The sequence below is a fragment of the Enhydra lutris genome, unplaced genomic scaffold, assembly GCF_002288905.1.
Source record: "Enhydra lutris kenyoni isolate GAN:26980312 unplaced genomic scaffold, ASM228890v2 scaffoldscaffold28, whole genome shotgun sequence".
Classification (NCBI taxonomy): Eukaryota; Metazoa; Chordata; class Mammalia; order Carnivora; family Mustelidae; genus Enhydra; species Enhydra lutris.
This window is the reverse complement of record NW_019154112.1, coordinates 1212745-1280604: the sequence shown is the minus strand read 5'-3', so window position 1 is coordinate 1280604 and position 67860 is coordinate 1212745. Positions and strand designations below refer to the sequence as shown.

The 67860-nt window shown below is 47.4% G+C and overlaps 1 protein-coding gene, 1 long non-coding RNA gene and 2 pseudogenes across 4 annotated transcripts; 1 reads left to right on the top strand and 3 right to left on the bottom strand.

Annotated features, from left to right (window-relative positions):
* Positions 1-8490: 8490 nt before the first annotated feature.
* LOC111152207 lies at positions 8491-17677 on the top strand (annotated as a pseudogene).
* A 6549-nt stretch (positions 17678-24226) lies between these two features.
* LOC111152419 lies at positions 24227-25757 on the bottom strand (annotated as a pseudogene).
* Positions 25758-37437: 11680 nt separating this feature from the next.
* LOC111152201 (DLA class I histocompatibility antigen, A9/A9 alpha chain-like) lies at positions 37438-40869 on the bottom strand. The gene is given in 9 exon segments (XM_022510596.1): positions 37438-37871; positions 38000-38047; positions 38182-38214; positions 38662-38766; positions 38879-39154; positions 39758-39958; positions 39961-40032; positions 40247-40516; positions 40769-40869. Coding segments are annotated over 9 exon segments (1083 nt in total). The 5' UTR covers positions 40842-40869; the 3' UTR covers positions 37438-37866.
* Positions 40870-54474: 13605 nt separating this feature from the next.
* Positions 54475-62435, bottom strand: LOC111152211. Of its 3 annotated transcripts, none has more exons than XR_002640908.1 (3): positions 62336-62435; positions 59159-59240; positions 54475-58344 (listed from the first exon to the last, which is right to left on the bottom strand). It is a non-coding gene; the product is annotated as an uncharacterized LOC111152211 (long non-coding RNA). The 3 variants fall into 3 exon arrangements; XR_002640909.1 differs by lacking the exon at positions 62336-62435 and adding an exon at positions 58854-58974 and having other exon boundaries at positions 59159-61413; XR_002640907.1 differs by lacking the exon at positions 62336-62435 and having other exon boundaries at positions 59159-61407.
* Positions 62436-67860: the final 5425 nt, after the last annotated feature.

Sequence of the window (67860 nt, the reverse complement as noted above, 5' to 3'; positions counted from 1 at the left end):
AAAATGTCAAAATAAGATAAAATTCTCTTAATTATCCACCAAAGTCTTCTATTTGAAGGAGAGGGGAGCTCAGGGACGTGCGGGCCTACGCTGAGGTTTCTGTTGCCTCCCTGCAGCCCCTCTCTCTAGGCGCTTGATGGTAACAGGAGGAAAACTGGAAAGTAGAAGCATTTTCTTCTATTCCCTACTTCTCAGTTTTTTGAAATTCAGTTTTTTGAAAAACAAAATCATTTCTTTTCGGGAACAGATCCTCACGGTCTACATCCTATTCCACAGTGTGGACGTAGGCACTGGAGTTATAGGACTAAGATCCCAGCTCCCCTAGGCCTCATGCTCCCTGGGAAGGCACAAGAGGGGTCCCTGTGCTGGGGTCACAGAAGTCTCTCTCTCAATGCAGGTGACAGGCAGAGCTGACATCCTGTGTGAGTGCACTCCCGCCCCACATGGGTCAAGAGTGAACCCACAGACTTTGTTTAACACCTCTCTTACCCCACGGATTGTCTCCTATAATTGGGGGTTGAGAAAAGGTCCATACATAGAACTAAGACCCAGTCACCCCAAAACTCCTTGTCCCAATGACAGAGCCTAAGTGAGAGCCCCAAACCCTGCTCCTCCCCATCATCTCTCACACACTCACCACCACCATCTGCCTTCAGTCCACCAGGACTAATGTCATTATGTCCCTTTCTTTATCTCTGTTGGTCACCCCTGGTCCCCCAGATATCCTGTGCTCTCACTCCATGAGGCTCTGCACAACCCTATCCTGCCTCCTCTCATGTCCCCTCCCCACTCCTGAACCTTCCACTGTGCCCCCTGGAATGCTCAGCCCATGATCGGCAAATGTCCACAGTCCTCTCAGGATGGTCCCCTCACCTCGCAGCTCCGACAGAAACCAGGTACCCCCTAGGACCCAGCTCCCTGTGCTGTCCTGTCCCACGGGGGTGTCTCCTCTCCTACAGACCTGGCACCCCTAGGCTGGGAGGTGGGCAGGCCCTCAGTTCATCCAACCTCCTTCCTTATTCTTCTTTCTGCTAATCATCTTGATTCTATGTCACCAAGCACACTGAACACATTAGAGGACAAATGTACAGATTTCTCCCACCATCTATTCATGTCCTAGCATCTGTCTCCGTGTGATATGCCTTCCAGGCCTTTAGCACAGGTGACCCATGCTTGCTGGTACCAGCCAGAGCCAGTCCCCCTGCTATTGCCAGCATCCCTTCCTGTCTACTTACAGGTACTGGTCTGGCAATTCTTCCCTGTTCTCTTTTTCATCATCAGTGTTTGTTCTCAACTAGATTATGGCACTGGCTGTGAGAAGACACATCCCTGACCTTCAGCTTGAGGGTATTTAACTGATTCTTGGCCCCAGCTGTGTGCTCTCAAATCTGATGCCATGTGCGCTCTGAGATGACACTTCCTATGGAATTCCTCCAGCCAGTGCTTGAGAACAGCAAGGAAACTGAAGCAAGACTCTTCCTCTTCTGCAGGCTGACTGAGGCTCCAGGGCTCCCTGACACTGTGATGAACTTGCCTGACTCTGCACTGGGTCTAGGACACTTCCAGCCAACCTTCCTTCTCTCTCCTTCCCTCGGATTCAGACTCGCATCAAGATTTGCTGTTCTTTCTGGCTCCTTCGCCATGTCTTCTCACAAGGGTTTCTCCTAACACATTCCTGGCATTATCGTGCTGTACTGGGGTCTGCTCCCCACAAACACTGAAAAACAAGTGGCATCGGGAATGGCCCAAGAATTCAGGAAGAAAGATGGGGATTGGCTCACCCACTGCCTGGCAGACCAGGAGTCCACCGACCAGGCTGGAAGGTGGGACACAAAGGGCGGCTGAACTGCTGCAGGTGTTACTGGAGGTGAGCTGAGAAACTGTCCTGGTCTGGGGGAAAGCTATGGCAGGTGGGATGACAGAAGCTGGTGGAAAATAATGGGGGAGGATTACCCACAGAATCAGTGGAGGTGGCAGCTTACTGCTGAGTGTGCTGATGCCTCATAGAAAGATATTGCGAATCTGAGGGCTGTTAACAAAGCTTTACTGCTAGTTTGACCACCTCTGCAGTGGCTTATAGAGGTGTTTCTTTTTTGTTGTTGTTGTTGTTGTTTTTGTTTTTGTTTATAGCCGTGCAAGTAAGAAAGTTTATTAAAGTGCAAGAACGCTCCGGAGATGTGAGAGCAGGCTGGCTCAAGGGACAGCTGCCAGAGAGGCCTTTTCTCCTGTGGAAGAAGGTCAGATAGAGCTGGATGTGAGGACCAGAACTCTAGAGATATTTAGACTCCCAGCTAAGGCAAACCTACTGTGTGAAAGTCAGGGCCCTGGTAGGGAACACCCAAGATTCTGCAAACTGGAACAAAGTTATCCTGGCCCCTCTGGGCATCCATGAGGGCTCCCCCTTCTCTAGTAATGGCCAGCTTTTTCACTATGCTGGAAGGTGGTGCAGAAGTGTTGCCTCTGTGAGGCAATGTGTGTCTTTCCAAGAACTAGCCAGCTGGTACTTGTGAGAGCCTAAGGAGTACTTCTTGGACTGGATTTTGAGGTGTTGAACCAAGGTGAGAATGTCAGGCTGGATAAACAAAAATTCATTGGCTTGGAGGTGCTTTCTCAAGACATGGGTTTATCAAGGACCCCAGGGCATGGGGCAAACTTACAGTTGGGGATGCTCTTCATAGCCCAGAAAGAATCATGTCCAATTCTCAGTGAGGTTGACATGATTTGGTTGCCCTGGCAGATGGTGGAATGGAGGATAAAGAGGCTGAAGGAGTGGACGACTCTTGTGAAGCCAGAAGACCCAGCACAGGCTTACGTCCCACAAGAGGACCCAGAAGGCACACCTGTCACAGAAGCCATCAGGAAGCTGATTGTACGTGGGCTTGCAGCACTAAGGAGTTTGGGGGTGCTGTGTCTCCTGCAGGCTGGGACGACAGTAGGTTGACTCACTAGTGTCCATGGGGAGGGTGTGGCCCTGAAGAGTCAGATGCCAAGTGGTGACAGTTAACCTGGGAAAGCTAGAGGCCACAATGACTATAGTAACTCCAAAGGAGCAGAGACCTTTATCTATGACTACAGTAACTCCAAAGGAGCAGAGACCTTTATCTGGTTCTGTGTTCCTAATAGGAAGAGTAAGTGGGTCCAGAACCAAGGGGTGTGGCTCCTAAATTTCCATCACTGGGGGATCATCCACTGGAGGGCTTTGTGCCTTCTTTCGCTACCATTCTGGAGTCTGTAAAGTGGGAGGTCCTGGTTCCCATAAGGGAGACGTTCTTATGAGGGTCGCGACAAGAGTCCCACGGTCCCATACAGTACAGCTGTCTCCAGGGTACTTTGAACTCCATACACCCAGACCAGCAGATGAGAGGAGTCCCCTCTTCTTTTTCATTTATTTATTTATTTATTTAAAATTTAATTTTATTTTTTTGGTGTTCCAAGATTCGTTGTTTATGCACCACACCCAGTGCCCCATCCAATATATGCCCTCCTTAATACCCACCACCAGTCTCACCCACCCCCCATCCCCCTCCCCTCCAGAACCCTCAGTTTGTTTCTCAGAGTCCACAGTTTCTCATGTTCGTCACCGCCTCCAATTTCCCCCAATTCACTTTTCCCTTCCTTCTTCTAATGTCCTCCATGTTATTCCTTATGTTCCACAAATAAGTGAAACCATATGATAATTGAGGAGACCCCTCTTCTTGAGGTAGGAGTAATTGACCCTCATCTGCATGATGTGGGAGCCCCCACAATGGGGGCAGGAGGAATATTTTAAAAAAGATTTTATTTATTTTTTTGAGAGAGAGAGAATAAGAGGGAGAGAGCATGAGAGGAGAGAGGTCAGCGGGGAGGCAGACTCCCCGCCAAGCAGGGAGACTGATGTGGAACTTGATCCTGGGATTCCAGGATCATGACCTGAGCTGAAGGCAGTCGCCCAAACAACTGAGCCACCCAGGTGCCCAGGAATATAATTTTTTAAGATTTTATTTATTTATTTGACAGAGAGAGAGAGAGAGAGAGAGCGCGCATTAGCTGGGGGAGCAGGAGAGGGAGAAGGGCTCCATCGATCCCCAGGGCTCTGAGCCGAAGGCAGACACTTAACCAACTGAGTCACCCACGCAACCATGGGAGCAGGAGGAATATGTGGGGAATTCTGAAAGATTTGGGTGTCTTCTGGTTTCCCCTTTCTCCGCTGCAGCTGTGAATAGACATGCAGATCAACCAGAGAAGAGTTTGATTTCTAGTGGCCCAGATACCGTAGGTGTAATGTTTAGGTCATATTCCCCAAGTCAGCCACAAGGACACCCACTCCTGTGCTCTGAAATCTCTAAAACATTTGTGCAGAAGCCCTGCATCCCATGGGTTATTCCCAGCCAATGACTGGTCCCAGAGGGACACTAAGTCAGGCTTACTTCTGGAACACAAGGGGCTGCTCTGATGACAAGCTGTGCTTGAGGATTCCCTACTATGTACCAGGAACAGGTTTATTTCTTAGGAATACAACTGAAAAAAAAAAACAAAAAAACAGCCCAAAGCCCCTGTGCCCAAGTGCCTTACATTCTAGAGGCTTCCCAGGAGTGAGACAGCCACTGGAGCATTGTGAGGAAATGACACTTTGTGACTCACATGAGTAGGATCGCTGACCCCTGTGGGGCAAGGGCTCTGGGTGGAAGGCAATGGGGGGCACCAGGGCCCCAGTTTAGGAGTGAGAGGTGGTGGAGACTAAGGGGAGGAGAAGGACTGAGGGATGGGAGAGACAGAGAGAAGGGCTGCAGATGCAGGCTGAGGAGGAGAAGCAGAGGGAACAAATTTGAAAGAAGTATAGTTCTCAGATTTAAATATGTTGTTATATAGAGGCACCTGGGTGGCTCAGTGGGTTAAGCCTCTGCCTTCAGCTCAGGTCGTGATCTCAGGGTCCTGGGATGGAGCCCGAATCGGGCTCTCTGCTCAGCAGGGAGCCTGCTTCCTCCTCTCTCTCTCTCTCTGCTTGCCTCTCTGCATATTTGTGATCTCTCTCTGTCAAATAAATAAAATCTTAAAAAAAATATGTTGTTATATAGATTTTTAAAAGTTAAATCTATATCTACAGGTCTTAGCAAGATATTCACTGCATCTAGTATTGACCATACTCTGTGGGGCTGCCTGAAAACCAATTACTTCCTTATGTTAGTGAGTTTAACGTGTGTCTAGATAAAATACAAAATGTGTCTAGATAAAATATGTGTTTAGATAAAATATGCATACTACTTAGGTGTGAACAGTGCATACAAACGGGCGATGCCAGAGCGCTGGTGAAGGGCATTTTGACTTCATGGAACTTGGCAACTTTGAGGTGCTTCAAGTTTGTTCATGCTCCTGGTGAATTACATAGTATCAAACTGCTTCCTCCTGCTTCCCTGTATTGAGGATATGAGGGGAACTCACACAGACAAACATAGGGCTATGGAATGAAGATTGTTTCAAGAAACAAAACAGAGGATCACAGGGAAGAGAGGGGAAAAAAAATAAGATGAAATCAGAAAGAGAGACAAACCATAAAAGACTCTTAACTCTAGGAAACAAACTGAGGGTTACTGGAGGGGAGGTGGATGGTGGGATGGGGTAACTGGGTGATGGGCTTTAAGGAGGGCATGTGATGTAATGAGCAGTGGGTGTTATATGCATCTGAAGAATCACTGAACTCTACTTTCTGAAACTAATAATATATTATATGTTAATTAATTGAATGTAAATAAAACAATAATTAAAAAAAGAAGAAAAGAAAATACAATAGCTCGACCTGCTGGTGCTTACTAGCACCTGTGAGGAATCAGAATTAAAGGATCTCAGCTCTGTGAGACAAAAGCTCAGAGCTCTGTGGAAAATAGAAAACACGCACCTACAGAGCTTTAACACAAGGTGAGAAGGTGCCTGGGAACTCGGAGGGATTCCTTCCAGCTGGCCGTACCATCTAGAGGTAAACCTTGAAGAAGAGTAGAACTGGGGTGTGTGGATGAGGGGACTGGGCTGGGGGATGAGCTGATTGGAGAGGCAGACATATGGAACTCCCAAGAATATCCAGTTATTAAGCCAGTGTGTGCAGACAGCTTGTGGAAGGTAAGATTTGAAAGGGAATTTGGGGTCTGTTTGTAGGGAGCTAGGAGTATGAAACTAATAAGTTTGGGCTTTAATTAGAGCCACAAGAGTTTTGTTGTTTCTGTTTTTTTTGGGGGGGGGCAAGTGTTTTTAAAAATTAATGTTTTTTACTTTGAGCTAACTGAAGACTCACATGCAATTATAAGAAATAATAGAGATCCTGTGAAACTTTTACTCAGTGGTAACACTTTGCAAAACTGTAGTCAGTATTACAACCAGGATATTAACACTGATATAATCCGCTGCTCTTAGGCAGGGTTTGCCAGTGTTACTTGTGCTTATCTAGGTATGTGTTTAATTCTATGGAACCTAATCATACATGGAGGTTTGTATATCTATAACCACAGTCAAGATATATCCCAAAGATTTTCTTTTTTTTCTAATAATTTTTAAAAGATTTTATTTATTTATTTGACAGAGAGAGAGAGACCACAAGTAGACAGAGAGGCAGGCAGTGGGGTGGGGAGCAGGTTCCCCGCTGAGCAGAGAGTCCAATGTGGGGCTCGATCCCAGGACCCTGAGATCATGACCTGAGCTGAAGGCAGAGGCTTTAACCCACTGAGCCACCCAGGCACCCGTTTAACAATTTTTAAAAATATTTTATTTATTTACTTGAGAGAGAGAGAGCTGTGTGGAGGGGCAGATGGAGAGAGAGAGAGAGAGAGAGAGAAGCAGACTCCCTGCTGAGCAGGAAGCCTGATGTGAGATCCTGACCTGAGCAGAAGGCAGACGCTTAACTGACTGAGCCATCCAGGCACCCCTTTTCTAACAATTTTATACTTTTAAATGTTATATATGTATAAGTTCCACTATACATTTTAAATTAATTTTATAAAGTGAGAGAGTTAGCTTTGGGTTTTGTTTGCTTATGTGTTTTTGTCTGTGGATGCCCAATTGCTCTAGCACCATTTACTGGAAACACTATCCTTTTGCGTTGAATTGCCTTTGTGCCTTTGTCAAAACTCAGCTGAGCATGTGTGTGGGCCTATTCCTGGGTTCTTTATTCTTTTCCATTGATTTATATGTCTATTTCTCTGCCAGCATTACACTGTCTTAATTACTGTAGCCAAATCATAAGCCTTAATATCAAATAGAGTGATTCTCCTCACTTTATCTTTCTTTTTGTAGTGTGTTAGCTATTCTAGGTACTATGGCTTTCCATATAAATTTTAGATAACCTTGTCTATGTCTACAAAAAAACCTTACTGCGATTTTGGCAAGAAGTGCATTAAACCTATAGATCAATTTGGAGGGAACGGACCTTTTTACTAAATTGAATCTTTTTATTCATGAACATATTATGGCTCTACTTGAGTTCTTTTATTAGCATTTTGTAATTTTCAGCATGCAGATCCTTTATGTGTTTTGTTAAGTGCATACATGGTATTTCATTTTCTTTGTAACAACTTTAAATAGCATTGTGTTTTAAATTTTGGTTTCCATGTAACCTGTGTTAGTATATAAAAACATCCATTTATTTTCAACCTAAATGTGAGGTGAGTTTCTTCTCATTTCAAACACCAAACCAAACCGGACAACAGTTTGGCGTCACAGTTACACTGTCTGACAAAGTACAACATAGGAGTTTTGTGAGCCTTTACTGCGGTGTTGTTTAGACATTTCTGTAGGAAGGGGCAAAAATCACTTACGGATTAGGTTCTGATGTTCAGGGGTTATCAAGGTTGTGTTACCACTGTAGTTAATTGACAAAAAGGAAACTAATATCTATGGGAATCTCCAGCTGGGGCTTTCCATGGTGACTTCAGACTTAAAGAGAAAACCCCTGTCCCTTCATTTTCATTGCTCACTGTCTGGCATCCAGTATCTTGGGGGTGAGTTTTCCTTTAGAAGAGTCCATAGGAGAGGTAAGGAGTAGGAGTTCAGCTCAAGCTGAGAAATTCCAGAAACAAAAAGGGACAAAAGGGGCTGATCCCTGCCTGGTGTCTCTTCAAGAAGGACCCTGGGCCAGGTGGAGAGAAAGCAGGGCATGTACGGGGTTTCCCGGAAGGCCTGGCTCTGAAAGTCCCAGGCCTGAGATCGGTGTCTGGGGTAGAGGAAGCCAAGGCCCTTATTTCTTTTCTTTTCTTTTCTTTTCTTTTCCTTTTCTTTCTTTCTTTCTTTGACAGACAGAGATCACAAGTAGGCAGAGAGACAGGGAGAGAGAGGAGGGGAAGCACGCTCCCTGCCAAGCAGAGAACACGATGTGGGGCTCAATCCCAGAACCCTGGGATCATGACCGGAGCCAAAGGCAGAAGGCTTTAACCCACCGAGCCACCCAGGTGCCCCAGCTGAGGTACTTATTCACCGGGTTTCTCTTCTCCCTGTCACAACCTGTGCCGTGTCCTCCTGCCTGGATACTCATGACGTAGTCCCAGCTCTCACTCCCATTGCGTGCCCGGTTTCTAGAGAAGCCAATCAGCGTCACCGCGGTTCCCGGCTAGTAGGTGCCACGGATCCGCCGGGGCTTAGATTCTCCAGACCCCAGGAATGCGAGTGGTAATACCCCGAATATTCCTCCTGCTGCTGTCGGTCCTGTGACCGTGACCGAGACCTGGGCCGGTGAGTGCGGGATGGGAGGAAAGAGCCTCTGCGGCGGGAGCTAGGGGACCACCCGGCGGGCACGCGGGACCCCGGGGGAAGACGCCTCTCAGTTGTCCCCGCCCTCGGCCCCACCCCGGCCAGTGCTCCCGCGTCCCTCCGGGTCTCCGCCCTGCTCTCCCCCACTCGGTGCCCCCTCCCCTTGTCCTCCCGGCCGCCTCCACCTGGGCCCCGGGCTCCGGGACCCGCGCGGGGAGAAGGGTCAGGCGGGGTCTCAGCCCCTCCGCGCCCGCAGGCTCCCACTCCCTGAGGTATTTCGGCCCCGCCGTGTCCCGGCCCGGCCTCGGGGAGCCCTGGTATTGGGAAGTCGACTACGTGGACGACACGCGGTTCGCGCGGTTCGACAGCGTTGCGGATAATCCGAGGATGGAGCCGCGAGCGCCGTGGGTAAAGCAGGAGGAGCTGGAGTTTTGGGACCAGGAGACGCGGGGCGCCAAGGACACCACACGGACTTTCCGAGTGAGCCTGCACACCCTGCGGGGCTACTACAACCAGAGCGAGGCGGGTGAACGACGCGGGTCCCGGTCCAGGTCCGATCCTCACGGACGGGGCTGCGGGACCCGTCCGTCTCCCCACCCGGGAAGAGCCCGAAGGCACTTTACCCGCCTTTCAGTTTTGGCTTAAGCCCTGGGGTTCGCAGGCGGGACTGGGCTTCAGGGCGGAGCTGACCGTGGGGGCGGGGCCTCTGGGGCGGAGCTGACCGCGGGGGCGGGGCAGGGTCTCACACAGTCCGGTGGACTTCTGCCTGCGACGTGGGGTCCGAAGGGCCACTCCTCCGTGGATACAGGCAGTTCACCTACGACGGCGCAGAGTACCTCACCCTGAACAAGGACCTGCGCTCCTGGACCGTGGCGGACGCAGCGGCGCAGATCACCCGGCGTAAGTGGGAGGCGGCCGGTGTGGCGGAGCCGCAGAGGAACGACCTGGAGGTCACGTGTGTGGAATGGCTCCGGAGTACCTGGAGATGGGGAATAAGACGCTGCAGCACACAGGTACCGGGGGCCGCGGGACTTACACGATTTCCCTTCAGGCTGAGGCCTCCTAAGAGGGTAGGAAGACATGGGATCCACACCAGTATATGGCCCTCCCGTGGGTCGGGTCTGGAGACTAACTCTGCCTGGGTTTTCAGACCTGGTACCAGAGTGGCTCTGAAGGTCTGACTTTCTTCTAGGGACTATTGAGGGTTACAGTCTCTCCAGGTATGGAGGAGGAGACCATTTCTGAAACAACTGACAAGCCTTTCCCTTTGACTCATAGTGCCTTTGGGAACCTTGGGGGATTGTCTTAGGCTTTGTTCTCTGCCCCATACGCCACTGTTTGGGGTCTGACTTTACCTATTCTGAGTCACTTGGCCTCCAGCCATTCTAGGACCAGAAATTCCCTTTTTCTCACAGAAACCTGCCTTATACACTGGGCCATCTCACCCTAATTATAGAACTTTCCAAACAAGAAGAGAATATGTGTTCAGGCTGCTGTCTGGGTTATTGCTGTCTTTCCCCACCCCAGATGTCCTGTTCATTCTCAAGATGGCCACATGAGAGCTGCTTCAGTGGCTCAAGACAGATGTAAAGTTCCTGAATTTTCTTTCTTTTAACAATTTTTAAAAAATTTAAATCAGTTTACTTAACGTATGCTGTATTACTGGTTTCAGAGATAGAACTTAGTGATTTCATCAATTGCATGTAACACTCAGTGCTCATTACCTCACCTGCCCTCCTTAATGCCCATCACCCAATTATCCCTCCCTCCCAACTCCCCTTCAGCAACCCTGTCTGTTTCCTAGACTTAAGAGTCTCTTATGGTTTGTCTCCCTCTCTGATTTAATCTTATTTTATTTTTCCTTTCCTTTCCCTGTGTTTATCTGTTTTGTTTCTTAAATCCCACATGTGAGTGAAATCATATGCTATTTATCTTTCACTGACTGACTTATTTCACTTAGCATAATACCCTCTAGTTACATACACATTGTTGCAAATGGCAAGATTTCATTCTCTTTGATGGCTGAGTAATATTTCATTGTATATATGTACCACATCTTTATCCATTCATCTGTCGATGGACATCTGGGCTCTTTCCATAGTTTGGCTATTGTGGACATTGCTGCTGTAAACGTTGAGATGCACGTGCCCCTTCAGATCACTATGCTGGTATCCTTTGGGTAGAATTGCACCTAGTAGTGCAATTGCTGGGTTGTAGGATAGCTCTATTTCTACCTTTCTGAGGACCCTCAATACTGTTTTCCAGAGTGGCTGTACCAGTCTCCATTTCCACCAACAGTAGAAGAGGATTTCCTTTTCTTTGCATTCTCACCAACATCTTGTTTCCTGATTAGTTAATTTTGGCCATTCTGACAGATGTGAGGTGGTATCTCATTGTGGTTTTGATTTGTATTTCCCTGATGCCAAGCGACATTGAGCATTTTTTTCATGTGTCTTTTAGCCATCTGGATATCTTTGGAAAAATGTCTGTTTATGTCTTCTGCCCATTTCTTGACTGGAGTTTTTGGTTTTTTGGTGTTGGGGTTGTTCTTTACAGGTTTTGGATACTAGTCCTTTATCTTATAAGACATTTGCAAATATCTTCTCCCATTCTGTAGGTTGCCTTTTAATTTGTCGATTATTTCCTTTGCTCTGCAAAACTTTTTATCTTGATGAAGTCCCGGTAGTTCATTTTTGCTTTTGTTTCCCTTGCCTTTGGATACTAGCAAGAAATTGCTGTGGCTGAGGTTGAAGAGGTTGCTACCTGTGTTCTCCTTTAGTATTGTGATGGATTCCTGTCTCACATGTAGGTCTTTCATCCATTTTGAGATTATCTTTGTGTATGGTGTAAGAAAGTAGTTCAGTTTCATTTTTCTGCATGTGACTGTCCAGTTTTCCCAACACCATTTTTTGAAGAAACTGTCCTTTTTCCGTGATGGCTATTTTTTACTGCTTTGTTGAATATTAGTTGACCATATTGTTGAGGGTCCATTTCTGGGTTCTTTATTCTGTTCCATTGATCTGTGTGTTTGTTTTTATGCCAATACCATACTGTCTTGGTGATTACAGCTTTGACATAGAGCTTGAAGTCTGGAACTGTGATGCCTCCAGCTTTGGTTTTCTTTTTCAACATTCTTTTGGCTATTTGGAGTCTTTTCTGGTTCCATACAAATTTTAGAATTATTTGTTATATTTCTGTGAAAAAAGTAGATGGTATTTTGATAGGGATTGCATTGTGTGTGTAGATTGCTCTAGGTAGCATAGACATTTTCACAATATTTGTTCTTCCAATCCATGAGCATGGAATGTTTTTCCATTTCTTTGTGTCTTCCTCAGTTTCTTTCATGAGTGTTCTATAGTTTTCTGAGTACAGATCCTTTACCTCTTTAGTTAGGTTTATTTCTAGGTATTGCAGGGTTTTGGTGCAATTGTAAATGGGATCAATTCCTTGATTTCTCTTTCTTCTGCCTCATTGTTGGTGTATAGAAAAGCAACTGACTTCTGTGCATTGATTTTATATCCTGCCACTTTGCTGAATTCCTATATCAGATCTAGCAATTTTTTTGGTGAAGTCTTTGGGTTTTCTACATAGAGTATCATGCCATCTGCGAGGAGTGAGAGTTTGACTTTTTTGCTAATTTGGATGCCTTTTATTTCTTTTTGTTGTCTGATTGCTGAGCCTAGAATTTCCAGTACTATGCTGAACAACAGTGGTGAGAGTGGACATCCCTGCCGTGTTCCTGACCTTAGGGGAAACACTCTCAGTTTTTCCCCATTGAGGATGATATTCACTGTGGGTCTTTCATATATGACTTTTATGATATTGGCATATGATATTCCCTTGATCCTTACATGGTGGAGAGTTTTTAATCAAGAAAGGACACTGTATTTTGTTAAATGCTTTTTCTGCATCTATTGAGAGGATCATATGGTTCTTTTCTTTTATTGATGTGGCATCTCACACTGATTGATTTGCAGATGTTGAACCACCCCTGTAGTCCAGGAATAAATCCTTTTAACATACAGTTGAATCCTATTAGCTAGTATCTTGGTGAGACTTTTCGTTAGGGATATTGGTCTGTAATTCTCCTTCAAAATGGGGTCTTCAGGGTGCCTGGGTGGCTCAGTCACTGGGCATCTGCCTTCAGCTCAGTCAGGATTCCAGGGTGGATAGAGCCCTGCATTGGGCTCCCTGTGCAGCAGGAAGCCTACGTCTTCCTTCCCCACTTCCCCTGCTTGTGTTCCCTCTCTTGCTGTGTCTCTCTCTGTGAAATAAATAAATAAAATCTTAAAAAAAAATGGGGTCTTTGTCTGGTTATATATATGTGTGAATATGTATAGAATATATCTGTGAAGTCCATCTGGTCCAGTGTGTCATTCAAAGCCCCCTACCTTTCCTTGTTGTTTCTACCTAGATGATCTGTCCATTGCTGTGAGTGGGGTGTTAAAGTCCCTTAGTATTATCATATTATTATCAATGAGTTTCCTTCATTTTATTATTAATTGGTTTATACATTTGGCTGCTCCCAATTTAGGGGCATAAATATTTACAATTGTTAGATCTTCCTGTTAGATAGATACTTTTATTATGATATAGTGTCCTTCATCTCTCATTAATTTTTGGTTTAAAACCTGGTTTGTTTGATGTAAGGATGGCTACTCTAGTTTTCTTTTGATGTTCATTGTCATGATAAATCGTTCTCCACCCCTTCACTTTCAGTCTGGAGGTGTATATAGGTCTAAAATAAGTCTCTTGTAAGCAGTATATTGATGGGTCTTGTTATTTTATCCATTCTGATACCCTATGTCTTTTGATTAGAGCATTTAGTCCATTTACATTCAGAGTAATTAGTGAAAGATATGAATTTAGTGCCACTGTATTAACTGTAAAGTTGTTGTTCCTGTAGATTGTCTGTGTTCCTCTCTGGTCTATGTTACTTTTTGACTCTCTCTCTGCTCAAAGGATTCCCCTTTAATATCTCTTGCAATGGGTGACTTAGTATTCACAAATTCATGTAGTTTTTGTTTTTCCTGGACAATCTTTATTTTTCCTTCTATTCTGAGTGACAGCATTGCTGGATAAAGTATTCTTGGTTGCATATTTTTCCCATTTAGCATCTTGAATATATCATACAGTCCTTTCTGGCCTGCCAGGTCTCTGTGCACACATCCGCTGCCAGCCTTATGTTCTACCCTTGTAAGTTAAGGACCTCTACTCCTGAGGTGCTTTCAGCATTTTCTCTTTATCTTTGAAATTTGCAAGCTTCCCTATTATATGTCAAGGTGTTGACCCATTTTTATTGATTTTGAGGGGAGTTCTCTGTGCCTTCTGGACTTTGGACCTGAATGCTGTTTCCTTCCCCAGATTAGGAATTTCTCAGTTATAATTTGTTCAAATAAAACTTCTGCCCTTTTCTTCCACTCCTCATCTTCTGGGGCTCTTATAATATGGATATTATTTCACTTTATGGGATCACTGTGTCCTCTATGTCTCCCTTCGTGATTTAATTGTTTCTTTTCTCTCTTCAGTTTCCTTTTTTTCAAAATTTTATCTTCTGTGTCACTGACTCGCTCTTCTGCCTTGTTCACCTTCATTTTTATTGCTTCCATTTGGGACTGCATCTCAGTAATAGCATTTTTATTTTATTTTATTTTTAAAGATTTTATTTATTTGAGAGAGTGAGATAGAGAGACAAAGAGCACAAGCAGGGGGAGAGGCAGGCAGAGGGAGAAGCAGGCTTCCCACTGAGCAGAGAGCCTGATGTGGGGCTTGATCCCAGGACCCTGGGATCAGACCTGAGCTGAAGACAGATGCTTAACTGACTGAGCCACCCCGGCACCTGGTAATAGCATTTTAAATGCCTAACTAGATTTTAGTTCTTTTATTTCTACAGTAAGAGATTCTGTAGTGTCTTCTATGCTTTTTTCAAGCCCACCTAGAATCTTTATAGTTGTTTTAAATTCTAGTTCAAACATCTTATATCCATATTGATTAAATCCCTGGCAGTAAGTACTGCCTCCTGTTCCTTCCTTTGGGGTGAATTTCTCCATTTCATCATTTTGTCCAGAAAATAATAGAAGAATGAGAGGAAAAAAAACAACAATAACATTAAAAAAACACAAAACAAGCTAGAAAAAAAAATCAAAACAAGAAATAAACAAAAAACTAAACAAAAACTAGATCTTGGTGTATTTTGGTCTGCTTATTAAGAGAAACTAGATCCCAAAATAAGAAAGAAAAACATATCTATACAAAAACAAAATAAAATAAAATTCAACAGAAGGAAACAAAAAAATAAAAAATAATGTATATGTAAAAATTAAAAAAAAGGAATTGAGAAAAATAGCTGAAAAAATAATACTGAAAGACTAAAGAAAAAAACAAACAAACCATGAATGCTATATATGGTTTTCCCCAAGAGTGGAAGCTTTGGAGCGCCTATGATCAGTCAACTTGGTGCCGGCCAATTGTCCTTGCTGGTTTTCTGGGGGAGGGGCCTCTTGAGCTGATTCTCAGGTGGACTTTGCCCTGGTGGAATTGCACCTCCCTTGCGCAGAGGCTGGGCTCAGTGTAAGCAGCTCTGGGTTCCACTAGGTGGCGCTGTTTTGCGCGGAGGCTTTCAGCTTGATCAGCCCGGTGAATATGGCTACACCTTGCTCTTTAGCCCTGGAGCTGAAAATTCACACTGCCCACTCTTTAGTGAGCTGCAGAGAAAAGCAATCAGTCACTCTGGTCTCCCTGATTTCCCTACAAACTCTGTGTTCACCCAGACTGTGACCAAGTGTTTTTTTATGTCAGGCACGTGACCGAGTTTCAAAACTCCAACCTCACGGACTCCTGCAGGGGGACCCGGGCAGTTCCACCCAGAGGAGGAGGGGGGTGTCTCCCTGTGCTTCTCCACTTGCTGGGCCCCTACTGGGAGAATAGTTCCCCCAACTGTGCAGTGGTTCCCTGTTTATGGCAACCCGAGCATAAAGTGGGCGCCTACCCTCACTGATTGCAGCCGGCTTTCCCGCTCTGATGCCTGGGTACTTTGCCCACTCAGGCACCCCTGTTCTTTCTGTGACCCTGGGGATCCTGAGCCATGCTGTCCCACCTCGGATTCCGGATTCTGCCCTACTCTGATACTTGAGTATCTTTAAGCCAGGGACCTCCCGCACTGGAGCAGATTTCTAAGAGTCCCGATTTCATGCTCTGCTGTTTATAATACTTGGCAGCTGATTCCTGAAGCAACTGTCTCCGCTCTGCCGTATCCTCCGATATTTCACCCTGGATTCATGTCTCTGCACCTCCTACCTCCCAAACAGTGGTCGCTTTCCTACTTGTAGAATTGCAGCATTTCTTTCTTCACACCTACCATTGATTTCTTAGGTGTTCAGAATGATTTGATAACTATCTAGCTGATTCCAGGGACCAGATGAAATTCGGGTCTCCTACTCCTCCACCATCTTAACTCCTTCCTAAATTTTCTGACCCTTCTCTTCAGATGCCCTGAAAACACGTGTCACCTACCGTCTTGTGTCTGACCATGAGGTCACATTGAGGTGCTGGGCCCTGGGCTTCTACCCTGCGGAGATCATCCTGACCTGGCAGCGTGATGAGGAGGACCTGACCCAGCAGGACACAGAGCTTGTGGAGACCAGGCCTGCAAGAGATGGAACCTTTCCAGAAGTGGGCAGCTATGGTGGTGCCTTCTGGAGAGGAGCAGAGATGCACATGCCATGTGCAGCATGAGGGGCTGCCCGAGCACATTACCTTTTGATGTGGTAAGGAGGGAAACCTGGTCATAGAGTCTGCTGTCAGGGACATCAGGAGCTGTTGTGGAGATCTTCAGTAGTGTCTAAGCTGAAACCTGTGGGTCAAGGCCCTCACCTTACCCTCTTTTCCCAGAGTCCCTTCCTTGGCCCCCCCCATTACCTTCGAGGGCATCGTGGCTGGTTTGGTTGTTGTTGTGGTCACTGGTACTGTGGTGGTTGGAGCTGTCATGTGGAGGAAGGAGAGCTCAGGTAGGGAAGGGGGGTGCTCTGAGTTTTCTTTTCCCAGGTGAAAGTCTGTCCTGCCTTGTTTATGGGCACTGCTGTCCGCACACATGTGCCCCTCCACTGTGGGGCTCACTGCCAGATCACCATGTAGTAAAGCACAGGTGAGAGTGAAAGATAGATTAATCATCCTGATGAATGTGGTGATGGACCTGATTTCCCAGCAGTCACAGGTCAGAGAGCAAGGTCCTTGCTGAGGACAGACTGCAGGAGGATGGTTGGTCTCACCCTGCCATCTCTTTTCTTCATGTCCCTGATTCTGCCCTAGGTCTATAGTGACAGTTCTGGAAACTTCCTTGTGGTCCAGGCTATCCTTTCATCTAGGATCTTGGGCCTGGCCTCCCTCATGGCATCTCATGGGATGTTTTCTTTCCCCAGGTGGAAGAGGAAGGAGTTATGCTTAGGCTACGAGTATGGAGGGGTGATCCCTGAGACCCTGAGACAGTGTAGATGGGACCCCATGGGGAGCTCACCCACCCCACAGCTCATCCTTTAGTTTCATCTCCTGTGGGCTCTGACCACATTCTGTCTGTTCTTCCCCAGGCAGTGACCGCCCCCAGGGCTCCCTCTGCTTCTGAAGGTAAGACCCTAGAGGGTCTGACATGGGGGCGGGTGGGAGAAAGAACGGGGCCATGACTGGATTGTGGGGATTCTTTGAGTGGATATTTTGAGCATGTGGTGGGCTGTTGAGAAAGTCCACACATATATGACTGACCTGAATCTGTTCATGATTGTTTCCTTTCACAGAGTGAGCCCGCTGCCTTGTGGGGGACCAAGTAATGCAAGATGTGTTCACTTTCCCATCTTGTGACATCAATACCCCTGATTTCCCTTTCTGCAAAGGACATTTGAATGTGTTTGTGTTCCTATTCACATAATGTGAGGAGGTGGGGAGACAGGTCCCCCTCCCGTGTGACCATCCCCCTGCCCCTACCCCCTGCCCCCCCCACCAAGATCAACCCGTGTTCTCTTTCCTCATCTGCTTTCCTATTCCAGCCAAGGAAGAGTAGCCCATCTCCATCCCGGTCTTTACTTAGTGTGACACTGAGCTACAACTTCTTATTTCTTTGTTGAAAATAGGACCCTATATGTGAATTGTTTTTTTCCAGTTCTTGTCATGAGGAGTGGATCAGTTAGTTAAAGGAGAGGATTCCTGAAGTCTGAGAGAGGAAATACATGGAAGCATTGAGAACCTTCCAGAATCTGCAGCTTTGGTGTGCTGGGTCTCCTCTAGGTGGGGTCAGGAGAAGGCTGTGAAGAGCCGTTCAGTGTGGGTGTGACACGGTCACCGCTCAGCTGGGGAGTCTCTCTGCTCTTTCGTCCTCATCCTTCCAGTGGGACCTGTCCTTGTAGGACAGTCTCTGTGATCACAGAGACTTGGACATCACCCAGACCTTGTCCTGTGTCCGGGACTGACTGTGGGCAGCAACGTTGTATGGCCAGGACAGCCTTGGCTCAGGCCTGGGTTGGGGCCTCAGCCCATCTTTGGGTATTTATTTGTTGTTTCTTTGTTTCTGGAGAGGATTAGGCCTGTTTTCACGTCCAAGTAGGAGTTTGGTCTCCTTCAGCTTCGGGTGTCTCCTGCCTGACAGCTGCAGGAGGCAGTTGGCCCGTCGGAGTCTCCACAGGCCCAGGGCGCCCCCCATGCCCAGGCATCTGTGGTATCGAGGGGTTACTCTCAGACTCATTTAGCTCTTGCCCTTCTTCTGGGGCTCAGTTGTTCTTTCCATCTTTTTCCCATTCTTCTTTGAGGAACAGATTCTGGATTAGCTGGATTAGCAGACAAGAGGCCTGCCGGAATTTCTCGTTTTGAATTAGTTCCTGTTAGGTTTCCATCCTCTCCTTGCCCACCTCTGCCCTAGCGATCCTGTGCTGGCTCTAGTCCAAGGTCAATGAGTTAGGAAGCAGAGTCTTCTGCAATTCTGCTCAGTTGGGAAATAGCATCTGTGAGTCAAGGATGGTGGTTGTTGAAAATGGGAATGTACTTGGTGTGCAGGGGAGGTGCTGTGAGAGCAGGGAGGAAGGGAGGCAGGGGTGCAGCGTGGTGAGGAAGTTCAGGGCATGGGGGCAGCGGGAGGGGTGTCTGTGCTGGGTGGGCTGCAGAGCAGCTGGGGTATGAGGCTGCATTAGTGAAGGTACTGCCTCTGGACCAGGGAGGTGCTCCATACTGGCCAGTCCTTGACTGGCGTAGGTCGTGCACCAGATACGGGACACACTGTGGTTTGCATCTGGGAAATGCGTTTGAAGTTTCTGTATTTTTGACAAGGTGTGGTGGCTGCTGGTCTTCCCATCGCACTTTTAGCAGCAGGAATGTAGATTAGGATTCCCCGTGGCTGTGCTGCAGCCTTGCTCGTAGGGCTTGTTAAACAGGTGATTACTTGACCTTGCGCCAAATACTCGGAGTCTGTGGGTCTGGGGAGAGGCCCGTGTGTTCTGAGAAGCCCCACAAGCAAGTCTGGTGCTCAGACGAATCTGGAGTCTGTGAGGTCAGAGAGGAGAGCAGGCCAGGGTGGGAGGGGCATTAAAATCCCATTTACTTACCATTTGTCCCTTGAAGGGCATCTTGGTTCTTTCCACAGTTTGGCGACCGTGGCCATTGCTGCTATAAACATTGGGGTACAGATGGCCCTTCTTTTCACTACATCTGTATCTTTGGGGTAAATACCCAGTAGTGCAATTGCAGGGTCATAGGGAAGCTCTATTTTTAATTTCTTGAGGACTCTCCATACTGTTCTCCAAAGTGGCTGCACCAACTTGCATTCCCACCAACAGTGTAAGAGGGTTCCCCTTTCTCCACATCCCCTCCAACACATGTTGTTTCCTGTCTTGCTAATTTTGGCCATTCTAACTGGAGTAAGGTGATATCTCAATGGGGTTTTAATTTGAATCTCCCTGATGGCTAGTGATGATGAACATTTTGCTGAGGGAAATAAGTCAACCAGAGAGAGTCCATTATCATATGGTTTCACTTATTTGTGGAGCATAACAAATAACATGGAGGACAAGGGGAGTTAGAGAGGAGAAGGGAGTTGGGGGAAATTGGAAGGGGAGGTGAACCATGAGAGACTATGGACTCTGAAAAACAATCTGAGGGGTTTGAAGTGGCGGGGGTGGGAGGTTGGGGGAACCAGGTGGTGGGTATTAGAGAGGGCACGGATTGCATGGAGCACTGGGTGTGGTGCAAAAACAAGGAATACTGTTATGCTGAAAATTAAAAAAAAAAAGCTGGAAAAAAAATTGCATTTACTATATTTTTTTCCCTCATCAAGAGAGGGAGGATGTTGTCACGAGGTGTGATGTGTGAGATTTACGGCATTGTTTTGTCATGGGGTGTCATCAGGGGGAGGATTAGGGAGTGGTTCACAGCTGGGATGACGAGCATCTCTGAACGCTTGCTCTCTGCAGCTGTTCCTCGGAGCAAACCCTGGAACCCAGCCCTGCTCGAACTTGGACAGAAGGTACTGCACACACACTTAATGCACGCACATTTGTATGGACGTAACGTGTTCCTGGGGATGGTCATGGAACAGGCTAGGCTGCGCAGCCAGGAGCACACCTGCAGTGGCCGGTCTGGCTGCGTCTCACACGGGAACCCCGGCCTCTGCTGAGGGCACAGTGATCACCACTAGCACCGCTGACTCGGTTGGGTCAGAACACGGGCCACTGTGGCCGCTCCTGGGCCTGGGGTACATACTGCCACTCATGCCCCTTGTCAAACACACCGTGCACCTTGGCAGCCTCTCTCTGTCCCCAGGTCGTGAGTCAGGTCCAGCGTGTGCTCCCCTGTCTGGTGGAACCTCAGGCCAGGTCCCACTGGAAGGATGTGGGGGAAAACAGGTGTTCCTCTTCTGTGGAGGAAGGCAGTCTCTTCCGAAGCCCTGACTGTGGAATTCTCCTCATGTCGGAAGGCCACTGGGGTGTTGGGGGAGAGAGAATTCCTAACTGTCTTTCTCGGGGCACAGATCTGAGGCTGCAGCTTGACCTGGTGCTCTGTAGGTGCTCAGGTTTGGCCGAGGGAACAAGTGGGTAATAAATGACAGCTGTCCTCTCGTTCCCCTGACACTACGTGATCAGTCCCAGCTGTCGTCCACTGCAGTTCTCACTCACAAACACGGGCAATGGCGAAGTGGGCTGGTGGCCTGATGGCTCAGGGCAAATTTGCCCTCCTTTGTTCTTGAAGAACGAGAACCCTGGGTCTGCAAGACGTGAGTGGTCTGTGTGCACCGATGTGTCATGTGAATGTGTCTATTTCCCGTGTGTGGCGATGTTCTGGGGCGAGACACTTTAGCACCTGTCAGCGTTCCCGGGACCGCTGCCCAACTTGAACGACAGTGCCAGGGACATGGGAACCTGAGAGCTGAAGCCGCGGTAGGTTGAGTTTGACGGTCTCGGTGGCGTGTGGCATCTGTGACTCCATGCTGGGCCCGCTGTCTCCTTCCTCAACAGGACGCTGAACAGCTGGTCGCAGGCGGACGGACGTGATAGGCTTCCGTTCTGCTTCTCCTTTGCTCCTGGATGAGATGAGGTGCAGGTTACTTGCTTGCTCTAACTCTCAGTTTCTCTTTGTGGAGCAGAGAGGGTTTCTTCCCCCAACTGACCAGCTCTCTGATTCCCTGTCACCACCTGGGTGTCCTCTGATTCATTCATTTCACACTTGACCCTGTCGACCTGGGGTGAGCTCAGGTAGGAGGACTCATCCTGCAAGTTGCCCTCAGCTCATGGGCAAGTCTCAACTCTCAGGTTCCCACATGCCCGGCACTGTTGTTCAAGTTTGCTACAAAGTTGGGGGTACCCTGGACATTCAGTAGTTTGCTAGAAGGACTCCTAGGTCTCAGGAGAACTCCATGTTGACTATGATGGTTTATTATAAGGACATGCACGAGCAGCCAGATGAAGAGGCTCGGGAGTGTGGGGGCGTGTAGGTCCTGGTGCGGGAGCCTCTGTCTCCGTGGACTCGGAATGTGCCTCCCTCGGAGCACATGGACGTGTTTGCCATTTCAGAAGCTCTGTGAACCCCACTGTGGAGCAGTCTTCATGGAAGCTTCATGACATAGGCATGCTTGATTCAGTCACTGGCTGTCGGGGATGGAGGTCAGCCTCCAGAGCCTCTCCACAGAGATCAGGGAGTGAGGCTGATGGCTCCAACTCTCTAGTCATGTCTTGGTCCTCCTGGTCACCAGCCCCAACCTGAACTGTCTAAGACCCTTGGCCAAGTCATCTCATTAGAGTACCAGTGACAGTCTTATCACTAAGGAGATCCCAAAGGGCTGGGGAGCTGGGTGCCAGGAACTGGGGACAAAGACCACATATTTTTATTATCCTGCAGCCACGCTGTGGTCTTTGAGCACAGGTTCCCTGTAGTGGTGGGACCGGAACTGCAGAGATGCTGGTAGTACTTGCGTCCCATCTGGTCATTAACGGTCAGCCCATCTTCCTGCTGGAGGACAATGTCTCCCAAGGCCTCTCAGGTCTGCTGGGTCCATTCAGTGTTGCCAGGTTCCAGAAGCAGGAATGTTCTCAGAGCACACGGCTTTCTCTCTCAGGGTCTGGGATGGCAGAGCTAAGAGACAGTGTCATCTCTTGCTCACACTTCTTCCGAGGCGCTAATGTACTATGGATTTCCCTCATGACGTAGTGAATATATCCCCTCCTTTACCCTCAGTTACTATTTCTACTTCTCTGCATTTATACCTCACTTTCTGCCATTGGAAGGGACATTATGTGTGGCTGCTGTGCTTGTCCAAACTGTGGGCAGCAACATGAGTCTATGCTCTGTTTTTTGCTTGTTTGTTTTAATAGCACTCTGACCATTTGCATCTACCACTGGGTGAGCAAAGTACAATCCAGAATACACATTCCTGTCAAGGCCCTTTTGTTGCCCTTTGGGGTTACCATTATGGCTCTGACTTGTCAGCTACATTCAAGGCTTTCCTACCAGGGGGTCGGCCTCCTAGCTCTCTCTGGTGTTTGGTTGGCAGCCAGAGCAGTTCTGTTTGGGCCACAGAAGATGCAAGTGAACTATAGAGTTTCAGCCTTTCCCTGCATTGCCACAGCCCCCCCTTAGTCCCCTTATTTCCCTGCCCTAGGTGGCTACCCCAAGAGAGGACACCAGGAAACACACTCCTCCATTCCATTCCACTTCCAAACTCAGAAGGTGGTTCTTGTGACGGGCATCAAGATGTCCTCCTTTGATGCACACCACAAATTCCCATAACGAGCAAGGGCCCAACCCCATGTGGCTATTCCTTTAATAGACCATGTTTCCATTGTCCTTCTGCCTGACCATGTGGTCTGGCTGTTGGCCACTGGCCATGAGTTGGTAAGTCCAAAACACGGGGGCTTTTCCCATTGTTCCATTTTTTCACTGCTATGTGTTAGGGTCCGTGATCAAAGGAACGAGACTGATATAAAGCGAAAATCAAACAAAGCTTTATTTCATGCCAAGCATCAAAAATCAAACTGACCGGTCGGGGCTGTCTCTTACGAAAAGACAACGACGACGATTCTGATAAGGTCACTCCCAAGAAGGCTGCTCCGGACGAGGCTGCTCTGCAGATGAGGCCACTCCCCGGTTGGAGCCGCTCCCAAGAATGTCCCTGCTGGTGAGGTCGGTCCCCGGACAGGGCCGCTCCCAAGAAGAGGCCACTCTGGAGGAAGCCGCTCCCAGGACGAGGCCACTCCCAACGACGAAGAGGCAATGATGACAGCGATGATGACAAGGATGACACAGACTCTGCTCCCCATGACGCCACTCTGACAAGGTTGTTCCCCAGAGGAGGCCACCACTCTGGACGAGGCCGCTCACTGACGAGGCCACTCCCCAGTCGAGGCCGCTGCTAATGAGGTCGCTCCCTCAACAGGGCTGCTCCCCGGACAAGGCTGCTGGGCGAGGCCGCTCTGGAGGAAGCCTCTTCCCCTGATGAAGCTGCTCCTGCAGGGCTGCTCACCGAGGAGGCCTCTTCCCGAGGAGGCCTCTTCCCGATGAAGCCGCTCCCCGGAATGACACGGCTCCGGCGAGGCAGCAGCTCAGGGTTCGCAGCGAGGTTGCTGGTGTCTAGGCCATTCCCCGGGCGCCGCTGCCGAGGGTCGCACTGTGTGGGCAGGGCCGCTGGCCTCGGTGCCACTGGCGGCACTTATAGCTCTTACAAGAGCTGTTACAGCTCTTCTCCTGCTCCCGCCAATTCTTCTGCTGCTGCTGCTCCCCTGACTCTTCTCCTTCTGCTGCTGCTTCTTCCTTTTTCTTCCTCTGACAGCTCTCCTTCTGCTCCAGCCAGCCTCGCAGACCAACCTTTATGGGGGTGGTTGAGCCACGCCCCTACACAGGCGGCCAATTGAATCCCAATTCACCCCAGTGGATATACGCTCGCCCCACCGATTGGACGTCTCCACCCGGACTGCCCCGCCCCTACATCCGGGGTCCACAAGCCAGTTCCTCTGGGAGGGGCAGGCCCTTACACCATGCACCAACATAAACATTAGAATTAACCCTACGGGCAAAAGACAATCCTGAGCCTGATACAGCCATGGGGTTTTGGATAATGTTGGGAAAACACTCTAATGGAGAGGACAGTGCCCAGAAGAATTCCATTAAAAGGTGATAACAATAAAAAAATACTTCTTAAAAAGCAATATGACAAAATTAATAGCACATCCTATATAGTCTTCTGTAACCTTGACTTTAAAAACACAGAAGTGAACAGCTCAGTGAGCTGACCTGCATGCAGTGATGTAACAGTTCTCCTGTACCAAAAGTTGTTTTTAAAAAACTAGTATTGGAATCCTTAATATAATGATTTTGATCAGCAGTGGCTTCACCTTCAGCTGGACCCCTAGTGAGTTTTGAATTTTGCTGCAGGACCTTTCGGTTTTGCAAAACTTTGCTATGTGCCTGCTGCTTTGGGTGTTCTTCTTCATAAAGGAAGCCTGCTGTCAACTCATCTCCATTTTCTCTCTGGATCTTTCTTTCTTTGTTTTCTTTTTAAAAAGATATTATTTATTTGAGAGAGAGAGAGAGAGAGAGCACAAGCAGAGGGGAGGGGCAGAGGGAGAGGGAGAAGGAGGCTCCCTGCCAAGCAGGGAACAAGACGTGGGGCTCCATCCTAGGACCCTGAGATCATGACCTGAGCTGAAGGCAGACCCTTAACTGACTGAGCCACCTAAACACCCTATCTCGATCTTTTTAATGACGTCCATTTGTAGTTGTCTCTCTACAGTTTCTAGCAGAGGGCTCTCGCAACTAGAATATAACAACCGTTCTCATACTGCATGTGTATCCTGGCATTGAATAAATTTAAAACTATAGACTTCAAATCGTCTCCTTCATGGGAATCTTTCCACAGGAAGAAATGGTAGTGTGCTGAATCCTTGGGACTCCTCCTTGGCAAGTCTTTCAGTTCTATCTTTGTTGTGTTGGCCAAAATTATAATTTCATCTTTCATATCTATTTCCAATTGCATGTAGTTGAGTTGTCTGTTACTTAATGTTTCCAAACCTTGAAAAGCTTCTCGAGATATAGGAAATGTTAGTCCTTATAGTGTTTGATGCTGCGTGTCCACACCCATGTCAGTTTGTGCCTCATTAATTTTGATCTGTCGTGATTCTTCCTCAGCTGCGGTCAGTGGGGCAGGAGAAGATTGTGACAGAAGATTGTGTTTTTTATATCTGTGTAATGATGCATCTTCCTTTACTGTTCCAAACACTTCATCTGTAATGTGGCCCCCTCCAAACTCCTTTTTCAGAGTCCCACTTGTTCCTGCATACAACATATTTTAATGATCACGAGAATGTTCTGGAGACCAGACGGTGAATATCCACTCATATCCCTGGGCATCTGAGAGTCTAACCTGAATACCATGTAGCACAGCTGTTTGCAATCAGAACGCTGACTACATCGTCCAATCACAAGTGTCTCATTTTCAGTAGATATTATTAGAAGTCTGTACTTTCCATTTCTCCTCTGGAAAAGTTATCTTTAACATCTTCACTTGCTTGGAGGTGGGTCTTATGGGACATGGCAGCCAAGGGCTCCCGGCTCTGGTGCCACGTCTGTGCAGAGACATTTAGGCCTGAGTAGCACGAGTGTCATCCAGGTGCCAGGATCAGCAGAGACAGCGGTTCCAACCGAGGGTCAGGTGTCCTGCATCAGAGGAGTCATGACATCTGTACCTTCAGCTTGAAACTTCCCCAGTGTGTTGTTCAGGGAGACCCTGCTTTCAGAAATTTCCCCGGTGTTCTCCTTTATGTGTCAGTAAAAGATTTTATTTATTAGAGAGAGAAAGAGAGAGAGCGAGCACAAGCAGAGGGGAGGGACAGAGGGAGTGGGAAAAGCCTTCCTTTCCCTATTCTTTGGCTTCATTGAGTCTTTTGCCTTGAACCCATCAAGAGGTGAACCCAGTTTTCAGAAACACAACTGCAAAGCTGACAACCTCATTTGGCATTTCCCTTTAAAAAATTTAATTTAGCTTTATTTATTTGAGAGCGAGAGAGAGTAAGCAGGGGGAGAGCAGGCGAGGGAGAGGGAGAAGTATTCTCCCCGCAGAGCAGGGAGCCATGCAGGCTCGATCCCTGGACCCTGGGACCATGATCCTGGGATATGACCTGAGCCAAAGGCTGACAATTAACTGACCTAACTGCCCAGGCAACCCCCCTGCCCCCCGCACAATGTGTAATAGAAGTGGTGAGTGAACATTTCATGTTTCTGATCTGAGGAGGAAATCCAACAGTCTTTCACCATTAGGTAAAATGTTAGCTTAAGGGTTTTCATAAATGCCTTTAATCAGACTGAGGAAATTCCCTCTATTAATAGTTGAGTTTTTATCATGAGAAGGTGTCTGATTTTGTCAAATGCTTCTTGCCCATCTGTTGAGATAAGCATGTGGCTTTTGTTTGAGGATATTAATATGATGTTTTATCTTGATTTATATGGATGTTTAACCAATCTTGCATTCCCAGAATAAATTTCATTAGGCTTGTAATTAACTTTATATGTTGCTAGATCTGATTTGCTACATTTTGTTGAGATGTGTGTGTGTGCACGCGCGCGTGTGTGTGAGTCTACATTCATAAGAGATATTGGTCTGTAGTTTTCTTGACTTGTGATATCTTTGTCTGTTTTGGTATCTGAATAATCCTAGCCTCATAGAATGAGTTGGGTTCCCTCTTCTTTTTTTTGGGAAGGGTTTGTAAAGAATCGTCATTAATTCTTTCAGCATATGGTATAATTCGCAAGTGAAGCCATTTGGAACTGGGCTTTTATGTGGAATAGTTTTTGACAATTGACTATCTTCTACCTCATTATAGGTAGTACATTCAGATGGTCTATTTCTTCTTCAGTCAGCTTTAGTCATTTGTGTGTTTCTGCATTTTTGTCTATTTTATAGAAACAAGTTGATATTTTAGCATATAATTGTGTATCATAACCTCCTAATTCTCTTTATTTCTGTGTGGTCAGTCCTGATATCACCTCTTTCATTGCTGATCCCAGTAAGGTGGTCATTTCTCTCTCTCTCTCTTTTAGTGAGTCTAGTTAAAGATTTGTCAGTTTGGTTTATCTTTCAAAGGATCACATTTGATTCAGTTAGTTTCCTATATTGTTATTTTATTCTCTTTTCTCTATTTCATTAACTTCTGCTCTCATCTTTATTTTTTCTTTCCTTTTGCCTGCTTTTGCTTTAGTTCGCTCCTCTTCCTCCTTTGACTTAATGTGGAAGTTCAGGTAATTGATAGGAGATGTTTCTTTCTCATACAGGCAGTTCCAACTATATATTTTCTCTCAGCACTGCTTTAGTCAGACCCCCTCGGGGTTGGTATGCTCTGTCTTCATTTCTATTAATCTCAAAGTATTTCCTGATTCCATTTTGATGTTTTTGACCTTTGATTATGTAGAAGTGTATTAATTCTGCATATTGTGAGTTTCCCAAATTCATTCCAGTTATTTATTTCTGGTGTCATGCCACTGTGATATTTGCATTATTTTTACCCCTTTAAATTCATTGAGTTTTTTTTATGGCCTAGCATATGGCTTATCTTCTAGAAAGCTCCATGTGTGTGCATTCAAAATGAATGTATATTCTGTTCATGGCTGGAATGTTCTATACATGTTGTTGGGGTCCATTATCAAAGGAATGAGACTGAGACAAAGTGAAAGTTATGCAAAGCCTTATTCTATGCCAAGCATTAGAAGTCAGACTGACCAGCCAGTGCCGCCTCCGAAGAGAGCGACCCCTTCCCGATCTCACAGGCTGTTTTTATAGGGCATAACTGCAGACCCAAGGTACATGGCTTCTATTGTTAAGGCGTTTACTCCTGGAATCGATACCTGGAACCATACCAGGAACTACTGGGGCGTTTATTCCCGGAATGATGTCTGTGGATGTAAACAACAATATGGCTACCTAGGCAATATGGAGTCACTCTGGCTAAGTAGGCCCTAATAGTTAAACAGGTTTTAACATTAAATTGGCCCTAACATTCCCCCCTTTTCTTTGGAGATTTGTTAATTCTTTGACTCTTCAGCCAGTTGTTGAGGGTGAAAACAGGCTGACCTGAGGTGTTGTTAATCTTGAGTGTTGTTCCATCCACTGTCTTTCTGATTTTCTATTGGGCTGTTTTAGGCCGATGAGGTGTCCCCTGGCTGCTGCTGAGTAGGATCAGTGTTAAAAGTGACCAAGTCGGGGCACCTGGGTGGCTCAGTGGTTTAAGCCTCTGCCTTCGGCTCAGGTCATGATCTCAGGGTTCTGGGATCGAGCCCCGCATTGGGCTCTCTGCTCAGCAGGGAGCCTGCTTCCCTCTCTCTCTCTGCCTGCCTCTCTGCCTACTTGTGATCTCTCTCTGTCAAATAAATAAATTAAAAAAAAAAAGTGACCAAGTCATGTCCGACTTACCCTGTTGTTTTATAGTATGGTTCAAGTCTTCTTTATCTTCATTTATCTCTGCATAGTTGTTCTATCCATTATTGAAAGTGATATATTGAAATTTAAGTATTATTGTCATATTGTCTGTTTCTCAGTTTCTGTCAGTTTTGCTACAAGAAGTTGGGTGTTGGATTATTAGGTGAATATATGTTTAGAGTTTTTTCATCTTCTGATGACTTGACCATTTTATCATTACAAAATGATCCTGTTTATCTTACTAGCAATTTTAAAAATAATTTTTTAATTTTTTAATAAACATATAATGTATTATTAGCCCCAGGGGTACAGGTCTGTGAATTGCCAGGTTTACACACTTCACAGCACTCCCCATATTACATACCCTCCCCAGTGTCCATAACCCCACCACCCTCTCCCTATCCCCCTCCCCCTGGTCACCCTCAGTTTGTTTTGTGAGATTAAGAGTCTCTTATGGTTTGTCTCCCTCCCAATCCCATCTTGTTTCATTTATTCTTTTCCTACCCCCCCAAGCCCCCCACGGAGCATCTCCACTTCCTCATATCAGGGAGATCATATGATAGTTGTCTTTCTCTGATTGACTTATTTCACTAAGCATGATACCCTCTAGTTCCAACCACGTCATTGCAAATGGCAAGATTTCATTCTTTTGATGGCTGCATAGTATTCCATTGTATATATATACACCACTTCTTCTTTATCCATTCATCTGTTGATGGACATCTAGGTTCTTTCCATAGTTTGGCTATTGTGGACATTGCTGCTATAAACATTCAGGTGCACGTGCCCCTTTGGATCACTACAGTTGTATCTTTAGGGTAAATACCCAGTAGTGCTATTGCTGGGTCGTAAGGTAGCTCTATTTTCAACTTTTTGAGGAACCTCCATGCTGTTTTCCAGAGTGGTTGCACCAGCTTGCATTCCCACCAAGAGTGTAGGAGGGGTCCCCCTTCTCCACATCCTCACTAGCATCTGTCATTTCCTGACTTGTTAATTTTAGCCATTCTGACTGGTGTGAGGTGGTATCTCATTGTGGTTTTGATTTGTATTTCCCTGATACCGAGTGATGTGGAGCACTTTTTCATGTGTCTGTTGGCCATCTGGATGTCTTCTTTGCAGAAATGTCTGTTCATGTCTTCTGCCTATCTCTTGATTGGATGATTTGTTCTTTGGGTGTTGAGTTTGATAAGCTCTTTATAGATTTTGGATACTAGACCTTTATCTGATATGCTGTTTGCAAATATCTTCTCCCATTGTGTCAGTTGTCTTTTGGTTGTGTTAACAGTTTCCTTTGCTGTGCAAAAGCTTTTGATCTTGATGAAGTCCTAATAGTTCATTTTTGCCCTTGCTTCCCTTGCCTTTGGCGATGTTCCTAGGAAGAAGTTGCTGCGGCTGAGGTTGAAGAGGTTGCTGCCTGGGTTCTCCTCAAGGATTTTGATGGATTCCTTTCTCACATTGAGGTCCTTCATCCATTTTGAGTCTATTTTTGTGTGTGGTGTAAGGAAATGGTCCAATTTCATTTTTCTGCATGTGGCTGTCCAATTTTCCCAACACCATTTGTTGAAGAGGCTGTCTTTTTTCCATTGAACATTCTTTCTTCTTTGTCAAAGATTAGTTGACCATAGAGTTGAGGGTCTATTTCTGGGCTCTCTATTCTGTTCCATTGATCTCTGTGTCTGTTTTTGTGCCAGTACCATACTGTCTTGATGATGACAGCTTTGTAATAGAGCTTGAAGTCTGGAATTGTGATGCCACCAACTTTGGTTTTCTTTTTCAATATTCTTCTGGCTATTCGAGGTCTTTTCTGGTTCCATACAAATTTTAGGATTATTTGTTCCATTTCTTTGAAAAAAATGGATGGGATTTTGATAGGGATTGCATTAAATGTGTAGATTGCTTTGGGTAGCATAGACTTTTTCACAATATTTGTTCTTCCAATCCATGAACATGGAACATTTTTCTATTTCTTTGTGTCTTCCTCAATTTCTTTCATGAGTACTTTATAGTTTTCTGAGTATAGATTCTTAGCCTCTTTGGTTAGGTTTATTCCTAGGTATCTTATGGTTTTGGGTGCAATTGTAAATGGGATTGACTCCTTAATTTCTCTTTCTTCTGTCTTGTTGTTGGTGTAAAGAAATGCAACTGATTTCTGTGCATTGATTTTATATCCTGACACTTTACTGAATTTCTGTACAAGTTCTAGCAGATTTGGAGTGGAGTCTTTCGGGTTTTCCACATATAGTATCATATCATCTGCAAAGAGTGATAGTTTGACTTCTTCTTTGCCGATTTGGATGCCCTTAATTTCCTTTTGTTGTCTGATTGCTGAGGCTAGGACTTCTAGTACTATGTTGAATAGCAGTGGTGAAAATGGACATCCCTGCCGTGTTCCTGACCTTAGCGGAAAAGTTTTCAGTTTTTCTCCATTGAGAATGATATAAAAATATGGAACGCTTCACAAAGTTGCGTTTCAGCCTTGCGCAGGGGCCATGCTAATCTTCTCTGTATCGTTCCAACTTTAGTATATGTGCTGCCGAAGCGAGCGCTATCTTACTAGCATTTTTTTAAAATTTTTAAAAAAAGATTTTATTTATTTATTAGACAGAGAGAGACACAGTGAGAGAGGGAACACAAACAGGGGGAGGGGGAGAGGGAGAAGCAGGCTTACCACTGAGCTGGGAGTCCTATTTGGGGGCTCAATGAACCATGATCTGAGCCAAAGGCAGACTCTTAACAACTGAGTCACCCAGGTGCCCCCTTACTATAAAGTCCCCTTTGGCTAATGAGTGTATCCACTCCAGCTTTCTTATGGTTGTTTGCCTGAGATAACTTTTTCCACCCCTTTGAGTTTAATCTGTTTGTAACTGAGATCAAGTGTGTATACTGTAGACAGCATAGGTAGATCTTGTTTTGTGTTCAGGCTAACAATCTGCACTTTGATTGATTTATTTAAGCCACTCACTTGCAATGTTAATATTAACACTGTTGGATTTATGTCGCTGTCTTACCTTTTGCTTTTTGTTTTCCATGCCTCCCTCATTTTTCTCTCTCTTTTTAAAAAGATTTTATTTCTTTAAGAGAGATGAGAAAAAGAGGGAGTGCAGAAGCAGGGGAGCAGCAGATGGATGGGGGAAAGGGCAGCAAGGCTTCCTGCTGAACAGGAAGCCTGATGCTAGGCTTGATCCCAGGACCCTGGGATCATGACTTGAGCAGAAGGCAGATGATTAACCAGCTGAGCCACCCAGGTGCCCCTCCACTCATTCTTCTTTTACTGATAAATTTTTATTCAGTGAACAAACTGTAATATTTTCATTATTAATCATTAACCACTTTATTTTGTAGTTGTTTTCTTAAGAGGTACTTTTGCTTTTGCCATGTTTTTTACATTTTAAATTTTGTAATTTTTTTCTTTATATCATATCCATAATATATATTCAAATAATGTATCTTTATATATTTATATCATATCCTGGTCCTGTTATATTGTATTTTATGGTTCCAATATTGAAGTTTCATGAGCTTTTTACTACTCATTTTTTCTAAAGTTGCTTAATCATTTTTTTTCCATTTTACCTTTACTTTTCTTTCTATGAGTTGCTTTTTTCCTCTGTGTAATTTTCTGTATAAGTTTTATGACATGTAGGTTAAATAGAGATTTCTCTAGAGAAATTTGTTTCTTAAAATTTTGGGGGCATCACCAATCCAGGACAATTATAAATTAAGCTAATGAAATGAAGTTATTTTGACCCAATGGCCAATGGTAAAGGAAATTTGGACTACAAATCACAGATGGCTTAGTCCGTGTCTGCAAATTTTTGAAATAGCTGTTTACTCACTTTTTCCTGACTTAAAGGCAAATTTCCTTAGAATGTCCTTGCACTTGAAGGTAGAACAGATTTGATTTGTGTCACCCTGTTCTGAGGACGTGAATCTCAGGTTCCCAGATGTTCAGGGAGGGAATGTTTCTCCTGCTCCTCACATGAAGCAGCTCTGGGCATTGTCTCCTCTCTATGAAGCTCCTGAGCCTGAGAAGCCAAGCTAAGATTTTCTAGATTTGAAAAATACTCTACAGATCAGAACAACTATTCTCTGGGGCTTATGGCCCATTTATAAATTTTGGGCTAAATGATTTTTCTCTTGATTGTTCTGCACTTTTGTATGATTTTATTTTTTTTCTATCATTTTCATTTTGGGGAGAAGAGGCAGCTTATTTAAAAAAATTATTTAAATTCAATTAGCCAACAGAGTACATCATTAGTTTTATATGTAGAGTTCAATAATTCATCAGTTGCATATAACACCAGTGTTCATCACCTCATGTGGAGAAGGGCAGCCTTAAACCTTAGTCTACTGCAAAGGTGGAAATGGAATCCTCAGTAAGTATTTTTCATTTCTGCTCTTTTTTAGGCACCCAAGTTGGTGCTAGAGTGTAAGTCACCTAAACCAGTGGTGATCTGTGTTTCCTGTGAGCCAGCCCTGGTCTGGGAACTGTGACTCTGCCCACGGAAAGTACACACAGAATTTGCAAGTGAGTGTTACCAGAAAGCTTTACCTTCTCCTGTCTGAGACTGGTCATTGCCAAGCAAAACTGAGCATGAATATCACGTCATTGGATCTGCTGAAACACTGTGATCATTAGCTGTTCATGGACCAGAGATGAAGTAGGACAGTGTCTAAAATGGAGTGGTTTTTCAGACCTTTGTGGAGGCCACATAAAATCTAATAATATAGATACCCAGAAATATGTGCATGTATGAAGAAATATAGAATTTTAGTGTGTATATGAGGATCATCTGAAGTGATACAGATCTGGGTTTTTAATCCTAGGAAGGGACAAAGGCCGGGAGAAGACATGTTGAGCAATCACTTCATGACCCAACAATGCTACTCCACTTATCTGTAAGTAGGGACTGGAGTGGACAAACCTGGGCTCATAACAACCATCAAGGGAATTAGTTGAAAGATGCCACTTATGAGTCACTCCTCATCCAAGCAGACTTGAGTGCCTACAGTGTCCAGATCAAGTTCCAGTCTCAGATCACTGCTCCAAATGTGGAAATTTGTCACTCTTTTCCATTCCTGGTTCCCAATGTCTATTCCCAGAACTTGTACCTCTCTTCCCACATACAGGAATGCCACATGTCAACAATCTTGTTGGGGGCACAGACACCTCCATCCACAGAGAGGGGAACCCACTTTGCCAAACAGTCCAGCAGGTGGACATGACATGAATCTTCAACAGTCACGTGACCACCTGCCAGACTCTGACTCTGGACATGTGACACACACACTGGGACAGCATCCGTGCTTTAGGCACAGGGGGTCTAAGCAGGTTCACAGTCATGTCATGCAGCTGTCAGGGGCAGCAGCAATAGCAGTCCCAGCTGCAGGGTCCAGTGGCCTCCCTCAGGGGAGTGAGTGGCCTCGATACCCAGTAGCAGGCGCTGGCTGTCTGTGGGCCTCCGTCTAGGGTCCAGTGTGGATTCTACCCCCAGTTGTGTAGTCTCAAGCCTGTATCGAGGCTTTCCTGGAAATAAAACAAGGTCCCATATATTCTCTCTCTTCCCGGAGTCTCTCTGTAACTGTATGAATGTATCACAAGGAGTCAGAAACCCATGTAAAGACTTTCCAAGAGCAAGAATTCAGGCATTTTTTTAAAAAACCAACTTTATAGAGATATGATTGACATACACCATTGTGTGAGTTTAGGGTACAACCTGCTGATCGATACATTTCTGCGTTGCACAATGATAACAAACATAACGTTAGCTAACACATGCATCATGTCACATGATTCCTTTTGTGTGATGCAGACATTTAAGATGACATTTAAGATGAGTAACTCAGACTCTTATGAAGAGCTGATAACTTCCTCAGTCTGCCACCTGGCTGTGCCCCACAGGAGAGAAACAAATGCATCTCCTAGCATGTCTTGCATTTTCCTTCCTACAAAAAGACATCTGAAGATTTATTTATTTGAGACAGAAAGAGAGAGAGGGAGAGAGAGAGAGTGAGCATATGTGAGAGAGGCAGGGAGGGGTAGAGGGAGAGAGAAGACATTTCAAGCAGACTCTGTACTAAGTGCAGCGCCCAACGTGGGCTAGTTCTCATGACACTGAGATCATCACCTGAACTGAAACCAAGAGTGGGACACCCAGATGCCCCGCAAAAACCATTTAAATGTGTCTGTAAAAACCCTTCCCACAACGAGGGCTCTCATCAATCACTTCAGTGTTTCTCTGTCTGGCGGAGTCACAGGATTGCCTGTGGCTTTGTTACCAAATACTCAGGCCTCTCCCCAGACACCCCCAGCTTAGAATGTTGGGTGTGGGCCAGGAATCACTGACGTGATAAGCCCTACAGGAGAAGCTGATGCACGGACATGTGAGGATCCTGCTTCTTGTGCTCGCTACTCAGTGTGGGATCTGAAGACCAGCAGCAGCAGCGCCGACCTTGTTATCAACCCAGCATCCATGCTCTACCCCAGACTGTCTAGACCTTCATAGTCCAGGAAATTCCTGTGCACACTGAAAGCTGGGCCTCCCTGGTCTCTCTGCCTTCTAGACGCAGAACCAGACAGTGCATTGCACTCTGGGTATGCACTCTGGTCAGCCTGCTTAGCCCTGAGGAGTCCAGGGTTTGGTCCTGTTCCTTTCTCTCCTATGGCCCTCGACCCTTGGTGACCTCATCTCTGCTGAAGGCTCTAATCATCATGTATATGCTGTCACCTCCCAAATCTCTTTCTCCAATCCGGATATTTCTCTTCCCCTGCACTCTGTATCCAACTGCCAACCTCACTGCATTTCTAATAGTTGTCTCAGATTCCACATGCCTAAACTAGATGCCTGTGATGCTGCTTTTCCCAATGTCCTGCTTCCAGAATCTTCCCCATATCCAAGGAAAGCACACCACATTTCTACTTGCAGTCTGAAATACTGGATGCCCTCCTTGATTCCTCCTATTCACCACCCAGAATGAATTCGTTAGGAAAGTCCATCTGTGAATATCCAGCACCCAACCACTTCCTATATCTTCCCTCCTCACACCCCAGAGGTACAGCCCACATCCTCCTCCTGGGACACAGCACTGGTTTCCTACATTTTCCCTACTGGTGGCTCACCCTGCACCTCTCGATTCTCCCAGCAACAAACAGGTGCTGCTTAGAAAGTCAATCCCATTGATCTGTTCATTCTTGTAACTCCACTCCTCACTCAGAGAAAACTCCAAAGCCTTCTAATATCCTCAGACCTCCATGATGAGGTCACCTTCTCAGTGAGGCTCCCCTGATCCCTGGAGCAAAGGAGCCAATGTCCCCGTCTCAGCACAGGTGCTCTCTGGGTCTCCTTCCTCACAGCTCCTGCCAACTTCCAACTTAAACACTTCCCTTACTACCGCGCTTACATAATACACAGTTCACCTCCGAATGACACTGGTTTGCACGGTGCGTGTGCACCTGTGTGCGGACTTTTTACAGTAGGTACTGTCCATGCATTTCCTCATCTTTATGATTTCCAACTAATTTTTGCAACTTCATTCATTGTTAGAAGACTGTTTTCTACATGTAACATAAACGTGTGTTAAGTGACTCTTCATGCTATCAGTGAGGCTTCCAGCAACAGTAGCCTATTAGATCTTGTTTTGAGGGAGTCAAAAGCTATACTTGGATTTCTGACTGCATGAGGGGGTCACTGCCCCATCCCCACATTGTCAGAGGCTCAAGTGTAGTCTGCCCCTTACACTAGAAATACTCTCCACAAGACCAGCACATTTTCCCTCTTCTTAGCCTCACTGAGGTGCCCAGATGCAAACATAGCATGTCCTGTATGAGGCACTCGATAGTTATTAGTTGAATGAATGAGCAGCTAGAGGACTCTCTCTTCTAGATTGAGTCTCAGGCACAGCTGTTTGGGGCAGCTCCTGCCCCACGTGCACCCACCTCACCATCCGTGCTGTCTCTCTCCCCTCACAGGGCTGCCCTCCCCTCCCTCTCTCTGCTCAGCCCCTCCCCCCACACCATCTCTCCTGCACAGCACAGCACACAGAGTTCTTTCTCCAGAAACACTGTACTCAGGCTTTTTGGGTCGTTTTCTCCAACCACAAAGAGATCTACATTAAACTTTGCTTTATAGATCCATGAACTTGGATCCAAGCCAGCACTGGGATCGTTGAACTAGGGGTAGAGAGAGGGCAGAGCAGCTGGAAAGAGAAACTAACTGATGTTTACTAAGGAGAAACTTTCAGATTCCTCCTCTAGCTCCAGAATCTTAAGAACAATCTAGAAAACAGGTCTAGAGTGAGGGGAAGAGATAGATGAATCTGAAAGTTCATCTCTCCATACCAGAGACTCCTGTGTGCAGGGGACAACCTAGGCCTATGGGAACACAGCCCAAAGGACACCTGCACCTATAACTGACAGGGTCACCCAGGGAGAATGGGACAAGAACTCGTACACAAGAGCGAGAGCCGGCCTGACGCTGTAGAGAAACAATGAAAAAAGCCCACCCCTGAATGGAGGCTATGACCCAACGCAGGCCTGAGGTGAGGTTGACCCAGTCACAGGAAGCTCTTCCTTCACAGGTCCTGGTGACAGGTGATGTCCAAGTCCCTGAGATCACAGGTCCTGGTGAGACAAGCTTCCACACAAGGGTCAAGGACACAGAGCAGAGAGATGACCCAGCTGAGGGGTAAGCAACATCACGCCCGTGATGCACTGAACACACGATGGGCACAGGCCCCATTCCCGCTCATTTCCTTACAGCCTTCTGCCTCCATCTACAACAGACTCAGCACAGTAAACACAAGGATTCTGGAAGGTTCTCAGTGCTTCCATTTATTTGCTGTCTCAATTTGACAAATCTCCTCTTTTATTACCTCATCAACCCCATGTGGCAAGAATTAGGAAACACAACTCCTGTCTGGATTCTCATTTTCAATACAGAAGTAAGTCATTTGTACTTAGCCCAACATGAAATTAAGACAGGGATAGAGATGGTCCAGCCCTGCCCTGCTTGAACAGGAAAGCACATCTGAAAAGAGAATAAAATCAGAATAGCGAGGGGTCTGGTGGGCAGGGTGGGCAAATCTCATGTCCTCACATTATGCTCAAAGGAACACAGACACATTCTGACATCTGCACAAAGAGAAGTCAGGGGTTGCTGATGTCACCAAGTGGGGGTACTAAGTGGGGGTGTGAAGAAATCTTCCATCTCTTCGTCCCCATAAGGCAGCTGGTCTCATACTGTGAAAAAAAATAATGTACAAATTGAGGTCAGTCCCATAAGTGGGGACATCGCAGAAGCCCCTCTCATGCTCAAAATGTCCCTAGTGCCCCAACCCTTCCCCACATCAGGGTCTCCAGGGTCTCACCTTTAGGAGCCATGAGAGACACATCAGAGCCCTGGGGACTGTCATCACCTAAGAGAGAACAAACAGGACATGGTCAGAGCTCACAGGAGAGGAGACTAAAGGAGGAGCTATGGTGCATGAGCTCCCCATGGGGTCCTGTCTACACTTTCCAAGGGTCTCAGGGATCACCCCTCCATACTTACGTGCAGCATGAGAGTAGCCTGGTCCTTTTTCTCCTGTGGGAAAAAAATATCATGTTAGAGGCCTGGGGCAGGGCTGGGCCATGAGATCCTAGAGGAAGCTCCAAGTCCTGGTTCTAAATGAAGTTTCCAGAATTGTAATTGAACACCCAGGACACGAAAGGAATCATGAAAAATGAGGTGAGAAGTCACTGGGTCACCTGACTTGCTGGAGCTCTGTCCTCAGCAGGGACTTCCCTCTTTGTCCTATAACTGCTGGGCATGAGGTCCCCACCACCAGAATTAACAAGATGAAAATATGTCCTTCATTTTCACGAGTGTTTGCTACAGAGTGAGTGTTCGCGATCAGCTCCAGAGCAGGCAAGTCCATTTGTGACGATGGTACTTCCCAGTAACAAGGCAAGACAGTCTGCTACCTAGGAAATTCCCCAGTGGGACAAGAAACCTGAGATCCCCATCCCCCTACGCCACTCCATTCCTTACCTGAGTGCTTCTTCCTCCAGATCACAGTTCCAATCACTGCAGTGACCACCAGGAGAACCAGACCAGCAATGATCAACGTGAGGATGATGGTGCGAGGAGGTGGCTCTGGAAATGGAGGGAAGGTGAGGGGTCCAGAGCTCCGTTAAGTGTCCTAGCCCTGCTGAAGTTCTCCAGAAGGCCTTCCCTGAGAAGAGGCTCTATCCAAAACCCTCCTTACCCCATCTCAAGGTGACAGGCTTGGGCAGCCCCTCATGCTGCACGTGGCATGTGTATCTTTGCTCCTGTCCAGAAGGTACCACCACAGCCACCCACTTCTGGAAGGTTCCATCTCCTGCAGGCCTGGTCTCCACAAGCTCTGTGTCCTGGATCAGGTCCTCTTCATCTCGCTGCCAGGTCAGGGTGATCTCTGCAGGGTAGAAGCCCAGAGCCCAACACCTCAGGGTGACATCATGGTCGGAGATGGGGTGGCGGGTAACATGTGTGTTGGGGGGTTCTGAGAAGAGAATCAGAAAATCCACACTAGGGTTTACCTTTATGGGCCACTGAAACGGCATTCACATGATCATTCGAAGATGGACTGGGTATTGGTTTAGATGGAAGAAGCACAAAACCCAGTCACCAACCCAGCCCTTGGGATCTTCTAATCCTGGAAAGTTCTAGAGTCAGGGAGAAGGTCTAGGATAGGAGGCTGTAGGTTTAAGGGGTAGAGCAAACTAACGGTCCTGACTGTGGTGGGGGGTGAATGACTCAACACACCCAGTCAGACCTCCAAAGGTGTTGCATTGGAGGAAAAGGCCTTGAGAGGTTAAGCCATGGTTCCCAAGGTGGCTGCCAGGGTCAAAGGGAACCGCTGATGGGTTATTGCAAGGATGGTCTCCACCTGTCTCCCGGGAAAGACTAGATTCCTCAATTGTCCTTTAGAGAAAATCGGCCCTCTGGCTGAGTCACTCTCTAGTAGGAACCTGAACACTCAGGCGGACCTCCCTCTCCCCACCCGTGGGAGGTCGGTGTTCTGCCACTGAGTCCATTTTCCCTTCCTGGTGGGAAGCCAGCCCCAGGGGAGGGGAGATCAGGGAGGCCCCGAGGCCCCTTGTACCTGCGCGCAGTAGCGTCTCCTTCCCGTTCTCCAGGTACCTGCGGAGCCACTCCACGCACGTGCCCTCCAGGTAGTTCCTCAGCTGCTCTGCCGCACCGGCCGCCTCCCACTTGCGGCGGGTGATCTGCGCCGCTGTGTCCGCCGCGGTCCAGGAGCGCAGGTCCTGGTTCAGGGCGATGTAATCCGCGCCGTCGTAGGCAACTGACTGTATCCGCGGAGGAGGCGCCCGTCGGGCCCCACGTCACAGCCGGACATGCTCTGGATGTTGTGAGACCCTGGCCCAGGCCGACAGCGAGGGGGTTAAACAGAAAGTAAGACCGCCTAAAAGTTCCCGCGGTTCTTTGGGCTTAAGGATGGGGGACGGGGGTGGGGGTGCGGGAGGGTCCCTCACACTCGGGTGACGCTCAGACCCGGACACTCGGGGCGACCCCCGCCCGTCGGTGCGGTGGGGATGGGGGTCGTGACTTGGACCCGGGCCCTGTCGCTCACCGGCCTCGCTCTGGTTGTAGTAGCCCCGCAGGGTGTTCAGGTTCACTCGGTGAGTCTGTGCGGCGTCCTTGAGGTTCCGGGTCTGCCGGTCCCAATACTCCGGCCCCTCCTGCTCCACCCACGGCGCCCGCGGCTCCATCCTCTGACTGGCAGAGTCGCTGTCGAAGCGCACGAACTGCGTGTCGTCCACGTAGCCGACGGAGATGAAGCGGGGCTCCCCGCGGCCGGGCCGGGACACCGCGGTGTCGAAATACCTCAGGGAGTGGGAGCCTGCGGGCGCGGAGGGGCTGAGACCCCGCCCGACCCTCTTCCCGGCGCGGGGCCCGGGGCCCAGGTGGAGGGCAGGGAGAGAGGGCACCGAGTCGGGGAGAGCGGGTGCAGGCGAGGAGGGACGGGGTAAGCACAGGCTGGGGCGCGGATGGCGGCTGCGGAGAGGCACCTTCCCTGGGTGTCCCGCGTCCCCGCCGGGTGGTCCCCTCGCTCCCGCCCCGCAGAGGCCCTTTTCTCCCGCCCCGCACTCACCCGCCCAGGTCTCGGTCACGGCCAGCGCCCCCCACAGCAGCAGGAGGAGGGTTCGGGGCATCACGACCTCCATCTTCAGAGTCTGAGGAGACAGTGAGTCGCCGCTGGGCTCGCAGGCGGGTGAGGAGACTTTAGAACTCGAAACCGCGGTGCCGCTGATTGGCTTCGCCAGAAACCCGGCACCCAATGGGAGCGCCAGCTGGGTCTGTGTCATGAGTATCCAGACAGGAGGAGGTGACACAGGTTGGGAGAAAGAGAAGTGAAACCCAGAGGATGGGAATTCCCCAACGCTGGGCTTCTCCACCCCAGACACACCTTGGGGCCGCTGAGGCGACCCAGGGACCTGGGACTTTGCCCTGACCCCTCACCTACTGCACAGAGCGCTCTTTGTCACACTGTCCCCCTGAGCCGTGTCCCAGGAGCTGCGTGAGTCAGTGATTCTCAAACATTCTGTTCACAGGGTATCTACATAGTCTCCCAGATGACTGAGGATCCCAAGGATCATTTTGTGTCTGTGGGTTATCTCTATCAGTATTTACCGTAGTAGGAATAAAACAGGTTTAAAAATTCATTAATTCATTTAGATTCGTATTAATAATCTATGGCATGAAAACAGAAATACCGTTTTTATGCAAAATAACTATTTCTACAAATAAAAAGCATAGCGAGAAGAGTGATGTTCTTGCTTTTTATATTGTTGCAAGTCTCTTTCTTGTCTGTCTCCTTAGAAGACCCCTGGATGTTCAGATTTGCTTCTGCCTTTATTGTGTTGTTTTGGTTGAAGTGTATGAAAAAATGTACAACCTTATACAAATATGGGAGACTAGTAGTTTCATAACCTTCTCAGATCATTATGGCTATTCACCTTAGGTACTGTATTCAAAGGACACAAGTTGTACTTTCTCAAAGGTTATTTGCAAAGTGGAACTTGAAAGAGTATCATTGACGCTGTCCTCTGATGCATTAAAATCCACAGGCCCATCTTGCACACTGAATGGATCTTGTACTAATGCATGATTTTTAAAAAAGTAATGTGTTGTTTAACTAAGTTATGTATGTGTTCCAGTGTTGATGAGGTTAAAATTGAATTATCAAAAGTCATATTTGTTTTAATATTACCACAGATCCCAATAGATCAGTAGTGGGAAGCTGTCAAGTTTATTGGTACATCACAAGTTTCCCAAAATTCTGATTTTTCTCTTGAGAGCTTACATTTGATCAAGCAACAAGTACTCTCAGCTGTCGTATATGAGTTGATTTTCATTAAAGGTTAACTTCATGTTCATTTTCCAGAAACTGTCGGTCAATTGCCCTAGTCTAAATAATCCAAGTTTTGTGTCATTCATTCCTTTAGGTAAAAATGGCATTCTGTAAAAAAAAAAAAAAAAGAGGCCAGTCTCCCACTGGTCCTGCCCTGGCCTCCTCCTCACTCAGCAGAATCCCTTTCCCTGAGCTGCACTTCCTGCTTCTGAACACTCAGCTCTGACTCTAGGCCCTGAGTGCATCTAGAAGAGACCTCACCTCCAGGAAATGAGCTGGCAGAGAGGGTCCCCAGTCTGGGAAGGGAGGTGGAGGGACAGGGATTTCCTTTTGGTAACTGGAGACAGTTTGCCCCTGAAGGCACCAGACTCAGGCATAACCGACTTTGATTTGTGACACATCAGCTTCTTATGTATTCACATCCCAGACAGAAATCTGATGTTGTCTGTAAGAGAAATCATGTTGGTCTTCTCAGTTTACATGTGTCTCATGCCTCTGACTCAAGACCCACAAAGCATGAAGCACAGCACCTTCCAATGCAACAGTCTGTGCGGAAGGAATTGTTCTGTATCTGCGCTGTCCAGTATGGTGGCCAAGAGGCATGTGGCTCTTGAGATGCAGGTGGCACTTGAAATGGGGCTGGTGTGCTGAGCAGTTGCATTTTTAATTGTTTTGAAAGAATGTGAATTTAAATAGCCACAGGTGGCTCATATCTACTATTCAGACAGTACATAGCTAGAATGCTCTTAGTTGTCAGGATCCTCCTTAAAGAAGATTCTGTGTGGGGGCGCCTGGGTGGCTCAGTGGGTTGAGCCACTGCCTTCGGCTCGGGTCGTGATCTCAGGGTCCTGGGATCGAGTCCCGCATCGGGCTCTCTGCTCAGCGGGAAGCCTGCTTCCCTCTCTCTCTCTGCCTGCCTCTCCGTCTACTTGTGATCTCTCTCTGTCAAATAAATAAAATTAAAAAAAAAAAAAGAAGATTCTGTGTGACTCATAAGTATATACGTATTAAATTTATCTTCAAATTGAAGACATGGATTGTCTATGTGGGTCTGAAACATATCATATGCTTAAAATACAGCACCTAAGTATAATTACCATGCATTGTAACAGCTGAAGTGTACAGACATGAACCAAAACATGATGTATCACATCTAGGTCATTAAGTGTTCAAAAATGCCCATCCCTGGAGCTCTTTGTTGTCTCTATTACTTGGGTGTCTTGGGTCTTGTCTGTTCATTTGATAAACAGAAGCAGACACATAAGTCTTCACCAAGCCCAGGTGAGAGGATTTATTGAACACACATGTATCAGATACCTCATAGGCTCTGTAGGTACTTGTAAACGTCATAAAGAAGACGATGGACTTCTTAGATTCCATTATGTTATTATCTTTTACCTCTTTCTCCTTCCCATACTTTTGCTCAAATTCAAACAATTCTGTGTTTCCCTTCACCCTTAAAGCCCTGTGCTCTTCATTTCTACTGAGGTAGAAATATACATGAAATGTTTACAATTTTGAGATGAAGAAATTCTCTAAGCACGGCCCAGTGATGAAAACCCATCAAGAAAAACATGAAATATCTGCATGTCAACCACACACTCACAAAGATACAAACACATGTCATGATCGAACTAAAAGATACAAACATGGTGCACCTCGGTGGCTCAGTGGGTTAAAGCCTCTGCCTTCAGCTCAGGTCATGATCCCAGGGTCCTGGGATTGAGCTCCACATCGGGCTCTCTGCTCTGCGGAGAGCCTGATTCCTCCTCTCTCTCTGCCTGCTTCCCTGCCTACTTGTGATCTCTGTCTGCCAAATAAATAAATATCATCTTTAAAAAAACAAAAAATAAAAGACACAGACACAATTTTGACAGTCAGAAGGGTAACATTCATTATTGTTCTTCAACCAAGACCACCAGGAGCACTTGCAGGCCCTCAAGTTGGATCTATTACCTGTTGCAGTGAGAGAGAACGCACACCTTTGGGGGCCATGGGGCATCTTAATATGAAGGTGTTGGAACCTAAGGGACATGGGCTTTGGATGGGAGTTTTGGAGAGGATCCGTGGAAGAGGGGCCCACTCCCGACTGTGTGTTGTCAGGACGTGTGGGCAATCCCATGGCTGAGCATCTCAGTGAGTCCGCTCTCCAGCAGGCAGACCAGAGCGAGGAGAGAGCAGTCATGGTGGAGAAGCAGCGATTGCTCACATCGGCTGACACAGGGAGATGCGTGTTATTTTGTGGGTTGTTCAGTGCCTTGCTTTGTCTGTAATGACACAGAGTGATGTTGTGGTTTCAGAGTGTCCTTGTCTGATGCTGATGTTCTGTGAGGTGACTGACTCACGTCCCACAGGAGAAGAATATGGCCAAGTGGTGGACATTCTCCAGCTTCTGACCACACTGAGCCCGACTGTCAGTGTCAGAGCAGCTCCCAGAGTTGGGGGCTGCTGGCTCTTCTCTGTTAAATTCCATATTTTAAAATAGCTACAACTGATTCAAAACATAATTATAGAATTGGTATTTCTCTTTTCATCTAGATTAGACAACCTTAGCCAGGGGGTGAAGGTGAACTTCATCCGCGATGAGCGAGTGATCACTGTATGTTCTTGCTATGTTGTGTGGAGAATGGCCTGCCCAGGTGTGGTGTTCCCAAACCCCACAGCCTCAGTCAGCCTGATTCACAATGAGAGACAGTCTACAAAGTACCCAAACCATCTCCTCAAACATGTCAGGGTCATGAAAAACAGGACAGTCTGAGACATGGTCACAGGCAGAGGAGCCCGAAGCAGCCATGATGAGATTCAACGAGGCAACTTGGATGGGATCCTGGGAGAGAAAACAAAACCATAACAGCAAATCCCGCATGGAGATCACTAGTAATGTGTGAATATTGTGTCATTAGCTCTGACAAATGCATGATGGTGAGATTGGGGTTAACGACAGGACAAATTAGTATGGGGTCCTCAGGGACTCTGCACTAACTTTGTCACTTCTCTGTAAATCCCCAACTATTCTAAGGTGAAAGTGTCTTTTGTAAAATAGCCCTCAGAGAGAGAATCGGTCCAGGAGGATCGAGAATCTACTTTTCAGTTTTCCTGGACTTGTGATCCAGGGGCTGGAGAGAGGGGTTGTGGGGAGGACAGATGGCAACTCAGACACCGGGCAGGGCTCCAGAGCGCTCCTCTCCCCGGATCCCCGTCCCACCGCTGCACTTGCTCCCAGGGCTGCTCAGAAGGCCCCTTGCTCTCCCCCAAGACACCTAGCCTGCAGGTCCTCCCTCGACCTCACTCAGTTCAGCCCCGTGCGCCCCCTGGCGGTGAAGGCCGGGAGCGCAGCAGCACCCCCGTGTGGCCACAGGACTGATGGCGGAAGACCTGAGGGGCCTTTGACTTTCTCCCCAGGGACTTCCCCGGGGTCTCCTTAGGCTCCCCAACAGGGACACAGGGCTGTGCACACAGAAGAAGTCCCCATCCATTGTCAGTCTCCAGTCTGAATTATCTAACTATTTATATTCAGACAAATTGATTCTTCATTCTGCCTCTCCAGGCTTTCAATGCTGTTTATCTATGGAATTTTACTATATACTTTTCTTTTTGTTCTAGAATTTCTATTTGGTCTTCTTAGTTCATTCTGCTTCTTTGTTCTGGTTTCCTTTCTGTTCGCCATTTAATAACAAGATTCTCTTACATTCCTTCAACACATGTTTATGCAGTTCTTTGAACATATTTCCTGAAGCTGTGTGGGAGCCTTTGGTGCTGATTCCCATATCTGGGCGCACTGCGAATACGTTTCTGTTGACTTTCTCATTAGAGTCACACATTTCTGTTTGAATAAGTCATACATTTCTTTGTATGTCTGGTAATATGTTCTTTAAAAGTGGATTATGCATTTTATGTTTAAGCAAATCTGGAATCTATTTTATTTTTCTTGAAGACTGTTCTTTTTCTAGAATTGTTTAACCTGCACAGACCCCACTATGGCCTGAGCCCCTGCAGTGCTGACAACTGTTGCCTGTGCCCTGTTTTTCTGCATCTAGTGGCTGCATTTTTGCCCTGGGTTCTGAGTGAGCTGCCCTCCATCTGTGTGATTAGTGGTGAATCAGGATGTGCAGTTTCTACTCAGATTATGACACTCACCTTCTCTGTGGTTACATCGTTCCTGAGATTTCCCCCAGACTTCCAAGTGCCCTGCCAACCATGAAGTCTGACTTTGATGCATTCATCCAATATTGAATAAGGAAAGGGCTAACGTGTAGGCAGGGAGAGGCAGGGGGCCCCTGGCTGGGACACTATTCCTGGCAGGCAGAAGCTCTAAGCCAGAGTCAACAAGAGATAAGGAAACAGACCTCTGGCCTCCAGTGGATCATATGTTTCTTTGGCGGCTACAGTGTATCACAGAAAATGACCAAACCCCAAAGAAGTAATTCATTAACAGTTCCTCAATAGTCCTTGCTCAAGCCAAGATGGCACAAGAATCTCAAGGCCACCAGCTTCCCAGTCAGTTCTCAAGAAGAGACTGCCAGTCAATGAAGAAATCAAACTCTCTCTCTTCACAGATGACATGATATTTTATATGGAAAACCCAAAAGACTCCACCCCCAAACTACTAGAACTCATACAGCAATTCAGTAACATGGCAGGATACAAAGTCAATGTACAGAAATTAGTGGCTTTCTTATACACTAACAATGAAAATACAGAAAGGGAAATTAGAGAATCGATTCCATTTACTATAGCACCAAGAACCGTAAGATACCTGGGAATAAACCTAACCAAAGAGGTAAAGATCTGTACTTGAGGAACTACAGAACACTCATGAAAGAAATTGAAGAAGACACAAAAAGATGGAAGACCATTCCATGCTCTAGGATCAGAAGAATAAAGATTGTTAAAATGTCTATACTGTCTAGAGCAATCTATACTTTTAATGCCGTTCCAATGAAAATTCCACCGGTATTTTTCAAAGAGCTGGAACAAATAATCCTAAAATTTGTATGGAATCAGAAGAGACCCTGAATTGCTAAGGAAATGTTGAAAAACAAAAATAAAACTGGGGGCATCACATTACCTGATTTCAAGCTTTACTACAAAGCTGTGATCACCAAAACAGCATGGTACTGGCATAAAAACAGACACATAGACCAGTGGAACAGAGTAGAGAGCCCAGATATGGACCCTCAACTCTATGGTCAAATAATCTTTGACAAAACAGGAAAAAATATACAGTGGAAAAAAGATAGTCTCTTCAATAAATGGTGCTGGGAAAATTGGACAGCTATATGTAGAAGAATGAAACTCGACCATTCTCTTACACCGTACACAAAGATAAACTTGAAATGGATAAAAGACCTCAACATGAGACAGGAATTCATCAGAATCCTAGAGGAGAACATAGGCAGTAGCCTCTTCGATATCAGCCACAGCAACTTCTTTCAAGATATGTCTCCAAAGGCAAAGGAAACAAAAGCGAAAATGAACTTTTGGGACTTCATCAAGATCAAAAGCTTCTGCACAGCAAAGGAAACAGTCAAGGAAACAAAGAGGCAACCCACGGAATGGGAGAAGATATTTGCAAATGACAGTACAGACAAAAGGCTGATATCCAGGATCTATAAAGAACTTCCCAAACTCAACACACACAAAACAGATAATCATATCAAAAAATGGGCAGAAGATATGAACAGACACTTCTCCAATGAAGACATACAAATGGCTATCAGACACATGAAAAAATGTTCATCATCACTAGCCATCAGGGAGATTCAAACTAAAACCACATTGAGATACCACCTTACACCAGTTAGAATGGCCAAAATTAGCAACACAGGAAACAACATGTGTTGGAGAGGATGTGGAGAAAGGGGAACCCTCTTACACTGTTGGTGGGAATGCAAGTTGGTGCAGCCACTTTGGAGAACAGTGTGGAGATTCCTCAAGAAATTAAAAATAGAGCTTCCCTATGAACCTACAATTGCACTACTGGGTATTTACCCCAAAGATACAGATGTCGAGAAAAGAAGTGCCATCTGTACCCTAACGTTTATAGCAGCAATGGCCACGGTCGCAAAACTGTGGAAAGAACCAAGATGCCCTTCAACGGACGAATGGATAAGGAAGATGTGGTCCATATACACTATGGAGTATTATGCCTCCCCCAGAAAGGATGAGTACCCAACTTTTGTAGCAACATGGATGGGACTGGAAGAGATTATGCTGAATGAAATAAGTCAAGCAGAGAGAGTCAATTATCATATGGTTCCACTTATTTGTGGAGCATAAGGAATAACACGGAGGACATGGGGAGATGGAGAGGAGAAGGGAGTTGAGGGAAATTGGAAGGGGAGGTGAACCATGAAAGACTATGGACTCTGAAAAACAATCTGAGGGTTTTGAAGGGGCGGGGGGTGGGAGGTTGGGGGAACCAGGTGGTGGGTATTAAGGAGGGCACGTATTGCATGGAGCACTGGGTGTGGTGCAAAAACAATGAATTCTGTTACGCTGAAAAGAAATAAAAAAAATAAAAGAAGAGTCTGCCACTAAAAGCCCTCAGTGGCAACCTATTTGGGACCCCTTTCACTCAAGAGAGCTTTCTCTTTCCTTTCTGTTCTCACCTTCACTATAAGCTTTTGCTTCCCTTCACCTCCTCCCCCTTTTTAAAAAAGATTTTATTTATTTATTTGACAGAGAGAGAGATCACAAGTAGGCAGAGAGGCAGGCAGAGAGAGGGAAACAGGCTCCCCACTGAGCAGAGAGCCCAACGCGGGACTAGATCCTAGGACCCTGAGATCATGACCTGAGCCCAAGGCAGTGGCTTAACCCACTGAGCCACCCAGGCACCCCAGGTATTTATATTTTTAATTTGTTTTCAGCTTGCTTTGTGTAAATTAAATATACACATATACTTTATCAATTCTTGTATCCAATATTAGAATTTGCTGTGTATATTCATAATGTAAAATGTTAAAACAGCTGAAATCATAAGAAAATAATTTTAAAAAGTATTTAAATTTGGGGTATAGTTGACACATAATGTTCCAGTAGTCTCAGGTGTACAAAGTAATGATGTGACAAGTTCGCACATCACACTCTATTCTTCACAGGTGTAGCTCCCATCTGCCCAATGCAGCCCTATGACAGTGTCATCCACTGTCCTCCTCATGCTGTGCCTTTTATTCCTGTCACTTATTTATTCTGGAACTGGAAGTCTGTGTCCCCACTGCCCCTCCCCCATGTACACAGACCCCACCTCCTCCACTCTGGCAACCATCTCAGATGATCATTTACTGCAAGAGTAATGCCTGTGAACAAGAGAATCCTGTGAACAGGAAGTGCACTGTGCAAGTATTTGACGCTCGGCTTCACAGCTTAGAAGACAGCACGAGCTTCTGATGACACTGTTTCCATGTTTGCTGCTCTTATCACCCCTCACTACCACTATAGAAAGTTCTGCTGTTCCCAGGGCGTTCCTGTGTGCAGCTCATTTATAATGTTCTACAAACGGTTCCTTTTTTTTTTTTTTTAAGATTTATTTATTTATTTATTTGTCAGAGAGAGAGAGAGAGAGAGAGAGAGCACAGGCAGACAGAGGGGCAGGCAGAGGCAGAGGGAAGAAGCAGGGAAGAAGCAGAGAGGCAAGGGAAGAAGCTCCTTGCTCAGCAGGGAGCCTGATGTGGGACTTGATCCCAGGACGCTGGGATCATGACCTGAGCGGAAGGCAGCTGCTTAACCAACTGAGCCACCCAGGCGTCCCCAAACGGTTCTTTTTGACGATGGCCAATGATTTCCGTTGCATCCGGAGCGCGGACAGCATGTGCTCACACGTTCAGCTCTCACACAGCTTTGGGGCGTGATCTGCATGTCATCTTTACACGGCTGGCAAGAGCAAGACACCAGTGAGTTTCAACAAAAGTAGCACAGATTTTAAAAAAAAAATCTGGATATGCCAAATAGTGTTTGCTTTGCAGGAAATCACACAATCTGTGCATTCTACGGGGGCACCATGGGTGTGGGATTGGAATATGACTGTCAAAGGGGTGGGAGACAGGGAGGGATGTTGTGTCGTTGTCTCCCATTGTGTTATCTTGTGGGCCTTGTCTCTCCTGTCACACAACACACGTGTGTACACAAATACACACAGAGACACACACACATATGCGCACAGATACACACACATTCCCCACACATGCATCACTAGGTCCTCAATCAAATCCTAGAGCCTCCTCTGAATCCCCTGTTTCCTCCCTTAGCACAGCGCTCTCTGCATTATTCCTTCTCAGGGGGGTCGGAGCTGCTCCAGGAGGCCCTGCATTTCCTGCCTTGGGCTCCACAGACAGGCCATCTTCCCCTGCCATGACCCTGAGGGGAGGGAGACAGAGTCTGGAGTCCAGTGGTGCACGCAGGAGCCGAGTTCTTCAGACGATGAGACCAAGATCTTCATGAGCCAGATGAAGAGCAACCCCCAAACCTGAGGAATGTGCAGCGATCCTACCGCCAAACCCCGTGACAGTCAGCAGCTTGGGGCCTGGGAGAAAGCAGAGAGAGTCGAGCACACCTCTCACCCCAGGGACGTGAGACCCTCTTGTCAGGTGCCCCCCCCGTGTGAGGCTGGGGCAGGCAGGTGTGTACAAGCTGTCACATGAGAGTGAAGGGGGGACAGTCTGCTCAGGGGGTGGGTCTTTTTGTCATTAAGTGGTTAACTAACCAGACTCAGTGGGTCATGGACACAGTTTAGGTCCCTGCAGGTGGGAAACCAGAAGGTATAAGCTAGTGTTTGTCCTTACAGAGCCTACAATGAAGATGGGGAGGCGCCCACCCTTCTGAGAGCACATGACCGAGCGTGTGAGGCAGACTGAGAGCTACTGAAGACAGACGCCTCCTTAGATGTCACACGAGAAGCAGAGACATGGTTTATAGGGTTCATAGGCCAGACCTCCAGTGGTTGGGGGAAGGTTCATGAATGAGCTGCAACTCTGTGTAGACCTTGATGTGTGTGTACGATCTGGGTTGATGGGGGGTGAGGTCCCAAGCAGTCAGCTGTTAGGCTGGGCAAGGTGTGGGTGACACTGGACACAGGGAGGTCAGGACATAGGTGTAGTTAATCATTTCTAGTTAATGTCTGGAGGTTTTAGTAAATAAAACAGTTAGTGGAAGGCCTTGCATGTGGGATCCAGGCATAAACCAGTGAAAGGCACGATTAGGTCTCAGACTTTCCCAGCTGATCTGTACAGGAACGGGAACTCCACAGTTTGCCAGATGGTTCTGTTTCAGGCCCTGACAGAGTCCTGCCTTCTCAGGGCTCACAGCATCAGAGGAGAGAGACGGTATGCAGTGGGGTTTGGTACAGTGTGTAAGGATGGGGCCAGGATCTTTCCAGTACTTTTTCAGGATCTGGGAACAAAATCTTAGAAGAAGTGCTTCTATGACTCCCATCACGCAGGCTGCTACAAAGGTTTTAAGAACTGTGCAGGAGGAAGACCAAGTCCGTCCTTCTTACTGTGTCACACTAGCACAGTCTAGACAGTGAATGTTCCCTATGGAGAAGCTGGTGGGGGGGGCGTCAGAGAGAAATGCTGGGGGGCCCTGGAGACATGCTCTGTACTGACTGACAGTGCCTGGTCCTGGGGAGGAAGTAGGCAGGCCCCCCACCCTGCAGGTCACCGTGTCTGGGAGCTCCAGGAGGATAACGGGACCCTTGGGTGGTAACAGGAGGACTAGGACAATGACAGTGACTGAGTTTGGACATGGAGCCTCTGCCATCCATGGTAGTCTCACCGTTGCCGCTACCCCAGTAGAGATGAGAGGCCAGTGGGCACTTCATGGAGGGACGAGATGGACTTGAGAACCCACGTTTCCTGTTGTTTCAGAGACACTTGGGGTTTGGGGCAAGAACATCAGCTGCACTGGTAAGGACTCCCCACAGCCCAGCCCTGCAGCTCCTTCCAGCTCAGCCTGGGGCTGCCCTCTCTCCAGCGCTAATCACACATGGGGATGGAGGACATCTAGTGTGGGACGGGGGGCCATGCGCTGAGGACAGCAGCCCATCCTGTGTCTCCTGGGCAGTGCCATGGCACAGACTTCCTAGGCCCACACTGGGGAACGTTCTCTCAGGAGAGCAGGCAGTAGCTCTGAGGCTCATGGAGGTTTCTCATTCTTCATGCTCTTTCCCACCAGAGACACAGTAGCTGTGAGGACCTATCAATACTGAGCTAGAGGTACTGAGTTATAGGCTTCATAAGCAGGTGGAGAGTCTCTGTAAAGGCTCTTCCCTTGGAGGAAAATGTCAGAGGCTGTTCCCACCCTCTTGTCTTGGGCGTGGGCCTGGCTACTGCTGGTTTCTTCTGCCCCCTGAAAGGGAACACTCCCTTCCTTGCCCTGGCAGGCAGGCAGAGCCTCAGCAGGTATCACATCTTGGTCTGTGGAGTCGATGCTTTTCAAGAAGGCCTTGCCTTAGCGCTCCCCGTTTGCTCTTCGACAGAACCTCCCAGAGCACACGTGACCCACCCCCAACCCCCTGACTGTGGGGTCAACCTGAGGGGTTGTGTGCCCTGGGCTCCTGCCCTGCAGAGATGACCGTGACCTGTCAGTGGTCCAGGGAGAACCAGATCTAGTACAAGGAGTTTGTGGAGACCAGGCAGAAGGGGATGGAACCATCCAGAAATGGGCGGCCATTGTGCTGCCTTCTGGAGATGAAGAGAGATAAATGTGCTGTGTGCAGCATGAGGGGCTGCCTGAGCCCATCACCATGAGACGGGGCGGTGGGGGGGGATGAGGAGTGGAGCCCGATATCAGGGTCCAGGAGCCTTCTAGAGACTTCCAGCAGAGTCAGGACACAGGGGCACACCTCAGTTTTCCTTTTCACCCCTGAACCATTTGCCCAGCCCACCATGCTCCTCAAGGGGGCATCTGCTGGCCAGGTTCCTCCTAATATTCTCATCATAGGGGTTGTTTTAGCAGAGGTTTAGATTGTTGGAACTATAGTTGCTAGAGTTGTGTTCTAGAACAACAAAAACTCAGGGGGTGAAGAGATCTGTTTCCTCATTCTGATCTGCCTGTCTCACCCCAAGGGTTCAACTGAAACTCCTGTTCCTGTTTATTCTGAAAGATATAAGGAGGCTACTCACTGTGCAGCAAGTCTCAGGGTGGGGGGGGCGGGGGTTTCCCTGGCTGGTGGGAGGGCAGGCTAGGAGAAGGTTCTAGGCTCGAGACCTGCTGGACCCCAGAGCCCCAACACCACCTGGGGCAATGCACAGGCTGCCTCTGGATTCAAGGGTCTGGATCTAAGTTCACATCTCCCGCTCGGTAGGAGGGTTCCAGGAGCAGGCATGCAGGAGATCCAGAGTGTACCAGAGCTCTGGGGAGGCGGGTCACTTTTTGGTGGTAAAAAAATTCTCAGGTCCTTCTCCCTCAAGATCCTAAATTTTAAAAAATATTTTGTATTTAAATTCAATTTAGTTAATATATACTTTATTATTAGGTTTGGGGGTAGAATTTAGCGATTCATCAGTTGCATATAATGCCCAGTGCTCCTAACATCATGTACCCTCCTTAATGCCCATCACCCAATTATCCCTTCCCCCTGATCACCTCACTTTCAGCAACCCTCATTAAGATTCTTTTATAGTTTGCCTCCATCTCTGTTTTTATTTTATTTTATTTTTTCTTCCTTTCCCCTATGTTCATCTGTTTTATTTCTTAAATTCTACATATGAATGAAATCAAATAGTATTTATCTTTCTCTGACTGACTTATTTCACTTTGCATAATACCTTCTGGTTCCATCTAGGTTGTTGCAAATGGCAGGGTTTCTTTCTTTTTGGTGGCTAAGTAATATTCCACTGTGTCTGTCTGTCTGTCTATCTATCTGTCCATTACCTCTTCTTTACCAATTCATCATTCGATGCACAACTGCCATCAAGATCCTAGATTTCTTAGGCAGAGGAAGTAAGAGTAAGCCAGACTCCAAATAAAGTAGGAAATGTGATGTGAGTGTGTCATGTACATATATCTGTCTTGGGGGGGGGGCAGGTTCACAATCCTGTAGGAATGTGTACAGGAATTTGTGTGGAGGTTTGTATATATGTGTGTGAGTGAGCACGTGCAAGCATGTATGAGTGTTTGTGTGTATATGCATGCCTGAGTGTGTGTGCGTGCACCCTGCTCTGAGAATTTCTCATGCTTGCCTCCACCCTGGCCAGTTAATGGTTGCCCCACCCCACCACATGGGTTACAAATTCCATCTGCAGCAGGTGAGAAAGTCAGAGGGGTTCGAGGTGATGAGTGAGGGGGTGAACTGGTACATGTCATGGTAGGAAGAAGAAAACAGGAGCTACATTGGTGAGACTCTCTTCCTACCCAGGGTTCTGCTTGATAAAAGCATCAGATACAGTTTTAAGGGTCTTATATGAATTGAATCATTTAAAATGTCCTAATAACCCCGTGAGATAGGGAAAGGTGCCAACTCCAATTTATAAGGAAGGAATCCAAGGTCACTATGAGGTTAACTGAGTCAATTGGCTGAGTCATGACTCTAACAAAATGGTCAGGTGCTGACCAATAGTCAAGTGCCCACCATTTTTTTTTTTTTAACTCCAGGACACTGTTCACCAGCCTCTGTAAGGGTCACGACCTTCTGTGGCTCTGACAGCTTCTCCTTCTCCAGCGCTGAGTCTTGTTAGGCATATGCTTGTAGGGGAGTCCATGGAGTTTGAGGCGACAGGAGAGCTGGTTGTACGTTGGCTGATGGAGTGTGTTTGCTGGAGGTGGAGGGAAGGGAGGTCACATCTGGGCTGTAGGGAATCAGTGGAGTCTGCATCTGGGGTGTGAGGTGGGCTGTCCAGCATGCAGAAGTGGGGAGACCAGCCGTGGGTGGGCAGAGTTCACTTACTGCTTTGTTCACAGCCTGAAAGCACAGTGAGAGACACTGGGGTGAGCACTCATGACCTACCAATCCTGCTGTCTCTGACTTGTCTTCTTCCAGCTGACTTCCTGGTGACGCCTTCTCTCCAAGGTGAGAAGTGACATGAAGGTGGCACTTCCTGATAGCCTGACAGTAGCTCCCTCATGGGCCTTTCCAGATAGAGCAAGAGGAAAGCAAGTAAGATGGTAAGAACTTGACATTCATGTTGTAAAGAGAAAATGGGATGTCTGTCTTCAAGAAAGGGGAGTGCTGCCCTCTGGAGAAGACTGAGTAGTTCCTTGTGGGCTGGTGGACTGGGGGCCTCAGCGTCTTGCTGGATGTAGGCAGCAGGCTGACCTCAGTTTCTGGTCTTTCCAACACAGCTGTTTGCTTCAGCAAAGCTTGCAAGGGGAGAGGACAGTAGAAACTCAGCAGGCAAAATGGAATTCATGATTGTATATATTCCAAGGTCACCACTGCCACATTTTACTCGTTAGAAGATATTCTCGTATCTTCTCAGTAGGAGGAGATTCCACAAGGCCATGTGGACCAGGAGGTGGGGACCATTGGGCCTTATTATAAAATCTGCACAGGGATGTTCCAGGTGACAGATGGAAGGAATGGAGGGTAGCAAGGTCTCTGCACTGGATGTGTTCATAAATCTGTACTTACCAGGCTATTACCCTGCAGAGTAACTGAGCAACATAATTATACTCTGGGTCCCATGCTGGAGATGATCTGCAGGCTAAGTTGTGTTATCCAAGCAGGGTCGTAGCTACAAGAATCACGCTGTCATTTGGAAAGGTCTGTCTCAACTTTGTAGAACCTGAGAGGTCGTCCTCTCTGAATATTTCCCTCCTCATTTGTCAGACCTTTTAAATCTCTAGGAAAGCACCATCACTACACTCAACCATTCTGTTTCTTTCCTGCATCGTGCTGCCTGGCTAATCCTGGTCTCCCACTATTTCTCTCAGTCTGCCTCAGATGGGATTCCACCAAGACATTTCCTGTGATTCCACTCTGTCAGTTTTTTTCCTTTCATCCAGATCATTTCTTAGAGATTTTCTCTTGTATTGATGAGTCAGTTACATTAGGAAGTCACTATTCTCTAATTAAATCTTCCTAATAACTTTTGGACCAAATGGGCAAAGGTTCTCTTCCCAAGTCTCAGATCCTTCCCACACAGGGACAAGACAGTAGTAGGGTTTCCGGAGAGTCAGGAGTTGGTACAGAACCTCATGAGCATGAGACAGGTAGGTCACAAAGGTGTGACCTTTGTCTTTACTCTGTGTTTTCTTCCTGTCCCAAGCATGTAGTACAACGCCTGGCCCACAGTAGGCACTCAGTTAGCTTCTGCGTGGTGGCTATTTCCGCAAACCTCATCAGGATAGGTACATTTACCAGGTTATTCACCCCACTCTGAATTCCTTCATGTTTCTCTCACTGAGCCTAGCAGAGAGCCTGACATCTGCTACTGCCTATTATGTGTCTGCTAAATGGAGGTAGGGTTTCTCGGGCAATTCAGAATTTATTTCAACAGACTGATACATGCACAAGGTTGAAAACATTTATATAACAAAAAAGAGCATGCAGTGAAAAGTAAATTTCCTCCTCTATTCCCTCCACAATTCTTCCAAACTCTCCCCTGGGACATAAGAGCTGTTACCAGTTTCTACAGTATTATTATAGGAGAGATTTCCATTTTAGGAGGTGGCATTTTACCAAATAATCTACCTCTAACTTTGTTCTCAATTAACAATATATTCTGAGATGATCCCAGTTTTTACATACAGAATTCATTCAGGATTCGATATTGATATTAGGTATTGGTAATGACCATTCTGCCACAGGTGATTTTTAAAAATTTAAGTAAAGCAGAAATGATCCTCATTCCACAGCGACACAATTTCATGGAGTACATGTTCCCTCAGATTAAAAAGAGCCTCAGTCACCAGCCTCCCTGGAGGCTACTTTTGTCTGTGTGACTACATTCTGGCCCTTATGGGGACGCAGAATGTGGTAGCAGGTTTTGTCCTAAAAGGCAGGAAACATCCACTTTTTCTGCTTTCCCTTCCCTGCTCACGGACCACGGACATGATCTTAGGTGCCCTGCTCATGCTAATAAGGAAACGTCCCAGGGTCATCGTTACCAGCGTTTCTGGATAGTCCCGTGGTGCAGAGTGACACTACAGTCCCAGAGGGCTCACCTCACTCATGGGACACACACAAGCTGCTGTCCCGTGGACAACCACTGTTAGCTGGGTTTCTGTTGCACACAACTGAACTAATGCATATGGAGAGGGGAGGGTTTCCTGGAGGGGTGGGCGTGGTGGTCTGTTCTGGAGATGAACAGAGACAGATACACAGGGGGCAGCACTGGGGGCTCTTTGGGACACTGTCTGGTTGGAGGAAAGGAGAGCTGGGCCCCAGAGGCAGCATGGGGAGACTGGAGGCTGTTCTCCTCTCATCTTTGTAGCCACGGGGCCGTCTTGGGGGTGTGCATGGACTCACCAGCTGTTACTTTTGGGGACCTGTGTTTCTTCTCTCCCCTTCCTGTACTTTTTACAGAATTCCCCTGTTGACTGCAGCCAGGATGAGAATCCCTGCTGGTGACCTTTCCTCCCCCTCCTCCTGTCTGAGGGCAGTGGTTGTGGGGGCTGAGATCTGGAGAAGAAACCCCTCAGAGGGAAAAGGAATGCAGAGTCTTTTGTCATGCAGTTCCACCAGAAATCTGCACTTATCCAGCCTGGCTTGGACCACCCTCCTTGAGACTGTGGACCCCAGGCCCCTCATATCTTGTGTCCTGGTGATTCCAGATACTCACTGCATGACTTCACTCTATTCTGTGTGTCACCAGCAAGTCACTATGTCCTGCTTCTGTTCCCAAAGTGGGTATTATTACACAAGAGCATGATACCGGCGGATGGGAACACTGGGGCCATCTTGGGATCTGCCTCCAGCAGGGGTGACTTTGGGAACCACCTGAATGTGTGGCCTCTCACAGGCCTGTGGCTAGGAATGCAGAGACCAGACTAAATGAAGAGTTCAAGTCGGAGGATGTTGGTGATCACTCCCCAGGAATCCAGATCAGAGTCGGGATGTCACATGTAGTTGCAGGGGGACAGGGCCTGAGGTTCCATCATTCAGGTGACCAGATGCCAGACTCTTACTTGGGATGTGTGTGACAGAGAAGCTGGGACAGTGCTGCATGCATTTGGCACAGGTGGCAGGAGTAGCCATCATGTCATCCAGCTGCCAGGAGCAGTAGTGACAGCAGTCCTGGCCTCAGGGTGCAGTGGTGTGAACAGTGGGACCTGTGGCCAGCACCGGGGGCAGTGGTTCCTCTTTAGGCCTTGACCTGGGGTGTGAAGGTGGATTCTGTTCCTGCCTGTGCAGCCTTGGGTCTGTTGTGTGGCTTTCCCTGAAATGAAATGAGACCCAGTACTCTAATGTTATCTACACATAATACATATATTTGTTTACAAATATATCTATTTACAATATGTGAATTAATTTATATTTAATATCTCATATTCCTTTTTCTCAAAATATATTTTAATATTTATTTTATTACATAAAATTTATATTTTATATTACATTTAAATTATATATGTGATTCTCCCTGATAATACATATATACAAATATATTTCTTTATAAATATATATAGTTTCAATTGAAACAACTTGGACTCTGTTTTGAAAACAAGGAGTGAGGAATGCGTGAAGGAATTCTTTCAGAGAGCATGGATTCAGAAATCTTTTCCAGTAGTATTGAGATATAATTGACATAATAGTTTATAAATTTAAGGGCACAACCTTTGGATCTGATTTATTTACAAACTGCAAACTGATTACCACTGTAGCATTAGCTAAGACCTGCATCCTGTCAGTTACCGGTGTGTGCGTGTGGTGGGAACATTTAAGACCTACTCTTTCAGCAATCAGACTTTTTCTTTTTGTTGAGCTGACAACCACTTTCTCAGTCTGCCACCTGGCTGTGCCCCATGAGAGAAAAAATATGTATCTCCCAGCATGCCTTGCATTTTTCTTCCTATGAAAAAAAAACAATAAATGTGTATGGAAGACTCTTCCCCAACTGAGCGTTCTCCTCAAGGACTTCAGTGCTTCTTCCCTCTCTGGCAGAACCCCAGGATTGCTTGTGGCTTTGGTACCAAATACTCAGGCCTCCCCCCCACCGTCTTAGAATGCTCTGCGAGGGCCCAGGAATCACTTACTTAATTAAGCAGCCCTACAGGAAAGGCTGATGCACGGCCATGTGGGGATCCTGCTTCTTGTGTTCACCACTCAGTGTGGGATCTGAAGACCAGAAGCAGAAGCACCAACCTTGTTATCAACCCAGAATCTCACACTCTATCCCAGACTGCCTAGATCTTCATAGTCCAGGAAATTCCTGTGTACACTGAAGGCTGGGCCTCCCTGGTCTCTGTGCCTTCTAGACACAGAACCAGACTGTGCAGTGTACTGTGGGTGCTCTGATCAGCCTGCTTAGCCCTGAGGAGTCCAGGGTTTGGTCCTATTCCTTTCTCTTCTATGGCCCTCGCCCCCCCTGGTGACCTCATCTCTGCTGAAGGCTCATCATGTATATGCTGTCACCTTCCAAATCTATTTCTCCAACCCAGATATTTCTCCTCCCCTGCACTATCCAACTGCCACCTTGTTTGCATTTCTTTTTTTCTTTCCTTTAAAAAAAAATATTTTATTTATTTATTTACTTAAAGGGAGAACATTAGCAGGGAAAGGACAAGGGAGAGGGAAGACAGATTCTCCAGCACGCTCCGCGATGGCTGGGTAGCCTAATGCAAGGCTGGATTTCAGGACCATGACATCATGACCTAAGCTGAAACCAAGACTCAATTGCTCTGTGTACTGAGCCACCCATGAGCCCCCTCACTTGCATTTCTAGTAGGCATCTCAGATTTAATATTCCTAAGTTGGATGCTTGTGTTGGTGTTTCCCCAAATGTCCTTGCTTCCAGAATCTTCCTCATATCCAAGGAAGGCATTACACATTTCTACCTGAAATACTGGATGCCCTCCTTGATTCCTCCTTCTCACCACCCGGAATGAATCCATTAGGAAATGCTGCAAAGTCCATCTTTAAATATCTCTAGCACCCAATTACTTCCTATTACTTTCCCTGAGCTGAAGGAAATGCTTAAAAAACTGAGCCACCCAGGCCCGCGACACTGCACTGGTTTCCTACAGTTTCCCTACTGGTTGTTTGCACTGTACGTCTCAATTCTGCACAGCAGCAAACAGGTGCTTCTAAAACAAGTCCTCCAGGTGGATCATCTGTTCAAAACCATCTTTAACTCCATCTCACTCAGAGAAAACTCAAAACCCTTCTAATCCTGGGCATCTGACCTCATGTCACCTGCTCTCTACTCCAGCCATGGTGGCCTCCTCACCCTTTCTTGAGCACGGGACACGCCCCTGCCCTAGTGAGTGTGCACCGGAGGTTCTCTGCCTGGAAAGAACTCCCCCCAGACCTCCTCTTACACAATTCCTTCATGTCCTTCAATTCCCTCAGAGATCACCTCCTCAGTGAGGCTCACACTTACCACCCCAGTAAAGTAGCCATCTTCCCTGTTTCCACACGGGTCTCCTCTGGGTCCCCTTCCTCACTGAACTTCCCAACCTCTAACACACACTTCCCTTAGTTACTAGCACAGTCTGCCCCTCACTACCAGCACATACGCCCCACAAGGTGGGCCCATTTTGTCTGTTTCTACTTCACTGGGGTGTCCTAGATACTACAGTAGTGCCCCTGTGTCTGACGCTCAATTATCACTTGTAGAAATGATCCACAAAGAGCACTTCTCTCTTCTAGATGAGCCTCAGGCCATAGCTGTTTGTGGCAGCTGCCACTTTTCTCACCAGTGATGGTCTCATCCATGTCCCCATGTCCTCCTTCCCACACCATCCCTCCTGCACAGCACAGGAAACAATGACAGTTCTTCCTTCAGAAAAGTTGTGCATAGTCTTATGGGTCATATATTCCAGACAAATGTGGATTCAAATTAGACACTGCTTCATCACTCCATGAATCAGGAGCAGAACCAGAAAAAGGATTACCAGAGCCAAGGGCAGGTTGGCAGGTAGGTGAGCAGAGAAGATAGAAACTAAGCAAAGTTTAGTAATGATGAGAAACCACCAGATCCTGTCTCTAACTCCAGAATCTGCTTTCTAGAAGCTATGGGGGGAAAGATGGAAATAATGATCCAGGACAGTCCTAGAATGAGAAGAGATGGGATGGGTCTGAAAACTCATCTCTCAATTTCACAGAGACTCCTGTGTACAGGAGCTCACTGGGTCTTGTGGGGACAATGAGAGGCCAAAGGAGCCCTGGGGCTGTCACAGACTTAGGGACACCAGAGGAACCTGAGACCAGAACTCCTACAGGGGAAGAACTGGTCTAAGTCTGCATAGAAAAATAAAAAAATGGGAGGGGGAGTAGGAGGAGGAGGGAGATGAGGAGGGAGATGGGGAGGGAGAGGGGGAGGAAAAAAGACACACAAAACTTGGGGGCCCACTCCTGACTCAGTTCTGAGTCTAGGCTGTCCTCCTCACAGGAAGCTCTTCCTGCACAAGGTCCTGGAGACAGGAGAGATATGAGTCCCTGTGACCCCAGGGCCTGGTGGGACAAGGTTCCACTGAATGGACAGGGTCAAGGTAGCAGGGATGATGACCAAAAAGAGGAGTGACCATGTCAAAGTCCAGGATGCACCTAGCACAGGCTGGGCACAGTCCCTCCATGCTGGCTCCTCACAGCCTCTCCTGTCCCCACCCCCAGAGGAAGCCCAGCAAGCTTGCGGAACCCGGAAGGCTCTCAGTGCTTTTATTTCCTCTCTGGAACATTAGGAATCCTCCGTTTTGTAAGCAATGCATCAACCCCTCCAGGCAAGCACTGAAGCAAACAAACTGCATCCAGAGTTTTAATTTCAACCAGAGATTATGAGCGGCAGCTCCCGGGGAAGAGAAGCACAGACAGGGACGGAGAGGGCCCCTCTGCTGGAACTGGGGAGCAGATGAACGAGGAGAATGCAGGCAGCGGGGGGCGGGAGGCAGGAGGGCAGTGGGGGACAGAGCAGGGCTCCCCGGGCCTGGCGGGACACGGAGGTGTGGAAATATCTCACGGAGCCCGAGCCTCTGGGCGCACAGAGGCTGTGACCCCGCCCGACCCTCCTCTGGGCACGGGGCCCCGGGCTCAGGTGGAGGGAGCCTGGAGGGCAGGGGGAGCGGGCACCGAGTGCGGGAGAGCAGGGCGGCGGTGGGGCCGGTCCGGGGCCGGGGGCGGTTGTGAGGCGTCTTCCCCGGGGGTCCCTCGTCCCCGCCGGGAGGTCCTCTCGCTCCCGCCCCGCAGCTGCCTCTTCCTACCGCCCCCTCACTCACCTGACCAGGTCTCGGTCACGGCAAGGGCACAAGCCAGCAACAGGAGTCTGTTTCGGGACCCCGCGACCCAGACCCTCAGGGTTCGAGAAGTAGCGGTGTCCCGGCGGGCCTGGAGAGGACTTTAGAACCTGGAACCCCGGTGCCGCTGATTGGTTTCTCCAGAAACGTGACACCCAATGGGAGTGCGAAATGTTTGCGCGTCATGGGTATCCAGGCAGGAGGACCAGACACAGGCTGTGAAAGGGAGAAATGAAACCCGGGGAGATGCAGACTCTCTGGCGCTGGGCTTCCCTACACCACCGCCGCCCTTGCTCCTGAGACTCTGAAGACCAGTCCCTCCTGGGGATCTGAGACTTTGTCCTGACCCCTCTCCTCCTGAACGGTGATCAGGTAATCACTTTGTCACCCTGTCTTCTGAGAAGAGCCCAGGGGCTCTGAGGAAACCAGGCAGAGACCCTCAGGCTGGACTCAGCCCCTCTTCTCCCCTCGTCCTTTCCGGAATATTTGCTGAACTGGACTTTCTTTCTTCTCACCCCTCACCTCTGTCTCTTTCTCTGGATTCTTCTAGAGAAAACTCACCCCAGGGCATTTGCTACCAGAGAGAGGGCAGTCCTGGGAACAGAGATGGAGGGACAGGGCTTTCTCTTTACACCTGGAGAAGCTGGGTCTAGTGCACCAGCTGCACATTCTCACTGAGCCCAGTGTCCTTTTTGTGGACCCACAGTAGTGGTAGCACGGTCTTGATAACCCCTGAACATCAGCAGTCTAGTCTGGGAAAGGGATTTTGGCCCCTTCCCACAGAAATGTGACCATACAGCACAGCAGTCAGACTCACAAAGCTCTTCAGTTTCCCCAAACAATATAAGTGACTGCTGTGTTCTGAAATTATCTTCATTTCCTAGCCCCGAGATTGTCTGTGCGAGTCCTGGACATAACCTCAGTGCAGGGACACACAATTGTTACTGTGTATTTCAGCTGGAAGCCTGTCCAAGCTTGGATCACCCAGAAGTGGCAAGTGTTCAGTGCAGTGGAAATGCCCTTCCCCCATGTCCATGCATTGCCTGTGTGTGAGTGCAGACCTAAGGCATGTGCATTTTTTTTAAAAGATTTTTTTATTTATTCCACAGAGAGAGAGAGAGAGTAGGCAGAGAGACAGGCAGAGAGAGAGGGGAAGCAGGCTCCATGCTGAGCAGAGAGCCTGATGCGGGTCTTGATTCCAGGACCTTGAGATCATGACCTGAACCGAAGGCAGAGGCTTAACCCGCTGAGCCACCCAGGTGCCTGGGCATGAGCATTTTTAATAGGGCTCTAGGTATTATCTGATTATCATAAGGAGGCAACTGGTTTTCAGGCAGCCCTATAGAGTATAGTTAATACCAGATGCACAGAATATCTTGCTAAGCCCTTTACATATATATGAATTAAAAATCTATATACCAACATATTTAAGTCTGAGAATTCCACTGTTTTAGAATTTGTTACCTCTGCTTCTCTCCCTCAGCCTACGTCTGCAGCCCTTCTGTCTCTCTCATCCCTCAGGCCCTCTCCTCCTCTTAGGCTCCACCATCTCTCACTCCTGAACTGGGGCCCTGGTGTCTCCCCATCACCTGCCATCCAGGGCCCTTGTCCCCACAGGGGTCAGCAATCCTGCTGATGTGAGTCAGCTCATGTCATGTCTTCACTGAAAATGCTCTATCTCACTCCTGGGAAGCCTTTAGCATGTAGAGCACACTAGCACAGGTGCTTTGGACTATTTTGGTGAAAACTATATCTACAGCACAGAAAGCTATTCCTGGGACACAGGAGGCATTAAATTAATTGTTGTTGAATGAGTGAATGAATGAAATATGACTGTATTAGAACTTAATTCATTCCATAAAAATCACAAAGGGGAATATAGTAAAAAATCAAGAAAGGTTTTGTTGCATGCAATTAGTGTGCACAGTAGTTCATAAATTCATTTCAGGGGAAGAAATGCTATGTGTTTATTTGTTGCACAGTGAGCCTGGATATTCATTTTCTATTACTGCACAGCTGATTACCACAACTTCATGGCTCAAAACAACACCAGGTTTTTGCCAGGCATAAGGGGCTCCTGGCTGGCTCAGTTGGTAGAGTGTGTGACTCTTGGTCCCAGGGTCATGAGTTTGAGCCCCATGTTGGCTATGGACCCTATGTGAAAAAAAGAAAAAGAAATTCAGGCATGGTGTAGATGGGTTCTTATTCAGGATTTCACAAAGCTGTGTTCTCTTCTTGAGGTGGGCTGCTCCTTCAAGTTTATACAGAACTGTTGGCAGAATTCTGTTTCCTACAGTTATAAGACTGAGGTCCCCATTTCCTTGCCAGCTGGAATGGTCCCCATCCCCACAAGCATTTTTGCAATTTTGCCCTCCCTTTTCAAAGCCAACAATAGAGAAAACCCTTCACATTGAATCCTTTTCACACTTAGGATCTTTTTTGCTCAGGAAGAGCCCAGCCCTTTAAAGACTCACCATCAGGACAGTCAGGGAATCTCCCTGTCTTAAAGTCAGCTGATTTGAGACCTTACTTATATCAACAAGGTCCCTGCCCAGCAGCACCTTGAGTGTTTGATTGAATAACTGGGGGGAAGGGGAATAACGAGGTGTACTTACGGGATGTCCTTCATCCAATCTGCCAATCACGGAGCTTCCACTCGTCTCTTCAGGGCCCTTTCATCTCCACTGATATTAATGAGCTAACTCTGGGACATCCATCCCTGACATGATCCCTGCCCTGTAGAGGAAAGTACCCTCAAATTTCTTAATGATGCAGTTTTCTCTTGCCAGCACCTTGGCTTTGGGGAAAGGTGAGTCTTCTGGATCTTCTTGAGGAACATAATCCTCTGGTGGGTGTTCTGGCCTCATATCATGCCTGCATTCCACATGTCCACTTCCTTCAGCTTCTTTATCCCATCCTTTACTGTCTGTCTACTGGGGCAACTATAGGTCTACCTTGTGGAGAGTCAGACGCTTTTTCCAGTCTACATAGAGCCACCCCAACAGTGAGATTGCCCCATGTCCTGGGGTTCTGGATAAACCCACATCCTGAAAAGTGACCCCAGGCAATGCATTTTTCCATCTCCAGCCTGACATTCCGGTCCCTTGATCAAGCACCCACAGAATCCAGTCCCAGAGCTGCTGCTCATGCTCCTACACATGCATGCTGGGTAGTTCTTGCAAAACTCCTAAGTGGACACCACATGCATCTAGGGATGAGACTTCTGCACCATCTTCCAGCACAGGAAGTGTTAACCATTACTAGAGAAGGGCGAGCCTTCTTCATGTGTCCAGAAGGTGCTGAAGGGCATCCACTGGGAGGAACTTAATCAAGTCTGCAGGATCCTAGGTGTCCCCACAGGGGCACTGACTGTCACCTCACAGGTCTGCCATGCTGAGTGTCCAAACCTCTCTGGACTTCTTCCACTCTCCCATTATGATTCAGCTGCCATTCAGCTCTAGGCACCTTCCTCTACAGGACACGGCTCCCTCTGTAAGATACTGTAGAGGCTCTTTTGTCTAGCCACTCACTGCTTGTTAATAGCCCTCAGATTCCCATGATCTTTCTATGATGCATCAGTAGAAATCACCAGTAACCTGGACCTCCACTGATTCTGCAGGCTCCCCCCCGCCCAATTACTTTCCACCAGCTTCTGTCATCCCACCTGCCATAGCTTTCCCCTAGACCAGGACAGTTTCTCGGCTCACCTCCAGTAACACCTGAGGTGGTTCAGCCGCCCTTTGTGTCCCACCTTCCAGCGTGGTCTGTGGACTCCTGGTCTGCCAGGCATGTGGGAGCTCGCTCCCCATCCCCATCTTTCTGCCTGAATTTGTGGGTCATTCCCGATGCCACTTGTGTTTCAGTGTTTGTGGGGAGCAGACCCCAGAACAGCATAGCATGATAATGCCAGGAATTTGTTAGGAGAAAGCCTTGTGAGAAGACATGGGGAAGGAGCCAGAAAGGCTGGGAGAACAGCAAATTTTGATGCGAGTCTGAATCCGAGGGAAGGAGACAGAGAAGAAGTTTGGTGGGAGCGTCCTAGATCCAGTGCAGAGTCAGGCAAGTTCATCAGGTTGTCGGGGAGCCCTGGATCCTCGGTCAGCCTGCAGAAAAGGAAGAGTCTTACCTCAGTTTCCTTGCTGTTCTCAAGCACTGGCTGGAGGAATTCCATAGGAAGTGTCATCTCAGAGCGCACATGGCATCAGATTTGAGAGCACACAGTAGGGAATCAGTTGCACTCCTTTCAGGCTGTTGGTCAGGGATGTGTCTTTTCACAGACAGCACCATAATCTAGTTGAGAACAAACACTGATGATGAAAAAGAACAGGGAAGAATTGCAGGACCAGTACCTGTAAGTAGACAAGAAGGGATGCAGTCTAGGGCAGAAGCAGAGGGAGTGGCTTTGCTGGCACCAGCGCAGTTGGGTCACCTGTCCTCAAGGACTGGAAGGCACATCACATGGGGACAGATGCTATGACATGAGTAGATGGTGGGAGAAATCTGTACATTTGTCCCCTAATGTGTCCAGTGTGCTCGGTGACATAGAAACAAGACTATTAGCAGAGAAAGAACAGGGAAGGGGGTGCCTGGGTGGCTCAGTCGGTTAAGGAACTGCCTTCAACTCAGGTCATGATCCCAGGGTCCTGGAACCGAGTCCCGAATGGGTATCGTGTTCAGCAGAGAGCTTGCTTCTCCCTCTCCCTCTGCCTGCTGTTCTGCCTGCTTGTTTTCTCTCTGTATCTCTCTGTCAAATAAATAAATAAAATCCTTAAAAAATGAAGAAATGAAGAACAGGGAAGGGAGGTTGGATGAACTGAGAGCCCACACACCTCCAGGGCAGGGGTGCCAGGTCCATGGGAGAGGAGACACCCCGTGGGAGAGGACTGCACAGGGAGCCAGGTCCTCAGGGGGACCTGGTTTCTGTTGGAGCTGCGAGGTGAAGAGTACATCCTGAAAGGATGTGGACATTTGCCGATCATGGGCTGAGCATTCCAAGGGGCACAGTGGAAGGTTCAGGAGCAGGGAGGGGGCATGGAAGGAGGCAGGAAAGGGCTGTGTAGAGCCTCATGGAGTGAGAGCTCAGGATATCTGGGGAACCAGAGGTGACCAACAGAGATGAAGAAAGGGACATAATGACATTAGTCCTGGTGGACTCCAGGCAGAGGGTGGTGGTGAGCATGTGAGAGGTGATGGGGAGGAACAAGGGTTGGGGCTCTCCTTTGGGCTCTGTCATTAAGACGAGGAGGTTTGGGGTGATTGGGTCTTAGTTCTACATATGGACCTTTTCTCAACCCCCAATTATGGGAGACAATCCCTGGGTCAAGAGAGGTGTTAAATAAGTCCGTGGGTTCAATCTTGACCCCTGTGGGGCAGAAGTGCACTCACACAGGATGTCAGCTCTACCTGACAGCTGCATTGGGAGAGAGACTTCTGTGACACCAGCTGTGAGCCCAGCACAGTGTACCCTCTTATATCTTCCCCAGGGAGAAGGAGGCCTAGGGGACCTG